Raw genomic sequence first — 63,712 nt, 5'->3', positions numbered from 1 at the left:
GGGGTGGGGGTGGCATCTTACAAGTTCAGTCCAGGTTCCTGGGGCGTCTCCCATGGCATCCGTGGCATCAGACTCCATGTCCGGGGTGCGAGTGACCGGTGCTGGACAAGGGCCCCTGCCCCCAGGAGCCATGTTCTCCCAGGGAAGGGCAGAAATAAGCACCCAGACAGACCGATGTCCAGCAGATGCTCAGGGGAGAAGAAAGGCAGGGCAGGGTGGGAAGATTTGGAGGCTGAAAGAGCAATTGTGTGATCAATCATTAAATTCTTTAGATTTAAAATGCAAAATGAAGCATTAAATTTTGATTATTTAATAATTATTATCAGTAAATTATTTAATAAAGACAGAGGGAGCAGCCGAGAGAGCTGGCGGTTTGGGGCTCTGTCCCGTGTGGGCGCGGAGGCTGAAGTTCCAGGAATTCGGGAGCAGTAGTTGGACACAGCCATTGTTTAAAATCCCGTTATATAAACACAGTTATATGAACAACCCAGGCAATGAGGGAATGCTCAGGACTCGTCACTCCCACTCGCTCTGCTGAGTTTTCCTGCCACCTCGCCCTCACCGTGCACGGCCACACGATGCTGGGAGCCCCTCCCATCCGCGTCTCACATCAGCATCTGGGAACCAGTCCTGGGCCCCCCAGACACCCACTCGGGGCCTGACTGTGACTTAAGAAGGTGATGCAGAGAACAGATTACATTTAAAATGCCCTGGTGACATAGGGAATGAATGGCCCAAAAACTTGGTGATGTTTTTGTAAACTATCATATAAGCAAAAGAGCCACCAAGGACCGAGTACGGCCCCGCGTGCGCCCGTGGCTTCCCCGGCACCTGACAGGTGAAACGTGTGCCAGTGTGAGGGCCACACGGTCGCTCAGACTCCACCCTGTGCTGCTGTGGAGCCAGCACCTGCAGAACCACAGCCTCCGGGAGCGCAGGGGCTCTGGGATTCACCACAGCGCGTGGTGTGTTTTATTATTTATAAGTGTGTGCTGCATCTTCCCATCCCTAACATCGACAACCTCTTATGCACTCAGATGTACGCACAGGTGGGGGCTGGGGCTCAGCAGGTGTCAGCACCCCCCGGGTGCAGTGTCCTCCAGAGCAAACTCGGGGCGCGCCCAGGCCCTGTGCGGGTGCAGGGCCACGTCCGGGGCCAGTCAACCTCTGGCCGTTGCTTCCCCTGCCCGATCCAGCCCCCAGGACAGGTGGCCGGGTCTCCTCCTGCAGTGGCAGAGGTGACACTTGACGTGAAGGACGTGGAGAGACTCAGCCATCCCTCCTCCCCCTCGGCTCCCTGGGCACTGAAGTCCCACCTTCCCCTACACACCACCTGAGCAAGGAGCCAAAACCCCAGGGACAGGACCTCATCAGAAGAAACAAGACATTTGGAGACAACAACTATTTGAATATAAACATGATAATATTGGGCTGGCTGGTGTGACTCAGTGGTTGAGTGTTAACCTATGAACCAGGACGTCACAGTTGATTCCCAGTCAGGGCACATGCCTGGGTTGAGGGCTTGATCCCCGGTAGGGGGCATGCAGGAGGCAGCCGGTCAATGATTGATATCTATCCCTCCCTCCTTCTCTATTCCTCTCTGGAATCAATAAAAACACTTTTTAAAAATGAAAAAATGGTCATTTTGAATTAGAGGATGCATCAGAATATATTCTGATATTTTAGAACAGGTACCCTAAGAATTTAAAATGAACCTCACATTCTAAGAGAGAATAAAACAAGAGAACCAAGCAGAATTTGAAGCAGCACAATCAGTGAGCTGAAAGAATAATTTACAGTCAGAAGGCCAGATGGAAACTCGGGGGAGAAAGATAAAGGAAACGAAAGCACAACCCAAATATTCCGATACCACAGCAGACATGCTGCCATCTGGCCATGAGGGTGCCCAGTGACTGTGCCCCCGCCCCGCCCCCAGGCTCCGTCAGGCGCACGCACGGAAGCCGTGCGGATGAAATGACGTCTTTGGGACTCCCCTAAAGCAAAAACCAAAACCCTGATAAACGGAGGAGAGAAGGTCTAGGTGTGACGATCTTGGCCAACAGTAGAGACTCGCTGGAGCCGGTACAGGGGGGTGCGTGGCACTGTCCTCTCCACTTTTATGTCTTCAAAACTTTTCATAAGGAATTTTAAAAGTTTGAGCACAGACCTTTACAACACCATTTTATGGTACGCTAAGTGCTCATGGGATTTTTTTTAATACAAAAGCAGGGATGTGCACACAGGGGAAAAATTATGATGCTGTAAAGTGTAAATTTTCCAATTAAAAAAATAAGGAAATCAAGCAGGTTTTTCAATTGCATTCACCTCCTTAGAGGGTCTTTCATGGAAGTGGGCCTCTATGTGTCGGCTGAGCCTGCCACTCCGGTGCCAGGTGACCCGACACGGCAGAGTCTGAGGAGGAGGCTCATTCTGGGTTTGCTGTGCTTTGGGGGGTGGGGGGTGGGGGGAGAAAAAGGGTCTGGAAGACTCAAAGGGCATGTGGGGTGCAAGGGCACTGGGCTTGGGTGGGGGGAGGGGGTTATGGGGTTCATGGTGGCGAAGGGGGACATGGGGCCCAGGTGCATGGGGATGCTGGAGCCGGGGTCCACAGAGTCACAAGTGCGTATATGCAAAGAAGGAATGAGAGTTTTATTTTAAATCTTTAATATTCACAATAGGCCAACAATCACTGAAAAACCTATAATCAAAAGATTGCATCATAAGCTATAAAAGTGTATGAGTCAATAGAAGTTCAGAAATCTCTCAGAGATTAACAGCAAAACCAAAACAGCCCTGTGAGCCCCTCCCCCGTGCAGCACTGAGCCTCCCCCGGTGCCCCAGGGCCTTTGCTCAGGCTCTGTCTGCAGAGAGTCCGTCGTCACCCCAACTCGAGTGTCCCGTGTGGCCTTTCCACCAAGCCCATGCCCCGGGCCCCTGTCTCAAGCCCATGCAGGCCCTTGGGGCACCAACAGGCCACTGGATGTCCCTGGGCTGCCCCAGTCAGGGTCGCTGGGGCGTCCTGTGAGTCCCGAGTTCACTCCCCATGGCCTCGTTTTGGGGAGAACAAACCTGTTTCTTCTCCGCAAATGATCTGAGCAGTTGCGCAGAACAGGCTGTAAGCAAACTCAGATAAGGGCGACCTCCAAACCCGTGTTTGTGTTTCTGCTTTTGCCGGGAACTAATCGGCTTACGGTGACCGGGGAGGGGGGTGGTGTGTGGCGCTCCGTTTACTTTTCATAAAAGCCCATTCTCTCCGTGCCTTCGTTTATTCCAGAGCTTCCCTCACAGGCGGCTCACGCTCGGTCACTGAAGGGAGAGGTAGAGACGCTCCTTAACTGTTCTCGTCAGAAAGGCCGGCTGTGGATTGAAGTTTGTCACTGCCACGCAGGCTGCCAGCCCGCCACTCCCTCGCCATCTGTGCTCAGCGGCCGGTGGGCGTGGGCTGGCCTATCGGCTCCCATCACCTGTGCCGGGTGCAGCGAGGGGAGGTAAGCTCTCAGGATTACCTGCACAAAGCCGATTCCTGGCGACAGAGCGGGTGCCCTGGCCCGAGACAATGAAAGGGACGAGGCTGCATTTCAAAACGCATTACTGTCCCTCACTGTTGACGTGCACCCCGCGAATCACACAAGGACGCCTCAAGGACTCGAATTAAGGAGCCACATTTATTCCAAAGCCGGCGGCTACGAGGGGGCAAATGCTTTCCAAATCTCGTAGCATCTGAGTGAGAGCAGTAAGAGCTTATAAAGGCAAAAACCACATCCTGCCAGACATTGGAATGTGGAATTATCTTGCGAAAGCAGTTCTACAGAAGCAAAAATTGAGCAAAGTTAATAATCTCGAAAGGTTATCTATAGTTTCAGTTCCTGGAGCCACTGAGTCATCGGAAAGTATTCCCGGAGCCACTGAGTTAAGGAAAGCAATTTTGTGGTTCTGGTCCTCAGACCCAGGGGAATAGCCTTTGCGATGTGGGCTGGCAACATAATGGGGTGATTTATGTGAGTTTCCAGGTCTCAATCTGGAAACTGAGGCAACTACCCTATTGTTTAAGCAAGCAGGTGTACAGACCCAGAACAGCAGGGTTAAAGTTTAAACAGCAGTTTTTACCGGAGACGAATGTTACTCTGCTTCATCACCTCCACCGCCCCCTCTCCCCACAACGAAACTGAGGGAACCTTGGTGGTGGGTGGGTCTCTGCTGCCGGCACCGCTAAGCGACTAGCCCAGTGGTCAGCAAACTCATTAGTCAACAGAGCCAAATATCAACAGGACAACGATTGAAATTTCTTTTGAGAGCCAAATTTTTTAAACTTAAACTATATCAGTAGGTACATTGTTATTAACTTAATTAGGGTACTCCTAAGCTGGCCTTTGCTAAAAACGTCCTCCATCTGATTGAGTACGTTCGCTGAGGTCGACCCCTCCAACTCTCCCATCCACACTGGTCTTGTGTACTTGTTTCAGATGGACGAGTGTGGATGGGAGAGTTGGAAGGGGTCGACCTCAGCGAACGTACCGCAAAACAATGTACCTCCCCCGCGCTGCACTGCGTCTCCCGTCACCCGACCGACCTACACCCCCCACTTCTTCTAATGCCACTTCTTCAAAATAGACTCGCCCAAGGCGAAAACCGACTTCTGCGCATGGGCCACGAAGTTCAATCGCACTGTACGTGCACGCCCGCACGTGGTATTTTGTGGAAGAGCCACACTCAAGGGGCCAAAGAGCCGCATGTGGCTCGAGAGCCGCGGTTTGCCGACCACTGGACTAGGCTAGGCGACTGGACCTGCCTGTGTTGGAAGGACAGCAGAAATGCTTTGTGCCCCAAAGCTCAAAATACTGCGGGCAATTTGCTCTTAAATCAGTCATGTGTCTGGAGCAGCCTGGGGGTGTGGCTGCAGCCGCCAGGTTCCCTGTTTCCCTGCCCCATCACTGCCTCTCCTCGCCCACCCCTCGCCCACCCCTCGCCCACCCCTCGCGGGGCCAGGAGACCTCCCGCACCCTGCAAGCAGGGGTGGTTGTCCTGAGGACACAATGCCATTTCAGAGGCTCCTGTTCCCAGACCCACCCAGCTGCAGGCCCCTGGGACGGTGACAGACATCCAGGGCAGAGAGCAGAGGGCAGAGGGCAGAGCGGGGGACACAGGAGGCACCCACTGCATGGAAGCCCAGTGAGTTCACCCACTGTTTTCTTACCTCCATTTCTTTAAAGGACATAACAGTCTCTAAAGTGAAATTGTAACCATGCCCATCGGTTTGTAACGTATCTGTAAGTCTACGCTTCACAATAGCACAAACCGGGAGAGGGACTGGCACCACGCAGGAGCTTTGGGGAAGTGAGCTGGGAAAATGCGTTGCAGCGCTCAGGGGACCTCGAGGTGGATTCGTGGCAGTTGAGGGGGGCGGGGGGCGGGGATCTGTTATTTAAGGGACTTTGGAGGTGCAATGAGTCTTAATGGTGGGGGTAATGGGGCGGGCGGCCAGGATGGCAGCAGCCCAGTAATTTCTCTCTGGGGCCCCAGTTAATTGTGGGACGCTGCAGGTGGCAGCGTTTCTCCTTCCTGCTATTTCCAGGCCAACGCTGCGAGTTTGCCTTCCTCCCGTCCTCCCCTGCGCAGCGTGGGTGGGTGGGAGGGGGTCCTGGGGGCTGCCGGCGGGGAGGGGCACCTGTGCCCCACAGATCTCTACGGGGGGACCTGAGGGGTGGCAGGGGTCAGGGCCAGGGTCCTGGGGAGTCCTCGTGCCTCTGACTGCCTGAGGCTTTCAGTTCTGTGGGAGGTCCAGCCGCTCTGTGCTGAGGATTCTCCCCCGGATGCATCACCATAAATGACAATGGAATCATGGGAAAGCGTTATTTATGTTTCTTGAAACCAGAAATACTGAAGACAAGCTAAAAACAGCTCATTTCCACGCCCCCCCCCCCCGCCCCCAGCCCCAGGGCACCGTCTTCGAGTTTGGGCCCCGTGCTACACACACCGACGCACGTTGTATAGCCGGTTCACACTACCCTGACGTGTTCCCTTTCACTTTACTTCAAACCAAACGCTTGTCTGGATCCTCATCATTTCATTGTGTTTTCCAGGTTGCCCACTTGCCTGTGTGAGGGAAGAACGGTAAGTTACCGAACTCGCCACACACTCCCCCTTCTCACACCGGCCGCCAGACCTCCCCTTTTAGGTAATCTCTCCGCCACAGACGTGTCTAAGCTTCGCCTCCAGCAAGAAGCTTTCCTGAGCAAGCCCCTGCCAGCAGGGCTGCGGGGTCCACGCACCCACATCTGCATGACGCTCGCTGCCTATTAGCAAAACTGACAATAATAATATAATACTAAGTGCTATTTGCCACCACGGGGTGTGTTCAAGTTGGTCCAAAAAGAATCATGACAGCCCAGCCGGCGTGGCTCAGGGTGGAGTGGCGACCTATGAACCAGGAGGTCACAGTTCGATTTCCGGTCAGGGCACAGGCCCGGGTTTCAGGCTCCATCCCCAGTGTGGGGAGTGCAGGAGGCAGCCGATCAGTGAGTCTCACTCATCATTGATGTTTCTCTCTCTCCCTCTCCCTTCTTCTCTGAAATCAATAAACATATATTTTTTTTAAAAAAAAAAGAAACATGACTCTTAGGCCATCCAGACGTTTGTAGAGTAAACGCTCCCGCCCTACAGACGAGGTGCGGAGCTTATCAAAGACTGAAGCAGATCCATGCGGTTGAGCAGGACAAACATCACCTATTGTGTCTGTGACCTTGCTCACTAATTACCGTGACTTTCTTTTTACCAGCGCTGACTTGTTAAAAGCGTAATTTCAGACGATTTATTATTTGTGGTAATAACACCCGCGTGCTAGCGTTTACTGAGCTCTTTTGTAAGCTCCTGGCACCCCAGGCAGTGCTTTCATGCATTCTCATCGCCATGACAACCCGGAGGTTTGGAATCCAGGCTTAGAGACTCCTGCAGCCCCACTGTGCAGCTGGCAGGAGCGGGGGTCCCGTCGGGGCGAGGGTGGGGTCAGGGGGGTTCAGTTTTTAGTGTGGAATCAGCTGTTTAACTCTTGCATTTCTAATGTCAATCTTTTTTTATTATTATTTCTGGAAGTTACATTTCATTTTCTGTGGTTTCTTGGCCCTCTGTCATCCTCCCATCCTCCCATCCTCCCATACTCCCCCAGCCCCTCCACCACTCTTCCCTGAGCCCAGCCCAGTGCGTCCAGCACTAGTCTGTTCCTCGGGGAGCTGGGAGGGACCAGCTCTGTCCCTCTGGGCACCGACAGGGACCCCGTCGACTCAGTTCCCAGGTGTGGCCAGCAGCATCCAGGCCGAGATTGGTGGCCCAGGGGGAGGTGCCTGTGACTGTGTTACCTACACGGCCAAAGGGACAGAGCAGGGGTCATTAGGTCACCAAGCACCTGACCTCAAACAGGAGGCTGCCCTGACCGGGGGTCTTGTGGTGGGCCCCGTGGAATCACGCGGGTCCCTGAACCCAGAGGCAGGAGGGGAAGTGGAGAGGCGACGTATGGGGGCCCATGAGTCCTCGTTGGCCTGGAGGATGGGAGAGCCACAGGGACATCATGACAAGGACTTCCGACCTACAGACCCTGGGCTGCTTAAAGCACCAGGTTCCACCCTCAGCGCAGGGACCCGGGGGAGCCCCTCTTCTGAAACCTGCCACCCCCATGCTGGGCCTGCTCAGTCAACAGAGGGGCCTGAGACCAAGGCGGGGGCTCCCACACAGGACAGGCTGTGCTCTCCATGCTCCCCATATGCTCCCCCCTCCCCCCGGCCTGGCTGTCAGCCCCTCCACCAGCATCTAACTCTCCACTAGGAAATGCAGCTAACCATGTCTTCTAATGGGAAGTTTTGTTTACTCACATCTGGGATCTGATCTATTTGGGTTTTCCGATACCTTTCTATATTGTGTTTGCTCCTTTGTCCTTTTCTTCTGTGTATTTTCCTTCTTTTTTGCCTTCTTTTGGTTTGATTTACTCTCTTTTTCCCCCTCATTCCATTGACTGCCCCTCAAACTACTTGGAGAGGTAGACTCTACTGGTATCATTTGAAGGAATCTAAGTCTTTAATCTATTTCCCATGAAGGGTCTGAAGTCGTTCAACCTCTTGATTCTTCTCCAATGTTCTGTGGTCCCTAAGACCCTTACCTCTGCTCGCACCTGCCCTGGCCTCCGGGACCATCTGGTTATTTCCAAACAAAGTCGACGTCGTTATTTTCACTCGTGTTTACGGCTTCCTCGCCTCTGTTTTTCTTTTTACATCTTTATTTCCTGTCTTTAGTAAGCAGAGGTCTGCTTACGGTTTTCCTTTGCCTGGAAAAGTCTGTACTCGCTCTGAGTCTTGAGAGGGAGTTTTGCTGGTAACAGAAGCCCGGGCTGGCAGCATTGTCTCCAGGTTTGACGGACGGCTCCCGTGTCCTACCCCTGCTGCTGTGAGACTCCATCTGTGGGCCTGTGGCTGCACTTCGGGGGGTCATCAGGAAACTGCTGGCTCTTGACTCCTGGGACTCGCAGGCCTCCTCGGTCTCCATGTCCCTGCATTCCCGGTCACTCTCTGGATCTCTAGTTGTTTGAGCTGCGGGGTTCCATGGGCCTCTGAACACCAGGATCGATGTCTGGAAAATCCCCTGGCTCAAACCTCCTTCCCGGGTCCTGCTCTGCACCCCTGGTCCCTCCTAGGACATCAAGCAACGGGGGCGAGACCTGCGCATCCTCTCATCTCCATCCCTTCGTGTTGCTGTTGGTTTCTTCTGGTGTCTGGGCTCCTTGCTGGGTCACCTCCTCAGTTACCATTCTGCTCACAGTGGGTTTTTAGTGTGGAATCAACTGTTTAACTCTTGCATTTCTAATGTCAATCTTTTTTTATTATTATTTCTGGAAGTTACATTTTATTTTCGTTGGTTTCTTGGTCCTCTGTCATACTCCCATACTCTCTTTCATGTCTGTAAACGTGTCCATCAAGTTACTTTCTATTCTGATCGGATTGTTCCAGTTGTCTGGAGTGTGGTTCTGCCCGAGAGGTTTCTGCCGTGCGCACGGCCCCCTCGCATGGCTGCTGACCCTGTGGTGTGGGTTCCGGCTCCCTGGGCGGGAATGGAGCATGGAGGGTGCATCCCTCCAGAGGGTCTGTGTGTGCTTCTGCCAGAGCCCAAGGCATCACTGGGAGTACAGTGTGTGTGTGTGTGTGTGTGTGTGTGTGTGTACACACGCACACGGGGGCTTTAAACCCTTGAACAAGGGGGCAGGAGAATGACTTGGGGTCAGAAACTCTGGGAAGGGGGCTTTTCTTCCCTTTGCCCTTCCACTCAGAGTGAGGCCCCCAGGACTCACGTCCCTATTCCTTCTGGGGACCTGGCTCCATCAGGATGCCTCAACTCGGGGCTTAGGCCCTGACCCCTGCCTGCCCAGGCCCTGGCTGGCTCCTCCTCCTGCCACGGGAAAGCCAGGGCTTGGCCTGCGGGGACCAGAGCTGCCAGGCTCCTGCGGCCTCCGTGACTCACACTTCTCTACGATGGGGCCTCCGGGGTTCCCCTTAACCTCTCTGGGCTCAGCCTGTGTCCCAGGGTCCCCAGGACTGCTCAGTGGGCACCTCAGGTGTGGGCAGCTGGCTCAGATGGCTCCCCCCACGTCTGGCCTTCCAGCCCAGCCCCCGTGCTCATAGCCAACCACCAATGGCCTGGCCGTCCTTTCCGGGGCCACCCTCCTCTCTGGGCACGGCCCGTCCCCCACAAATGGCCACCTCCTCACTGGGATGGCCTTCTAGTCCCCTCTCGTCCTGGCAGCGAAACGTCATTCCTCAAACCTCTGTCTCCGGAGGCTTCCTGGTCCTTCTCTGACTTCGCGTCATGTCGATGACGCTGCCTCACTCCTGTGCTTGTTGGTCCCTGAAGCTGAGGGCCAGGAGGGCAGTAGGGGGGTGGGGGGTGGGGGCGGGGACTTGAGCCCCGGACCCTGGTCCAGCCTGTCAGCGAGGTGACGGGGTGCCTGCTCTACCGGCTGCCGGACGCGTGCGGGCTCATCGCCTCCTCTCGAGCCGCGCAGGGCACAGTGCTGACGGCACTGCGGTGGTCGCGTACTTGTCCTCTGGGCACAAAGGCGGCCATGGCTGCCCAGGGCCCAGCCGTGAGGGACACGAAGCGGCCCTGGTTTGTCCTAAAAAGGCCTCTTCATTGAAATGAGAGATTTAATGTGCCACGGGCCATTTCTTGCAGCATCAGCCTTCATTAGTCAGCTAATGTGGCCGCGAGGAGCGATGAGGCGGCCGCGGGAACAGATGGCCTGGGAGCCAGCAGCGCGCTGAGGAGGCCGCGCACCCCTGGGGCCAGGAAACCGGGTTACTGGATCCGCAGGCCGTCTGCCGACTGCTGGGCGCTGGCGGCCGTCTCCGGGGCCCTCTGTCCCCTCCTTTTGGGCGAGGGCCCTCCTCGGCCCGCTCTGTGGTTTCTCCCATGCGCCTCCGCGTGTGGCCCAAACTCCGCTCCTTGAGTGGCCTCGGTCACCCTCAGGCTGTGGAGCCCGGGTTCGGGTCTGGCTGTGGTCCCCACCTCCCCGCCCAGGACAGCAGACAAGGCGCAGTATGAGCAAGCGACACGGCGCCGCTGGCCAGGCCCAAGCCGTCTGTCTGCATGGCAGTGAGGGGCTCCTGGGGGCTCCCTTGTTTGGAGGAAGAGAAAGGGGCTGACACTGACAGGGCAACCCACTTGGAGGGGCTGTGCAGCCCTAATCAGCCCTCCCTCTGGGCCGAGGCTCCCATCTGAAATGACAGCTCTACTCAGGGCCTGAAGTCCCAGCGAGCCCAGGGGGCACAGTGGTCACAGCAGGAGCCCCACCCACCTCGGGGAGAATCCACTGGTGTGACGGCAAGGCCCAGGTGAGAGATTGGGGCCGGGCCCATGTCCCAGGTGAGAGAGAGCAGGGCCAGGCCCATGTCCCAGGTGAGAGAGAGCGGGGCCGGACCCGTGTCCCAGGTGAGAGAGAGCGGGGCCGGACCCGTGTCCCAGGTGAGAGAGAGTGGGGCCGGGCCCGTGTCCCCAGGCCTGTCCATCAGAAGCTTCACGCAGCCCAGGGCCCAGCGGCCTCCGCCTGGGAGAGCCCACCATGACCCTGTGGATCCCAGTATGGGACTCCTTGGAGGTCCCTCTGTTCAAGGTCAAGACGGTAAGGTTTGTCCCCCGACAGCCCATCCTCTGGCCCTGCATGGAGGACACCCCCCCACACACACTCCAAACACTTCCCAAGAGCAGGGCTGCGCAGCCAGACCGCCTGGTAAAGGCTGCGACCACAGGAAGCAAACACTGTCGCTATTCATAAAGGACCGCTTCCTCCCCTCCCCTCCAGGGAAGATGGCGTGCTGGGACAGGCCCCGGAGGTGGCCGGGCTTTCAGGGCTGGGCAGGCCGATGCCATAAGGTGCCACGTCCCAGGTAGTCACCCAAGCAGTCCCGCCCCGGGGAGCAGTGCCTGCGCGCCCTGATGGCCCCGGCCAGCGGCACCGACTGCCCCTCCTGGGCTTGGCCAGGGCCACAACGTGCCACCTCTCACACCAGCGAAGCTGCCCGCTGGTCCCGGGACTTGATGCCAGGTGGGTAACCATGGCCAGTGTGCTGGGCCATCGAGGGAGGCCATGTCCCAGGTCCTTGGGGAACTCGGCCCTGGGCCCGGAGCTCCCCTCCCGCCATTTTCCCCCAAGTGTCTCCCACCCTCCAATGTGGGATTTCTCGCTGCTCTTTCCACCAGGATGCAGACCCAGGACGACGCTGCTGCCTCCGCAGGCTTGAGGCTGACGTTCTCAGTCGCTCCAACAGTGGAGTTTTCTCTCACGAGCTGGGCAGCAGATGGCACCATGGACAGGAGGCAGGCGGCCTCCGCACACGGCTCACCCACTCCCGCTGGCACATGCCCTCCTGCAGCACCACGACGACAAAGCACTATTTTCCCTTAAAAAGGGGTGACCACAGCCCAAACTGCTTCGTACAGCTTCCAGCCTAAAGGATGCTCCAGCGTAGAAAAGGCGCCATTTCTAGGATTCTGCTTTCTAGAACATTTATTTTATTAATAACGTGTGAATGTACAAATGGAATAGAATAAATATATCATCACTTCAGCCTGCACAGCTGACACCAAGGGCCCTGCGTGTTCACAGATTTCCGAAGCCTGGGAAGGAGACGGAGAATGGAGGCCGTGGCCTCGACCCCATGTCCTGGCTGCCGGCTCAGCAGAAGGGCCATGTGCCCACGCTCATGCCCATGGTTGTGCACCCAGGTGTCCCTGAAGTCAGGGTTCCCAGTTACAGAGGGGACAGGGCGGGCCCTGGCAGTGTTCCACAGCTGACACACATGCCCGGGGGCATCCCCCCACCCCCAGCCCCGGGTAGCAGTTCCGAGGCCTCAGAAAGGGCCCCTGGAGGACAGCCGAGGACAGCTGGCCTGCTAGGCCCCTCCCGCCACACAGGTCGGGGTGTTGAGTGACAACCACAGATGCAGAGGCAGCAGCTGGGCGTGGGGAGGATGCTTCTCTCCGCTTGCACAGGCCAAGTTGCTCAAGACCTGAGTGCAACTTCCCAGCCCAGACAGGGGGAGAGCGACCAGTCTCAGGCCCCTCCAACCCGCCCTGCAGGCAGCCGTTCACCTCCCTCCAGCTCGCAGGAGGTCTTGCTCAGGGCGAAGGGCAGAACTATACTGTGCTTTGGGGCAACAGTGAGTTACAATGACTGACCCACAGACTCAAATCACACTGAGCCCCAGGGCCCGGCCAGCTCTGCGGCCCCAAGACGGGAGCTGCTCGCACACGCCTGCCGACTCCCTGGAGAAGCCAAGCACGGCCGAGGAAAGCACGCCGCGGGCCCTGCTGTGGCTGACACACGGCTTCAGATCCTGACAGAAAAGACCACCAGAGCCCCCAGTGGCAGTGCCTTTGCATGGGCAGCGAAGCTAGAAGACACAGGAACAGGGACAGCTCCAGGCGCAGCACAGCTCCCGCTGTGCTCATGTGGCCACGGGCTGTGCATGTGTGTGTGGCCTCCTCGGGCCTGAGACCCCGAGACATGACGTTTGCCTGTCTAGCCACCACCAAGGGCAGGAGCAACACCACAGCGACATGTGACGTTAGGGGAAGCCCCCAGTCCACCGCGGGTACAATGGGTGCAGGGCACGGGCCTCCGAGTGCCAGCTCAGTACACAACCTTCCAGTGCGTGGGCTGCTCGCACGCTCTCTCCAAGTCCCCACAGAACCGGTTGTATGTAGTCTTGGGGTCCAACCCCAGGATCTCCCTTTCCTCGTGAATCCGAAAAGAGAATGTGGATACAGAGGTGCCGATGAAGAACCTGCAAAGCAACAGAGGGGTCACCAGAGTCGTGCACGGAACTCACCAGTCACAAGCACAACCCCGCAGACACCGGCCCAGCCTGAGGCCCCGGGCCCGAGGCTGTCCCCACGGCCAGGGCGGCGGGGGGCCATCGCCTGCAGCCACCAGCCCCAGGATGACAGCCTGGGCACAATTGCACTAGGTCTGCCCTGCAGGTCCGCCAGGCGTGGGTCTACAGGAGGCCAGCCTCGTAGCCCTCACCTACAATCTCCACAGGCTCTGGGGGCGGAGGGGACAGAGCTGGCAGGTCCTCACTCAGAACCCGGGGTGGCGGCCGAGCTGCAGGCTGTCTCTCAGCCCCAGCCCACTGCCATCCCTGCCACTGGGGCTGAGCCTGCTCCCCGACCCCCGGCTCGGCGGAGGAAACAGGCCCTCACCCGGGGGAGCGCCCGGCACACACAAGGGCAGATGCACACGCTGACCCATCAGAACCAAACGGCCTCCACCCAGGAGTCCGAGAATCTGGCGCAGAAGGAGATAAGCTGCTCCACTGCTACTTGCCGTTTTACTCCAAAAGTTCTTTCTGGCCTTCCCCTGGGGCCAGCGGGCACAGAGTCCTCAGAGGAGTCCACAGGGAGGCCCGGGACCCACCCTGCGCGGCTGCCTCCCCCAGGACAGTCCCAGGCCGGGGGCTGCTCCTGGCGGGCAGGCGGGGCAGGTCTGGGAATGAAGCTGCCCCACACTCACCCTCCCGCAGCTAGAGGAGGGGGCGGGGGAAGCAATCACGACAGCACAGCACGGGCCACGGGAACGAGACGAATACCTGACAGCAGCCTAGGGAGTGCCGGTGACAGGGCCTTCCCGGGGGCAGGGGGCTGGGCAGTGGCCCACGCACGGCACGCAGGACTCTCTCTTGTGACTGTGGAGACTCATGCACCTGGTCGCTCACGCACCTGGCATGCGCGCAGACCCACTGGTCGATGATGGCCACGCCTCCGTCTTTGTAGAGCTCCAGCTCCTCCCACGTGGGCTCAAACCTCACCATCTCGGGTAACAGTCTCTTCAGCTCCTCATATTCTGCAAATTGAAAGGCGCGGCTGTTGAATGGGGATCTGAGCTGCCATTGGCGTCTGCCTACCAGGATTACACGCACGCCCTGTGACACGCTGATGCTCCAGGAGCTAGCAGAGGGCGGAGAGGACAACACCACAAAATTCAGGTCGCCCTCCCAGCAGCACAGCCGAGGGTCAGCATGCATGTGGGTCTGCCCAGACACAACGGGGGTGAGGACGACAGAGCCAGGGCTGCGTACCCTTCCTCACAGCGTCTGTGGCCACAAACACTTTGTCCAGCCCGTGGGTCTTCATGAGGCTGCGTATCTTCTTCACGGCTCCTTCCAGGCTGGGCACGTCCTCCCGGTGGCCCCAGATGAAATCCTTCCTCCGCAGGTGCACGGCGAGGTAGGGGCCCCCCAGCGAGGAGCCCAGCTCCACCTGCAGAGGCGGGACATGCTGGGCGGGCCTGGGAGCTGGGGCGGCGTCCAGGCGCTGCCGCTCAGGGGAGGCGGAGGAGACAGTGCTCCACACTCAGCGTCCCGCACCGTGTGTCTGTCTGAGGATGTTCCCTAAGGCCCTGGAGTGACTAATTACCGTACCCTCTGATCTCAGTGCAAGGAAACAGGTAAATGAAACATACAAATTAATTGAAAATAAAAACCTCCCGCTCAGCTGGTGTGGCTCAGCGGTTGAGTGTTGGCCCGTGAACCAAGAGGTCACCGGTTGATTCCCAGTCAGGGCCCATGCCGGTTGTGGGCTTGATCCCCAGTAGGGGGTGTGCAGGAGGCAGGAGGCAGGAGGCAGCCGGCAGCAGATCGATGTTTCTATTTCTCTATCCTTCCCCCTTCCTCTCTCTCTCAAATCAATAAAAACATTTTTAAAAATTAAAAAAAAGCCTTCCACTTAACACTGTATTTTTCCAGTAAAGACTACCCACATACCTATGCCATTCCATTCTAAAATAGCCACATGTGTCGTAAGAGAATAAGCAGGTGAAACTGTGTTCCTGCCTACGAAATAGTTTGCTCTTAAAAACCACAGTGAAAGGTCAAAGAACTACGTTACACTTAAAAACTATGTCAATGTGAAAAAGCGACATAACATTTCTTAAAATTAAATTATAGGAAAACCCAACCTTTCAGAAAAGAAAGTGTGTAAAGGGATGCTGGATGGAAAGCGTCAGTGGTGCTTCTGTGTGGTTGGACGAATTCTATTTTTCCTTTATTGCTCTTGTATTATAAAGACACCACTGAACGTAACTGGTCATCTTTTACCGTCTGCTTGCATATCTGTGACCTGATTTTACTCTAACAGCAACCGTCTAGAACCTGCGTCATTTCCCGTCCATTTCACTGAAGAGAAACTGTCCCAGCAATTTCCCTAGGTTTGCACCAGGACCAATCGCCTGCGTGGCGGGGGAGGGGGAGCGTCCCGATGACCAGCACCCGTGGTCGTTACAGTAGTGAGCGAGGACTGCGCTAAGGGGGCGACAGTGAAGGTGACAATCTTGCCACCCCCTGCTGTAAATTAAGGGTTTGTCATTACGCCATCTCTAGAGATGACTTACATTTCCTCTAGTTAGAGAGAGACAGAAACTACCTTCAGCTTGGTCCAGTCCTCCTCGTCGGGGATCCTGTCGGCCTCGTTGGTGGAATTGAGATATTTACTCCTGAACTCGTCTCCCACGGCACGCAGGTGCCTGGCGAACACCATGCTCCGCCGCGTCTGGGGGTGCAGACAGGGCAGCTGAGCGCTCCGCCCATCGGCCCCCAGGCGGGTGCCCAGCTCAGCCCCCACCCGGACCCACCCCCGCCCCGACCACCACGGTCTTAACTGCTCAAAACTAAACGGCGGAGAACATGCAAGGCCCGCAGGCAGCACTCACATCCCAGTACTCCTTTCCCCCGTAGTGGTCGTGGAGGAGGTTCTCCGCTCTGTCCAACATCACGGACCTGTTTTTAAACAGGAAAGAAAGCTTAACTTTACACACGTTTACCGACGCGCTCCACAGGGCAGCCTCCGAGCGGGCCCAGGGCCAGGAGGCACAGGGGCGAGCTCGGAGAGGGCACCAGGGTGCACGCGGGCACGTACCGCTGCCCCTAACACCATGCTCCCGAGAGGGTTCATTTCTGGGCGGTTCTAGGCGGCCACGGAGTCTCGCCTGTCCCAGCTACTGCACCCGTGTCACCAAGCCCACGGTGACTAACAATGCAAGACGGTGTGAGCAGCAGTGGCTCCGAGGAGCACCCTGTGGGGGCCAGACTGCCCGCCGCAGAGCCCAGGGTGTGGGTGCCGCTCAGCCAGCTCTGGGGCCCTTCCCTGGCCCTTCCCCAGGGACACGAAGCCTCCTCCTGGATCCCAGGGCCGTCCTGCCTCGCTGCGGAGTGTGGGGGCGGAGGCCAGGTCTAACTTTCCCGCAACCCCACACAGGCCACAGCCAGGAGGCATGCCAATGCCACCAGGACACAGTGCACATGTGCACATACACATGCACATGTGCACACATGTATGCACATGCACCCACACACACATTCATATGTGCTCATTCACACATGTATTTACCCATGCATGCGCATGCATGCACGCCGCCACACACATTCACACGTGCACATGCACATGCACACTCTCGTTCACTGACCCAGGACGGTGCAGGCACCTACCGTGCTGGCGTGTTTTTCAAAAGCATAGGTGCAATGACAGAAGCCGATCCTTGAACAGACAGACAGGAAACGTTTAGCCCCCTTGTTTCTTCATAACCCCAAAACCATCCCCTGGAAAAGAAGAGCCACAGGACCCCTCAGCTCAGTTTGTTTCCCAGAGGCAGGCAGTGCCACCTGGATGCGCACGCACACCTGAGCCTCAATAAACCCAGGGACTCTCAGTGAAGGTCCGTTAGAGGGAGTGATGCTGTGGGAAGGATTTCTAGAGAAACCGTGCGTTTCTCTGACTTGGTGAGACCACTGGAGCTCTTTTCAGGAATCGGGGCGTAAGGCCAGGAGAGCAGGGCCCTCCAGAGGGAACCTGATGGAAGCGACCCTTCAGGCTTCAGCGCCCGCGCTGACAGTCACAGTCCCTACAACACTCCTCTAGAGCTGCCGTGTCACTCTGCCTGGGCGCCCGCCTGGGGGCCAATGGGGCGGAGGTCTTCTGAGGGCCACTTAGGACTGGGGTGAAAGACCACTCCCAGGACCTGGTTCACACGCCATAAACAATGTGGGGAAAGGTAACACTGGTGTCCAGGTGACCTGAGGCATCTGTGGGCGGGGGCCAGGAGGCTGGCTGCACGCGGAGAGCGTGGTCACGTGGTCCCACGTGTGCTCCAGATGCGGGGATGACCTCTGCCCGACAGGCAGAGCTCGCCGTCATACCTGTAGTACTCGTGCTTGTCCTGCGAGTACAGCGGCGGATCGAGGCAGGGCCGCTCGTCCACCTTCTCCTCCCAGGGGCCCTCTTTCCACCCTTCCGCGTAGCTTTGCAGGACATAAATCTGGTCAATGAAGGGCCCGCCGTTCTCTGGAAGAGACCAAGAGCTGACGGTAAATCGTCGCCAAAGCACCGGCAGAGGATTATCACTGCAGGGCCCCTTCTTTCCAAGGACGGAAGGCAGCCTCCAAAGTGGGGCTTCTGACAGAACGAATGACATTGGGGCACAGGGTCCCTGGAGGGCTGGGTGGCTGGAGCTGTCCAGGCTGCATCACCCTGGCCTCTTATAGCACCTGGACTTGCTCCCCCACTTCTCTTCCTCCCTGAGGTAGGGCTGGCCCCACTCACTCCTTCACCCTCCTCTCCGGGGGCTCCCCCTGGGGCTGGCCTCCCCACTGTGCCTCCAGTCATCAGCGTCTCCCTCCCAGGAGCCTCTGAATAGCCATCGCCCAGGGCTTGTTCTTGACCCCTGTGAGGCCATTCAAACTACATCCCTCGGATGCCCTTCAGGGCCTTGGCCACCTGCCCCTCCAACACTGTGGACCCTTCCAGCTTTCCTTTCTCCACGCACCTTCACCACCTCAAACACTGCCGGTTCCAAGGGCTTATTTATATTCTTTCTTAAAAATCCTCACTTGAGAATATGTTTTTATTCATTTTAGAAAGAGGGAGAGGAGGAAGGGGGAGGGAGGGAATCAATGTGAGAAACATCGATCAGTTGCCAGCCGTACACGCCCCGCCCCACCCTGAATGGGGACCGAGTCCACAGCCTAGGTATGTACCCTGACCAGGAATTGAACCCACAACCTTTTGGTGCACAGATAATGCTCCAACCAACGAGCCACCCAGCCCAGGCAGCTTCATTTACATTCTTTATTTTCTGCTCCCCATTCCCCACAGGAGCTCCAGAAGAGCAGGGGCCTGTGTCCCCACCCACTGCTCCCACCTACACCCAGGTGTGTCCGCCACATCTGTGGTGGTGAAGATTTGTTCGAAGATGGAAGGAATGAGCCAGTGACAAGAGAGCCACAGCAAGTGACATTCCGGTGTCTTGTCCGCGTTGCCTCACTGGGGCACTGACATCTGCACGGCGGGGCACCTGACGCTGAGCTCCAGGGCTCCCCTCACAGTGAGGGACCGTGATCCGATACCGAGAGGCTGGTATGCGGCCAGGTGCTCTACCGCACCCCCCAGAACTCCATCCTAGGACGGGCCCGTGTCTGTCCCCTTTTGGGGGGAGGAAACAGCCGAGCAGGGTCAGCTCGTCGGACAGGGTGGAGGCAAAGACAAGCGCCTCACCCAGGGCACTCCATCTTCCTCCCCCTGGTGGCTTTAGGTCCAGGGATGGGGCCTGGACAGCAGCAGGGAGGACTCCTGTCTCCTGTCCCCACACACCTGCAGTTTCCAGTCATTAAGCACAATTCAAATGGCTAAGGCCCAGACCAGTCCCTGTGTCCGTCTGTCGGGAAACCCACACCCCACCCTGCAGGAAGGCGAAGGGCAGGTTCTCTGGGAAGCTCCGTGGCCCAGGTTCAGAACCAGGCTAAGTCAAGTCGGACTAAGCACCACGCTACATCTCCCCTCTTGGGCTGGGGTGCTGGGAGCCGGTCCATCCTTGCTATTTCAAGGGACCTGGCATATATGGCATACTGTTCTTAATATGTTTGCTCACCTTCTTGGCACTATGTGTTTTAACCAAGGTCACCTCTCTGAGAAAGGTTGTTTCCCCAGGTAGGGATTTTCCCCTGAAGTTAGGGAGGGAATAAAACCCCTTAACTAAGTGCCAGGCGGGGAATTAATCACTTTAACTACGAACAATCATGCTTAAGCTACATAATCTTTACTCCCTGGAATGGAGATAAGAAACGCCCTAACCTTTGGAATAGAGATTGATAGGATTGGAATCAACTGGTATAAATACAGATGTAACAAGACAACAGGACACAGAACCTAGACACAGAACCTAGACACAGAACCTACACAGAACCTAGAGACAGAAGAACTTCGCTGGAGAGAACATGGCAAAAGATCCTGGACAGAAACTGGCCACAGAACCTAGAGACAGAACCTAGCGAGAGAGCATGGCAAAAGATCCTGGACAGAAACTGGCGACAGAACCTAGCGAGAGAACCTGGCTGAAGAACCTAGAGACAGAGCTTGGCTACAGAACCTGGATAGAACATGGCAAGAGAACCTGACTAGAACCTGGTGACTGAACCTGGCTGGAGAACCTGGACAGAACCTGGCTGGAGAACCTGGAGAACCTGGCTGGAGAGCATGGACACAGAACCTGGCTGGAGATCCTAACCAGAACTTCGCTGGAGATCCTGAACAGAACTTCACTGGAGATCCAGACCAGAACTTGGCTGGAGATCCTGGCTAGAGATCCTGGCCTGGCTGCTGATCAACTGAACGCTGTCTCCGTGTCATTCCTTCTTCGCCGACTCCGTCCACACCTTTGGGGACCCCTGGACCTGCTGGGGTTGGACCCCAGCACTGGGGGAGGGAGAGTTCCAAGAATGCTTTGTACAGTCTCAGAGTTTGCCTCTTCTGAGAAGACACTATGTCGTTCCAGGCCTGCAGCGTTCATAGAACTTGAAAAATGAAGATGTGCAAGCCATCATCCTCAGTGTGAGCCCCGATTCTAAGCTGCCCAGATCCCTGCAGAGTAGGAAATCAAGCAACATCACAGAGTAGTGCCCACCAGTAACTGTTACAAGTATCAGCAGCTTAAAGACCATGACTCATCATTAATTCGACTCTGTATCAGGGGCTTAAAGAGTGTGACTGGCTCTCCTAGGCCTCTCTAGGGAAGCAGAATAGACAGATCACTGATATGTTAAGTTTATGTCTTCTAAACAAAGCAACAGTAAGCTCTAAATACCTTTACTCTAAGAAAATCTTCAAGCAGGACTAAATAAATGACGCATCGTCACGAGTTTCACCAGCACTGCGGTGGACATCGCAAGGTCAGCGCCACACACACGTGGTGTTTTGGTAAAATGGCCTCTTCCGCACGGAGCTGAGAGGAGCTAGGACAGCCCCGGCCTCCGTGGCGGCGGCTCTCTAACTGCACTTCCCTGACTCCCAGGCTGTCAGAGGCGAGGAGGCACAGAGCTCATAAGACTTCACATCTACTTCCCTAGAAAAATTAAGGCAAAACCAAGGTCACTGGTCGTGTGGGAAACGGAAGGACACAGGGCCCCTCCACCGAGCAAAGGCTACGACATACAACCACAGGCCCAATGAGATGACCCAGCGCGGGCCTGGCCTGCCGTCCACACCAGAACCACCGCTCACCTGCAATGAAGTCCTCGTATTCCATGACGGGGATGTTTTTATTGAGACTTTCAAGATCAAAGAAGTCGGACCAGGGAATCCGGACCTGGTGAATGTCGGGGCTCTGCCAGTGGTAGAGGCGGCCCCAGGGGGGCAGCACCATCACCCACTCCTCAGACTTCATCAGGATCTTCAGGAGGGAGGCCATGCGAATGTAGACATCCCTGCGGAGGTTGAAACCCTCCGGGGGGTTGACGTCATACAGAAGATACCTGGCAGGGGGAGCAGGACAGCGGCCCCTCAGTGTGGAGGGCTCTGGACAGAAAACCCGGAGGCACCAGAGAGCCACAGGTGATCACCCACCCCGATGCGTCCAATAGCTTCTAGTCTGTGAGGTGGAGCCAGCGGCCCACTCACTTCCATCTGGCCATCCGACCGTCTGACCGAAGGCTTACAGAGCCCGCAGTCGGAGCACCATGTGTTTAACAACTGGCAATGACTGACAGCGAAGCCCAGCCGCCTCGGTGAGCAGAACCCGAGAATCAGTCCTCCCGTGGTTTTCAAACTTTTTAGCCTCCAGCCCATTTTACACTCTCAGTAATTACCGAGGACCCCAGGAGGCTGTTGTTTACGTGGGTTGAATCTATAAATAATTCCTGTATTAAAAGTGAATGCAAGAACGTTAAAAGGCATGTGTTAATTCACTTCAAAGGAATACATCCACTACATATTATTAACCTTTTCCAATAAAAAGTAAGTATATATTTTTTCAAAACAAAAATAACTGGTGAGAAGAGTGGCAATGTTTGTAAATGTTTCCATCTGCTGCTGCATTCAATGTGTTGTGATATCACAGGTGGCGTGGGGGGGGAGGGGACACACACGAGGTAAACCAGTGGGAGAAAGAGAGTGAAAAGGCAAATACCCCCACTCCGGTATTACCACTGAAATGGTATGTCCAGGGGTCCCTGGGCACACTCTGAGAACCGCTGCCCTCTCCAAAGCGACCCCATCTGCTACGAAGGCCCAGGCCCGGGCCCTGCGCGTCTATGGCAACCGTTCCCCATCCTCATCCCCCTTCTCCACGTTGTGTTCCCACAGGTCCCGTGACTACAGATGGACGGACTGTGCGTCGCCCAGGCCTTGGCCCATCTGCCACCTCTGCGCCTCTCACCCCGCACAGGTCTACTTGGTTCGAAGATGACCCGCACGGACCCTCATTTCTCAGGCCCGACACATGAGCATCAGCATCTGTGTGGAGACTGAAGGCCCCGCGCACACAAACAAAGCTGCGCTCCTAGAACCGTCCCGTTCGAACCTCCGAGTCTGGGGCTCCAGGAAACTCGGGCAGGAACCCGCATCAGCTCACAGGTCCCGAGCCTGCCCTCCACGCGGAGCACAGCCAGCCCTCCAGGGGTCTCCGGGGTTGCATCCGCCTCGGGCCACCCCGGCTCGCGTCCCCTCCCCGCCCCGCCCCGCCCCGCCGCCACCAGGGAGCCACGCCGACAGCCCGGCCACGCGTTTACCGTCTGTAGCTCGCCCTGTCCGACAGCAGGTGGGCCGGCGACTGGCTGACCCAGAACTCCTCGCTCAAGGCGCCGGCGAACGGGCCGGCCGCTGCCCCGAGCAGCATGCAGAAGACGCCAAGCGCCGCCATGGCCTCGGACGGCCACGCACTTCCGGCGGTCAAGTTCCGCCCAGGAAGCGCCCGCCCGCTAGTCCCCGGAGCGCGTCGTCTGTAACCACGGCAACGCCGCGCGCCCCGCCCCGCACGTGCGTGGTGCGTCCTCCCGAGCCCGGACGTCTCCCGGGTCTTACGCTCGCGGTAGCTGGGTCCCGCGGAGGAGTTCCGGGCCTTGGGCCGAGGGGCAGCGGGGGTCAGCGCGGGAAATCGGGGGACAGCGCAGGACGGGGCGGGGGTGAGGTACTGCCTGTGCTAGATACCGGTATTAGGCAGCGTTCTCCGGACTAACCAATAGGGTCTACATGGACGTATGTAAGACATTTATAGGACTAGGCTCATATTATCTGTGCTTTACAAACTGGAGAACCAGTAAAGCCAATGGTATAACTCAGTCTAAATCTGGAGGTCTGAGAACCAGGGAGCCCATGGAGTAACCCCCACTCAGAAGCCAAAGGCCTGAGAATAAAGGGCAGCTGCTGTAAAGCCTAGAGTTTGAAGTCTTGAGAACCAGGAACTCCAATGTTCACGGGCAGGTATATTTATAGCCATCGCACACCTGGCTGGCAAGGCTCAGTGCTTGAGCTTCAACTATGAACCAGGAGGTCACGGTTCTGTTCTCTGTCAAGGCACATACTGTGTTGCAAGAGGCTTCTGATCAGTGATTCTCTCTCATCACTGATGTTTCTATTATCCCTGTCTCTTCCTCTCTGAAATCCAAGACTTGTGTGAGTGTGTGTGTGTGTGCGAGTGTGTGTGTGTGTGTGAGTGTGTGTGTGTGTGCGAGTGTGTGTGTGTGTGCGAGTGTGTGTGTGTAATGGACATCTCAGCCAAAGAAGAGAGAATTCATTCTTCTTTCCTCTTTCTATTCCTCTTGTTCCCCCAGAATTTGGAGGAAGCCCCCCAACACTCTAAGATCTCCTTACTCATCGAATGAATCAAAAGCTAGCCCCATCCATTCACACCCAGTGTTGTTTTACCAGCTACCTGGGCAACCCTTAGCGCTGTCAAGTTGACACATAAAATTAACCCTTCACAGTGACCCTAATCAAAGGGCACCCAAATGAAGACTCCAAGTTGAGGTTTCAGGGGCTGGTGCTTTTGGGTAGGGGGACCTTAGGCAAGAAGCTCAATTCCCCTGCAAAATGAGGATCATGGTGCTCACCCAGCTTAGTGGATGCTTGTCAGATCCAAGGAGATGGTGCATTTTGAGGGCTTGGCACTGGGCCTGGCTTAGAGGAAGAGCTCAATAAATGGGTGTTTCCTTTTTCCCTCCAGCAGAAGCCCCCAGCATTCTTCCCCCTCAGTCTCATGCTCTACTCCTGAGGTCAGGGAAGAGAGCCCAGCACAAACCACACACTTGGACTTAGCTTCTGCATGAGGCCTCCCTGATCCTGCTTCACCCAAACAGCTGTAGCAGCCAGCCCAGGGGGAGGGGTGGGTGTTGGGAGGTGGGGAGTGACAGGTAGGAGTGGGGTTATTGAGTAAAGATTGGATTCATCCCTGGTGTTTATCAGAAAAAAAAACAAACTTGCAGACTTCACGTGTGCCTCACCAGCACAGCCAAGGGTGAACCTGAGGAAGGGCAGTGAAGGATTGAAGAAAAGACAGACAAGAGAATATAGCTGGGGCTTAGTGGATCTCCCATGCCTGGATGAGGACACAAAACACCCATCCTGCAAGCTTATGCTTTATTTTATAGTCTGATTAAAATAAGAGTAGATTAACATGTATACAAATGTTCTTGTTTGACAACACTTGCTGCACCTCCCACAGCACATTAGCTACTTAGGAAGGAAGGAGGGAGGGCTACAAGATCAGGCTTACTTGTGGTAGGAGAGCTCTGCCCTCCAGGCTGGGACTTGTTTGTGGCCCTGCCACAAGTAAGCCTGAGGCCTGACCCTATACCCACTCGATACAGCCAGGATACCTGTGCCACTGGCTGTTTAGACCAGATGGCATGTTAGTGTTGCAAGCAGGGCTGTACTATTGAGTATTTTTTAAATCTGCTATTATGTGGATGCTATTTATGTATAAATATTTTTGTGGTGATTTATGTAAATGTTAGGTGATTCATATAAAAGTGCCTTTTAAAATGATATCAGAATTTTGTTACTTTTATAAAATGCATGTGGACATTACTTTACAAATGTTTAACTGTGTTGGGAGACCCAAATTAAACTTTAAACCTGGTTTTAAAGATCAGTGACCAGGAGTTGTTTCTTCTTTAAATACATTGAGAATAATGCCCTAGCCGGTTTTGTTCAGTGGATAGGGTGTCAGCCTGTAGAGTAAAGGGTCCTGGGTTTTGTTTTTTCAAAAATATATTTTTATTGATTTTTTACAGAGAGGAAGGGAGAGGGATAGAGAGTTAGAAACATCAATGAGAGAGAAACATCGATCAGCTGCCTCCTGCACACCCCCTACTGGGGATGTGCCGGCAACCGAGGTACATGCCCCTGACTGGAATCGAACCTGGGACCCTTCAGGCCGCAGGTGGACGCTCTACCCACTGAGCCAAACTGGTTAGGGCATGCACTGAATGTTCTTGAGCATATCCAGGAAAGCCTGCGGGGACGGTGCCTCCACATTCTGGAAGGTGTTCTGGACTCTGCTGTACAGGAAGAAGTATTTCAACTCCAGCCAGATGAACCCAAAGTGGTTCTCATCGAACAGGATGAAGACTCCAGGGAAGCGCCTGGGGTAGGCGAAGCCAGGTAAGGTAACAGTGTCCACGACATAGAAACACATCCTGCAGGTGGCGGGGTAGTTCTGGTCTATTGAGCGCACGTCCACAGGCAGAACAAACTGAACAGGCTGCTCCTCCGAAGCTGCAGCCCTGGACACCCCCACGCTGGGCTAGGCAGGGCTCTGCCAGCCATGGCCCTGGCTTTCCTCAGTCCCACGTTCTTGCTGCTGCTGCTGCTCCCGGATCACCTGCTTGTCAATCTCCTGGACCACACGGGAGAGCTCTTTGAAGTTGCGGAAGATCTCGCCATCTCGCAGCTGGATGCGGCGCGTGAGGTGGATCTCTAACGTCTTCTTGGAGACTCCCGTGATCTTGGTGACCCTGGCATACTTCCCATGGAAGCTGAGCATGGCGATCTTTAGGTGGAAGGCATCGTAGTAGTATTGGAAGAGGCCAGGCCTGATGAGGTCGTCCGGGTGGCGCGGCGGGAGGTAGAGGCGGCGGTAGGTCAGCCAGTTATACCGCTGTCTCTCCTCCACCACCCGCCCCCCCTCTTCCCTAAGCCGCCTGGGTAAATGCGTTCCGTGGTCTGTGTTCTTGCACTGGGTCGTGAACCTGTCCTTCCGAATCTGCATGTGGCGGTGGTGGGGCCTGTTGTCGAGGCCCTCCATGCACTCCACCTTGGCTGATTTCCTCTTCGTCGGGCGAATTCTGAACGAGGGCCTGAAATGTATTGGGCCGCCCTCATGGGTGTGAAGGGAAGGCCTGTATTTCCAACCAGTAATGCATAAGCCGTCCACCGCGACATTCACTAGTGTTCTATAGTGCTCGGTATCTAGCTGCCACAGTCCCAAAATGTGTCTGTATGGGAACAGCTTCGCATAGACTTCCCGATAAGACATACCGATCATCTCCAGGTTCTGCAGGTTTTCACGAACGCCAAACTCCTCGCGGCAGCGCCGTCTCCAGATGCTGTCGATGTGCAGGAGGTGGTGGAATTTGGTGCAGGCCCGGGCCAGGCTGGGCAGGTCGGTGCCGGGAACGCAGGCGAAGATCGCCACCAGCATCTCCACCGGCAGGTCCTGCAGGGAGCAGTGCGGGGCCGGCGGGGGCGGCGGGGGCGGCGTGGGGCTCGGGATTCCTCCACTCCCCGCACAGCACCGCGCCGCCGCGTCCCCCTCCACGTGCTTGTCTTCCTGGGCCTGCTTGCCATCAGCGACTGCAGTCTCAGCTGGGCGCTGGCGCTTCTGACGACACGGACATCCCGGCGAAGAGCCCAGGCCGCAGAGGCAAGCGCACTCCTCCATGACTCCACAGGTAACAGCCACCCGGCGTGGGCCACCGCGCCTCAGCCAGGCTTTAAACTGGCTGTTACCGCCCTAGAGCCCAGCCACGCCCCCAGGGCCTAGCCACGCCCCCTCAGCGAGGAGCCAATTGTAGGACTTTATTTTTTTTTCTTTTTTCTTTTTTTAAATTAAATCTTTATTGTTCAGATAATTACAGTTGTTCCTCTTTTTTCCCCCTATAGCTCCCCTCCACCCGGTTCCCACCCCACGCTCCGCCCTTACCCGCCCCCACTGTCCTCATCCATAGGTGCACGATATTTTTAAATTGTTTTACTGCTTAAAGTATTACAAAGAGTATTACACATGTCTCCTTTTTTCCCCGCCCTTGACAATCCCCTGGCCTTCCCTCCCCGCCAGTGTCTTACGTCCATTGGTTATGCTTATACGCATGCATACAAGTCCTTCGGTTGATCTCTTACCCCCCCCCCCTCCTGCCCCCCAACCCTGCCCGGCCTTCCCGCTGTAGTTTGACAGTATGTTGGAGGCTGCTCTGCCTCTGTATCTATTTTTGTTCATAAGTTTATAATGATCTCTATTATCCATAAATGAGTGAGATCATGTATTTTTCCTTCATTGACTGGCTTATTTCACTTAGCATAATGCTCTCCAGTTCCATCCATGCCGTTGCAAATGGTAAGAGTTCCTTCTTTTTTACAGCAGCATAGTATTCCATCCTGTAGATGTACCACAGTTTTCTTTTTTTTAATAATATTTTATTATTTTTTTATTATTATTTTATTTTTTTAATAACATTTTCTTTTTTAATAATAATATTTTATTGATTTTTACAGAGAAGAAAGGAGAGGGATAGAGAGTTAGAAACATCGATGAGAGAGAAACATCGATCAGCTGCCTCCTGCACACTCCCCACTGGATATGTGCCCGCAACCAAGGTACATGCCCTTGACCAGAATCGAACCTGGGACCCTTGAGTCTGCAGGCTGCCGCTCTATCCACTGATCCAAACCGGCTAGGCCACAGTTTTCTAATCCATTCATCTACTGATGGGCACTTAGGCTGTTTCCAGATCTTAGCTGTGGCGAATTGTGCTGCCATGAACATAAGGGTGCATATATCATATCTGATTGGTTTTTCTGTTTTCTTGGGATATATTCCTAGATGTGGGATCACGGGGTCAAATGGGAGTTCCATTTTTAGTTTTTTGAGGAAACTCCATACTGTCTTCCATAGTGGCTGCACCAGTCTGCATTCCCACCAGCAGTGCACGAGTGTTCCTTTTTCTCCACATCCTCTCCAGCACTTGTCCTTTGTTGATTTGTTGATGATAGCCATTCTGACAGGTGTGAGATGGTACCTCATTGTTGTTTTGAGGTGCACGATTTTTGTCCAGTCTCTTCCCGCATCTCCCACACCCCTCCCCCCCCCCAAGAAGTCAGTCCACTCCCTTTCTATGCCCCTGATTCTATTATAATCACCAGTTTATTCTGTTCTTCAGATTATTTATTCACTTGATTTTTAGATTCACTTGTTGATAGATGTGTATTTGTTGTTCATAATCTGTATCTTTGCCTTTTTCTTCTTCTTCCTCTTCTTAAAGGATACCTTTCAGCATTTCATATAATACTTGGTTGGTGGTGATGAACTCCTATAACTTTTTCTTATGTGTGAAGCTCTTTATCTGACCTTCAATTCTGAATGATAGCTTTGCTGGGTAAAGTAATCTTGGTTGTAGGTTCTTGGCATTCATCAATTTGAATATTTCTTATTTCTTCAAATAGGTTTTCAATACCAACATCTGAATTATAGGGGTGCCAGAAGAAGAGAGAGAGCAAGATATTGAAAACCTATTTGAAGAAATAATGACAGAAAACTTCCCCTTCCTGGTGAAAGACATAGACTTACAAGTCCAGGAAGTGCAGAGAACCCCAAACAAAAGGAATCCAAAGAGGACCACACCAAGACACATCATAATTAAAATGCCAAGAACAAATGACAAAGAGAGAATCTTAAAAACAGCAAGAGAAAAACAGCCAGTTACCTACAAGGGAGTACCCATACGACTGTCAGCTGATTTCTCAACAGAAACTTTGCAGGCCAGAAAGGAGTGGCAAGAAATATTCAAATTGATGAATGCCAAGAACCTACAACCAAGATTACTTTACCAAGCAAAGCTATCATTCAGAATTGAAGGTCAGATAAAGAGCCTCACAGATAAGGAAAAGCTAAAGGAGTTCATCACAACCCAACCAGTATTATATGAAATGCTGAAAGATATCCTTTAATAAGAGGAAAAAGAAGAAAAAGGTAAAGATACAAATTATGAACAACAAATACACATCTATCAACAAGTGAATCTAAAAATCAAGTGAATAAATAATCTGAAGAACAGAATAAACTGGTGATTATAATAGAATCAGGGGCATAGAAAGGGAGTGGACTGACTATTCTTGGCGAGGGGTAAGGGGTGTAGGGGATGCGGGAAGAGATGGAACAAAAATCGCACATATGGATGAGGACAGTGGGGGGGGGGAATTGAGGGCGGAGGGTGCGGTGGGAACCGGGTGGAGGGGTGCTATGGGGGGTAAAATGAGGAACAACTGTAATAATCTGAACAATAAATATTTAATAAAAAAATAGAAGTAGACTTTATTGCCTAGCTGGTGTGGCTCAGTGGTTGAGCGTTGACTTATGAACTAGGAGGTCATGGTTCAGTTCCTGGTCAGGGCATACATCCCCATTGCCAGCTCAATCCCCTGTGTAGGGCGTACAGAAGGCAGCCAATCAATGATTCATTCTCTTCAGTGATATTTCTATCTCTAATCCCGCCCCCTTCCTCTATGAGATCAATACAAATGCTTTAAAAATTAGATTTTATTTATCAGAGCAGTTTCAGGTTCACAGTGAAATTGAGCAGAAGGTAGAGAGTTCCCCTAGACCAGTGATGGCGAACCTTTTGAGCTTGGCGTGTCAAAATTTTGAAAAACCCTAACTTAACTCAGGTGCCATGTCACATATAGAAATATTCTTAATTTTTTTTTGATATTTGGAACCATAGTAAAAAAATATTTTTTTATATTTATTTTATATATTTAAATGCCATTTAACAAAGAAAAATCAGCCAAAAACAAGTATAAAATGAACAAAAACAGAAAAACAATGTACATTTAGGAAAAAACAATAATAAAAACAATGATAATCAAATGGTAGGAAAACTAGAAATTAGTGACTTTTTTGGTGCTGAAGTTTGTCTGCTAATTCTTTGATTTCAGGTTCATACTTGGTGCACTTAAAGGCCAAGCAAGCGCCAGTAACCTCATCTGTTAGCTGGTTTCTTTTGTTCGTTTTAATATTATTTAATGCTGAGAACAAAGTCTCACAAAAATATGTTGATGAAAAAATTGTTAGCAAAGCCATCGCTAGATTTTTTATGTCGCTAAAAGTGTCAGGTACTCTGTTCCAAGCACTCAAAGTTTCTTGTTCATAGTTGCACTCTTCTTCATTATTCAAACGATTTCGTTCCAGATTTTCAAGTTTCGATCTTAAGTCGACAAACACATGAGTCCAAATGCTACCTTGAAAATCTGCAAGTTGCTTCTCTAAATCGTCAATTTGCATCCATTGGAAATTCTGTAATTCCAAAGTACTGTAAACAACTACATCCGGATACTTAATTATTTTAATGGTCTGTTCTAGGCTTCTAAATTGGTTGAATCTTTCGCTGAACTGTTCAAATTACGCGTTTACTATATTCTGGTACATAAGTATGAACTCCATTACACTCGTTGTAGTGGCCTTCTCGAAATACTTTTTTATCCGAGGAAAATACTTATAAGTTTTAGTTTCAATGTCTCCCTTGAAAATTTTAAGTTTACTTTCAAAAGATTTGAACATTATGTCAATACTTACTCCAAAACCTTGTAATTTTAAGTTTAGTTCATTCATATGAACAGAGAGATCTGTAAAAAACATCAAATTGCTGACCCACTTCTGATCATTGATCTGAGGAAAGTTTGCCAGATCCTTCTTCTCAATAAATACTGTAATTTCTTCAAAGCACTCCACAAATCACTCAAGTACTTTACCTCGACTCAGCCATCTCACATTATTGAACATCAGTAGTCCATTGTAGGTTGAATCAACTTCCTGTAAAAGTGCAGAAAATTCTCGCCTGTGAAGGGGTTGAGAAGCTATAAAATTCACAATTTTTGTTACAACTGACATGAAATCATTCAATTCTGAGAATCCCGATTTGGCACACAACACCTCCTGGTGGATAATGCAATGACAAGGTCCAAGTGGATGTCTAATGGCTTCCATAAACAATTTCAGGAATCCCACATTTTTCCCCCACCATATTTGGTGCCCCATCTGTCGTGACTGACACAATTTTAGAGATATCAATGTTTAGGTCACTGAATGTTTTTATAACGACCTTACATATTTCGTTTCCTGATGTACTTTTTGGCTCTGATTCTAACTTTATCCACTCTCCTCTCATTGTGAGACCATCAGAATATCTAGCAATAATGGCCAACCGTGCATTTGATGACATCAGTAGTTTCATCAAGAGAAATCGAAAAATATTTACAACTATTTAAGTCTGTTTTTAATTGATGTTGTACGTTTTTGTTAAGATCTATTATTCTGTCTTTGATAGTATTTCTACTGAGTGGTAACTCAGAAATTCTTTTAATACTATCATCTTTATTTTTCATATCGTGAAATAGAGCTGGTGCACGTCATAGAAATGTTTCCTTAATAAACTCTCCGTCACTGAGGGCATTTCCATGCTGAGCTATGGAGGAGCAATACAGTAACTTGTTGATGTTAAATTTATAGAGCAGCTTACAAAGTTAATGATGGAATTTGATTGACTATTATAGATAGAAGTATAGCTGCCTAGAAATGTATTCCTTCCTTTCATCGATACTTTTTTTTAAAGAGCTGACAATGATTAGTTTCAGAATGTCTCTTTACATTCCATTCTCTGCTTACTACCGTTTCATTACACAGTATGCACAATGATCTGTAGTTTCTGTCGACAATCTCGTACATCTCGGTCCATATGTCTTGAAAGGGTTGGCTACTGCTACTTCCACTTCCTTTATCATTCAATCCGGCTTTTTTATTTTTTTTGATTCTCCATCACAAGACTGTAAAAATAAATAAATACAAATCACGGCGTTTTTTTATAAAAGGTTGATAGGTTTCTTACCTATTAACTTTTTGCAGTGTTGTTGCACTGACTCCTGGTGCAAAACAATTCAAAGATAGTATGTATAACCAACAAATATATGATGCTGTAATCAATTATCCAACATGCAGAATGTCTGGTCGAGCACTGTTGCACTGTATATCTTTTTCTTCTAACCCTCCCACTCCTGTCTCTTAAGGAACATGGCAATCAAGTGCGTCTGTTTGCCAAATGCACCCGAACGCACGGGAAGCTTACCCGGGCACATGTTGACAATAACGAGGCCGTTTCCAGAATTGGGCATTTTGTCAGGCTAGTAAAAATAAAATGTCATGAGTAAAGATTAATCTCTTTATAGTGCAATTCTTTTTTTTAAAATATATTTTATTGATTTTTTACAGAGAGGAAGGAGAGGGATAGTTAGAAACATCGATGAGAGAGAAACATCGATCAGCTGCCTCCTGCACACTCCCTACTGGGGATATGCCCGCAACCAATGTACATGCCCTCGACCGGAATCGAACCTGGAACCCTTGAGTCTGCAGGCTGACGCTCTATCCACTGAGCCAAACTGGTTAGGGCTATAGTGCAATTCTTAACCTTTTTATATTCATGTCAATATCAGAACAATGTATCTTGGATGTTTTCACTATGTGTCTTTGCTACTCAACACTGATGTACATGTTTACATCTGGTTTTAGAATTGCATTATTGATCATGAGTAACATGAGTAATAATATTGCTTGAGTGATGCCCAACTCTGGCCGTTTCGAGACAAATATTTGAATTATGCAATTTTTTGTCTCTATTGATGCCTGTCACCCAAAATGAGTTCGCGTGTCACCTCTGACACATGTCTCAGAGGTTGGCATTCACTGCCCTAGACCCCTGCTCCTCCACACTCACAGCTTCCCCACCACCCACAGCCCGCACATCCCCCACACCCTCCACTGGGCGGTACATTTGTTACAACGGATGGACCTGTACTGACAGAGCCTTGTCACCCAAAGCGATAAATGGTGATGGATGGAGACTTGGCTTGGGGTGGAGAACACACAATATGGTGGACCGGTGATGTGTTGTAGATTTGTGCAACAGAAGCCTGTATAATTTTGTTATCCGGTGAATTCAATAAATAAAAAATAATAAATAGATAAAATTAATAAATTAAAAACACAAACAAAGAAAACGGGGCCATCAACAGTTCTTATAAAGTTCTCATAAAAGACCAAGCACAAATAAAATAAGACTCTCAATTCTACCAATAAAAAGGCTAATGGAATTTTGATTGGGATGGGATCTGTAGATTTATGGAAATTGACACCTTAACCATATCAAGCCTTTCAATATCTCTCCATTTATGTAGGTCCTCCTTAACTTCTGTCAGTCTGTTTTATAGTTTTTAATGTATGGGTCTTGACCATATTTTATTACACTTATCCCTAGGTATCATGGTTTTGGATGCTGCTGCAAATGGAATTTTAATTTCAATTGCAATTGATTGTTACTCAGAGCTGGCATTGAAATACAAGGGACTGTTAGATATTGATCTTTTTAAAAAAATATATTTTATTGATTTTTGATGGAGAGGAAGGGAGAGGGATAGAGTTACAAACATCAATGAGAGACACACATCCATCAGCTGCCTCCTGCACACCTCCCACTGGGAATGTGCCTGCAATCAAGGTACATGCCCTTGAGCAGAATTGAACCTGGGACCTTTCAGTCCCCAGGCCAACCCTCCATCCACTGAGCCAAACCAGTTAGGGCTAGATATTGATCTTTATGCTGTTCCTCTGCTGAATTCAGGCAGTTCCGGGGGTGTGGGTGTGCAGTCTGTAAGCTTTTCTCTAGAAATGTCTATATTGTTTGCAAATATGGACAGTTCTCTCTTCCTTTCTGATTTGTATGCCTTTTCTTTCTTGCATTGCCTTGTGCCTGATCCAAGGAGAAAGCATTCCATCCTTCCTGGTTAAGTGTGAATTTGGCTCTAGGATCTTTTTTCTTTTTCTTTTTCTTTTTGGGTTTCTGTTTGGCTCTAGAATATTTTGAGATGGGCCTTTATCATATTGAGAAATTATCTTACATCCCCTTGTGCTGAGAGTTTTCAAAATATCCTGAATAGCTAACTGAATTTTGTCAAATGCTTTTCCCCATCTTTGGAGATGATCATATGATATTTTCATTTTTAATCCTTGATATGCTTAATTGTTTTTTTAATTGTTTTATTGCTTAAAGTATTACAAAGAGTATTACATATGTCTCCTTTTCCCCCCCGCCTTTAACAATGCCCTGGCCTCCCCTACCCCGCAGTATAGGTCCCATAGAAAGGGAATGGACTGACTATTCTTGGGGGGGGAAGGGGTGTGGGGGATGTGGGAAGAGATTAGACAAAAATTGTACATCCATGGATGAGGACAGTGGGTGGGGAGTGAGGGCGGAGGGTGGGGCGGGAACTGGGTGGAGGGAGTTGTGGGGGAAAAAAGAGGAACAAATGTAATAATCTGAACAATAAAGATTTAATAAAAAAAAACACAGTAAAAAAAATAAATAAATATTCAAAGTGATGAATAGCAAGAACCTACCACCAAGATTACTTTACCAAGCAAAGCTATCATTCAGAATTGAAGGTCAGATAAAGAGCTTCACAGATAAGGAAAAGCTAAAGGAGTTCATCACCACCCAACCAGTATTATATGAAATGCTGAAAGGTATCCTTTAAGAAGAGGAAAAAGAAGGAAAAGGTAAAGATACAAATTATGAACAACAAATACACATCTATCAACAAGTGAATCTAAAAATCATGTGAGTAAATAATCTGATGAACATAAAAAAACTGGTGATTACAATAGAATCAGGGGCATAGAAAGGGAGTGGACTGACTGTTCTTGTGGGGGGAAAGGGGTGTGGGGGATGCGGGAAGAGACTGGACAAAAATCGTGCACCTATGGATGAGGACGGGGGGGGGGGGCGGTGAGGGCGGAGGGGGTGGTGGGAACTGGGTGGAGGGGAGCTATGGGGGAAAAAAAGAGGAACAACTGTAATAATCTGAACAATAAAGATTTTATTTAAAAAAAAGAAAAATGATCCATGGCCCTGGGTCATTCACAGAGTTCCATTAGGATGGCCCACCCCCACCCTGCCCAGCCCTGACCCTGCTTCTCATGGTGATTCTGACCTCCCCTCCCTCAGAGAAGCCTGTGGTCTGGAGGGACGGCTACATCCTCAGTTGCCCACCCCTTGCTCCCTGAGTAGCTCATGGTCTGCTATGTCACCTGGCAAAAACCGAACGTGATGCATGGACCCATTTTGTTTCTTTTCTTGGGGATGACGCCATTGTGTTCTCCAGGCTGTTTAACTCTGTAACGTTCTGATAACTTTGATGTGGCCGAACACTCCCAGCAACCATGCTCTCAGGTTGTGTTTTCCTTTCTAAGGTCAGGAACCCCTTACATCCTTCACTGTCTCATACCGAGGATGACAACTATGGGCCATCAGTCAACCTCAGTCAGTGTCTGTGAAGGAATCCATGAGCCAGGCCTCAACCTTGCCCCTCCCTAACGTTCTCTCAATCCATTAATCTGGAGAGAGGCAATAATCTTTTTAGAATAAAGGGATGGGGACTGAGGGTTCTGGTTGGCTGGTAGCATTTGAGAAGGTGTATAAAAACCTCAGGCACCAGAGGAGAGATTCCGATTTCTCCAGCTCTGCAGTCAGTGCCCTGGTTCTCCACCAGGTCTGAGATCTGAGCCCCAGCCGACCCGGTCACAGCAGGTGAGTTAACCACCTCAGCTAAGGCAGCCAGCCTCACGGTGCCTTTTTTTTCCCCCCCACACAAACAGAGTTAAGGGCTTGATTTTGCCTCTAAGTGTAATTTTGCCTGAATTTCAAACATTTGGATTTGTGCTTTGGTTTATTTTTAAATGTCTAACCAAGCTGATTCCGTGACCAACCCTCCTTCTTAATGAAAACTTAACTGTGGTTTTATTTCTGAAATTTTTAAATATTCAGTTTGTGTCCCTTTATTGGTCTGAAACTCTTCCCCCAAAAAGGTGGGGGTCAGCTTTCATGTTTCTGAGGAACCACTTCCCAGTCAGACTGGAATGAAAGATGTGGGTGCTTCTGAGATGCTTGTCCTGGGCCTGCAGGGGCGAGCTATGGCTCTGCGGTCACCGAGCCCAGAATGGCACTCACTAACCTGAGGCTCTCACTGTGCCAGGCAGTGGCTTTGGCCCTGAGTTGATTCCTCTGGTGGATGGGGAGTGAGTTGATGGGGCTCAAATGTTTGGCCTGACAAGGATCCTTGTTCCCTAGACATTTCTGCAGGATTTTTTTCTGAGCACCTTGAAGATGAGCGTCTGGACCCCACCCCCACTCCTGCGGCTGGCAGGAGAGAGCCTGCTGAGGGACCAGGCCTCAGCCATCGGCCATCGCAGCTCTGGAGTACCTGCCTGCTGAGCTCTTCCCGCCGCTGTTCATTCAGGCCTGCCCCTGCCGGAGGACAATGCGGAAGCCCCTGAAGGTTTTGGTGCAAGCCTAGCCCTTCCCAGTCCTCCCTCTGGGGAGCTTGATGAGGCTGCCTCCAGTCATGGTCTTAAGAGCAGTGTTGGAGGGGCTTGATGGTCTGCTTGCCCAAGAGGATCGCCCCAGGTAAGGCTGCTCCAGGTGCCTGGTAGGGTCCTGGGCATCCCAGAGACAGGGTGGGTCAGCGCATGTGGAGGGCAACAAGGGTGGACCCTTGTTTCTGATGGTGCCAGTGGGGCTCAGGGAGCCCTTGCACACTACAAAGCTCACTGTGGGAAGTGGAGGACTGCCTACTGGGCAGGGCCACCTGCAAAACCTGCCCTGCCTCCTCCCAGTGGTACTGAAAGGTACACGAAGTGTTGAGCAGGAGGGATGGAAGGGAAGGAGATGAGCCAAGCAAAGCACAGGGAAAGGAGGGCAAGGGAGAAGCTGACCTTGGGATTCAAAGTAGAAGCTCAGGATGGGGGTGGAGTCTGATTGTTGCCTCAACTCAGAATGTCAGTCTCATTCTGACCTGCCCTCCTCCTGTTGATCTTTTTTTTAAAAAAAATTTTTAATTGATTTCAGAGAGGAAAGGAGTGATAGAGATAGAAGCATCAATGCTGAGAGAGAATAATTGATTGGCTGCCTCCTAGACACACACACACACACACACACACTCCCCCCTCACTGGGTAATGAGCCTGCAACCCAGGCATGTGCCCTCATTGGGAAGCAAACCTTGACCTCCTGGTTCATAGGTAGATGCTCCACCACTGAGCCACACTGTCCATAAAGCATCTCAGTCAATGCATTGTTGATCTGGGAGAATCTCAGCTAATGTCCTGCTTTCCCCACAGGAGGTGCGAACTGCGAGTGCTGGATTTAAGGAACACGGGAGCCAACTTCTGGAGAATGTGGTGTGGAGACAGCACCCGGAATTGCTCACCTGCGGGACCAGTGGCTGTGCACGGCTCCAGCCCCAACACTGAGCACCCCCTGGCTCCCTTGGAGGTGTTCTTAGACCTTAACTTCAATGAAAGGGAACGGGGATGAGTTTCTCAAGTTCATCATCCAGTGGGCCCAGCAGAGGGAAGGGTTGGTACACCTGTGCTGCGACGCTAAGGATTTCCAAGGTGCCCTTCCAGAGGGTCAGCAAGGTCCTGGATGGGGTGCAGCTGGACTGCCTCCAGGAGGTGGACGTGAACTACACGTGGGACCTGCCCACCCTGGGGACGTTTGCTCTTTACCTGGGTCAGATGCGTAACCTGCAGAGACTCTCTCTCCCCCACACCCACGTGTTGACAGAAGAGGAGGAGGATGTGGAGGAGGAGGATGTGGAAGAGGAGGAGATGGAGGAAGAGGAGGAGGAAGAGGAGGAAGAGGTAGAGGAGGAAGAGCAGGAGGAAGAGGTGGAGGAGGAAGAGGAGGAGGTGGAAGAGCAAGAGATGGAGGAGGAGGACAGGGAGGAGGGAGGATGAGGTGACAGGAGAGAGGAGAAGTGGAGCAGAGGTAGATGAGGAGACAGGGATAGGTGAGGAGGACAGAGGGAGGAGAGGAGATGAGAAGGAGTTATGAGGCGAAAGAGGAGGAGGAAGAGGAGCAGGAGTGGGAGGAGGAAGAGGATTGGGACAGGAAACAGCAGGAGGAGCAGGGATCCTTTTCCCAATTCCTCTCTCAGATGCTCAGGTTGCAGCACCTCCGGGACCTCAAAATGGATTCTCCCTCCTTCCTCCGAGGCCGTCTGGACCAGATACTCAGGTGAGCTGTCTAACACTGGTCGCAGCCCCAGAATGTCAAGGGAGTGGTCTTTTCTTCTGCTTTGAATGGTGTTATCCTGTGAGCACCTTCGAGCAGGATGTTTTAAAATCCGCCTGTCAGGAGGGGTAGCAGAACTGGCTCAATCAGTGACCCAGGGAGCCTGGGTCTGTGAATGCTCCCTTAGGGAGAGATGTCTAAGTGACCAGGACTTAGGAAGAGGGAGGGAGGAGGAAAAGCCACATCGCATGGAGCATTTCCAGACAGAAGCTCTGTGCCCACCGGCCACGTGAACACACGTGAGCCTGTCTCAGCTTCCCCATCTGTCAGAGGTGGTCCTGGGCTCCAGAAAGGTCATTAGTAGAAAGTAAAGGCAGGATCCCGCAGCTAAGAGAGCAGGAGGGAAAGGACTGCAAAGAGTGACAGGTGGTTTGTGGTGGAAGATGCCTCTGCAGACTGGCCTCCCAGTTGCTGATGCAGGATCTTGCCCAGGTCTGCCCCTCCCTCCCTCCCTCCCTCCCTCTCTCTCTCTCTCTCTTAAATCCTCACCTGAGGATATTTTTCCCATTGATTTTTAGAGAGTGGAAGGGAGGGGAAGAAAGAGAGAGAAACATCTATGTGAGAGTGACACATTGATTGGTTGCCCCTGCTCATGCCCCAACCAGGGCCTGGGATTGAGCCTGCAAATGAGGTGCATGTGCTTGAGTGGTAATCAAACCTGAGATGCGTCAATGCAAAGGCCAACGCTCTATCCACTGAGTCAAACCTGTTAGTGCCATGTTTGTTCTTTATGTATTACATGAACTAGACCAGCGGTCGGCAAACTGCAGCTGCCACGCACATGTGGCTTTGGCCCCTTGAATGTGGCTCTTCCACAAAATGCCTCGTGCGGGCGCGCACGTACAGTGCAATTGAAACTTCGTGGCCCATGCGCAGAGGTCGGTATTTTGTGGAAGAGCCGCACTCAAGGGGCCAAAGAGCCGCATGTGGCTCACGAGCCGCAGTTTGCCGACCACTGAACTAGCCTCATGTTGCCCAGATATCCGGTGCCTGGAGCCCAAGCAGTGGACAGAAGGAAGCCTGCGTTGAGAGCATTCTTGGTTTTGTCTCCCAAACTTAAGGTTCAAGTGATGCCCACCCTTAACCTAGACACTGTGAGGCTCTCTGAGCAGGCTCCCGGGGTTTCCCTTATGTCCAGTCACCCTCCAGAGTGCAGTGCTCTGCTTGGCAGCTGAGCAAAGGAAGCTCTGGCGATGTTGTGAACTTGACCCAGCCTAAAAGGAGACTGGGTGTCCTGGCTGCTGGCCTTCATCAGATTGTGAAGACAGCCCTGGGCTTGGACAAATCCATCTTCTGCCACCTGCTGCCCCCCCTCTACCTGTTGCCCCCGTCCCCAGGTACTAACCGCTTCATCTCTCCCCAGGTGCCTGCAGACCCCCTTGAACAAACTCCGTAATGAATTGCCAGCAGCTGACGCATTCAGACCTGAGACACCTGTTCCAGTGCCCGAACCTCAGGCAGCTGAAGTCCCTGCGTCTATTTGGTCTCAGCCTCGTGGATTTTAGTCCCGAGCCCCTCCGAGCTCTGCTGGAGGCAGTGGCACCCACCCTCCAGGACCTGGGCCTGGATAACTGTGCGATGGTGGACTCCCAAGTCGAGGTCATCCTGCCTGTCCTGAGCCGCTGCCACCAGCTCAGGGACTTCACCATCCCCGAGAACCCCCTCTCCGTGGCCACCGTGGGGAACTGCCACACGGCCGGGCTGCGCAGTTTGGAGCGCGAGCTGTACCCCGTCCCCCTGGAGTGTTACAGGACCCAGGGGATCGTCAACCAGGAGAGACTTGCCCTGATCCGGGCTGAGCTCATGGGGATACTGAGGGAGTTAGGACAGCCCAGGACCATCTTTCTTGGCACCAAGTGCTGTCACAAATGTGGCAACAGTGAAGTTTATGACGTGGCGTTTTCATGACGTGTAGCTGTGCTGTGCCCCTGTAATGACCCTGCTCAGTGGGAACACTCCGCAAAAGCTTTGTTCTGGGCCCTTGGAGGCTGTAATACAGAACCTGGGTGCATTATGCAGGGGGCACCCACGTTCCAGATTCACGCTCCCGTGAATGGGGGAAGGAAGGGACCAAGCCCAGGTCCACGATTACAGGGGCAAATGTTGGGGAGTTCGTGGGACCTCAGGGGGCAAGTGTCCTAGAATCAGATATGTGAATCTCACTTGCATGGGGAGGTGGGAGAGGTATTTGGGCTCCAGCTGCATGTGTGGGAGTTAATCCTGAGGTTGATGATTGCAAAGGAATGGTCAGAAATAAAGACAATTTTAAAGGCCACCGTCTGGTCCTCCGTTATGTATTAACCTGTCTTCCCAGTTTACACCTCAGGCCCCTCCCGTTACTGATGAAAAAAGGTGCTGAGGGCTGAGGAGCAGACACTGGAGCTGCTGGGATGCGGTGGGGCTGCAGGGCTCAGCACCATTTTAACACTCCCTCCAGGTCTTTCCTGCTCTCTGGGCATCTCTGACTCCTTGTGGCTGCTCAATGGGTGGATACAATGAGACATGCTATGCGGCCCACCAATCCCTGAAGTGAAGGGGACTCGCTGCTGGCTCTGAGCCTGGACACCAGTGTTCCTCCTGATCCTGCAGGTGAACCCACAAATCTCAGGACTTGTGCCAGAAGGGTCCCCAGTTCCAGAAGGGCTTGTCCACACAGCAGAGGAACGGAGTCACTGGGCCTCCCAGCCCATGCCTTTCAGCCTGGTCCCAGGAATTAACCTGCTTGCCGCCAGGAAAATCATCCAAATTTCTTTGAACATCATACTAAAGTTATTCAGGAACATAAGACTTCTCCTTAGTATTTTTATACCACATTGAAATATAACCCTGGGGAGGGGGAGTTGGCAGGGGGGGGGGGGAAGGTCATATTCATGGGGAATTGGCATTATTCTCATATCCTCTCTCTATGGAGGAAGCCTAGAGTATCATGTTTTGAAGTCGTCCTGTTAGGATGGGTGACAGAAGAACTGGATAAATGGGTGAGGTATTGCCTCTGCTAGGCAGCGTTCTCTGGACTAACCAATAGGGTCTACATGGACGTTTGTAAGACATTTATAGGACTAGGCTCATATTATCTGTGCTTTGCAAAATGGAGAACCAGTAAAGCCAATGGTATAACTCAAGTCTAAATCTGGAGGTCTGAGAACCAGGGAGCCCATGGAGTAACCCCCACTCAGAAGCCAAAGGCCTGAGAATAAAGAGCAGCTGGTGGAAATCCAGGAGTTTGAAACGCCGAGAACCAGGAACTCCAATGTTCACGGGCAGGTATATATAGCCATCGCACACCTGGCTGGCAAGGCTCAGTGCTTGAGCTTCAACTATGAACCAGGAGGTCACGGTTCTATCTCTGTCAAGCACATGTCTATGTTGCAAGAGGCATCTGATCAGTGATTCTCTCTTCACTGATGTTTCTATTCTCTCTCTCTCTTCCTCTCTGAAATCAAAGATGTGTGTGTGTGTGTGTGTGTGTAATGGACATCTCAGCCAAAGAAGACAGAATTCATTCTTCTTTCCTCTTTCTATTCCTCTTGTTCCCCCAGAATTTGGAGGAAGCCCCCCAACACTCTAAGATCTCCTTACTCATCCACTGAATCAAAAGCTAGCCCCATCCATTCACACCCAGTGTTGTTTTACCAGCTACCTGGGCAACCCTTAGCGCTGTCAAGTTGACACAGAAAATTAAGCCTTCACAGTGACCCTAATCAAAGGGCACCCAAATGAAGACTCCAAGCTGAGGTTTCAGGGGCTGGTGCTTTTGGGTATGGGGACCGTAGGCAAGAAGCTCAATTCCCTGTAAAATGAGGATCATGGTGCTCACCCAGCTTAGTGGATGCTTGTCAGATCCAGAGAGGTGCATGTTGAGGGCTTGGCACTGGGCCTGGCTTAGAGGAAGAGCTCAATAAATGGGTGTTTCCTTTTTCCCTCCAGCAGAAGCCCCCAGCATTCTTCCCCTCAGTCTCATGCTCTACTCCTGAGGTCAGGGAAGAGAGCCCAGCACAAGCCACACACTGGGACTTGGCTTCTGCATGGATCCTCCCTGATCCTGCTTCACCCAAACAGCTGTAGCAGTCAGCCCTGGGGTAGGAGTACGAGTTGTGAGGTGGGGAGTGATGGGTAGGACTGGGGTTATTGTGTAAAGATTGGATTTATCCCTGGTGGTTACCTGAAAAAAAACTTGCATACCTCAGGTGTGCCTCACCAGCACAGCCAAGGGTGAACCTGAGGAAGGGCAGTGAAGGATTGAAGAAAAGACAGACAAGAGAATATAGCTGGGGCTTAGTGGATCTCCCATGCCTGGATGAGGACACAAGCTTATGGTTTCTGCAAGCTTATGCTTTATTTTATAGTCTGATTAAAATAAGAGTAGATTAACATGAATACAAATGTTCTTGTTTGATAACACTTGCTGCACCTCCCACAGCACATTAGCTACTTAGGAAGGAATGAGGGAGGGCTACAAGATCAGGCTTAATTTCGGTAGGAGAGCCTGGGTAGCTGTGGGATGGCGGACTCCCAAGTCGAGACCATCCTGCCTGTCCTGAGCCGCTGCTACCAGCTCAGGGTCTTCACCATCCCTGAGAACAACCTCCCCGTGGCCACCGTGGAGAAGCTGCTGCGCCACCCGGCCGGGCTGTGCAGTTTAGAGCTTGAGCTGCACTCTGTCCCCCTGGAGTGTTACAGGACCCAGGGGACCGTCAACCAGGAGAGACTTGCCCTGATCCGGGCTGAGCTGACAGGGACACCGAGGGAGTTAGGACAGCCCAAGTCCATCCTGTTTGTGACCAAGCACTATAGTGAGTTTTATGACGTGGCATTTTCATGCCATGGAGCCCGTGCTGTGCCCCTGTAGTGACCCTGCTCCCTGGGTGCACCCAGCAAAGGCTTCTTTCTGGGCCTTTGGAAGCTGAAACCTGGGGCCGGGGTGCATTATGCAGGGGGCACCCACGTTTCAGGTTCATGCTCAGTGTGAATGGGGAAAGGGATGGACCCATCCCAGGTACAGGATTGCAGGGACAAAGGCTGGGGAGCTCATGGGACCTCAAAGGCAAAGTGTCCTACAATCAGAAACATGAATCTGATTTGCTTGGGGAGGGACACAGGATTTGGGCTCAAGGTGCCTGTGTGGGAGTTAATCCTGGGGTGGATGGTTGTAAAGGAATGATCAGAAATAAAGACAATTTCAAAAGCCACCATCTGGTCCTCTGTCATGTATTCAGCTTTCTCCCCAGTTTACACCTTAGGACCATCCAGTTACTGATTAAAGAAATGTGCACAGGAGTCAGGATCAGACACTGGAACTGCTGGGATGGGGCTGCAGGGCTCTGCACCATTTTATCACTCCCTCCATCCAGGTCTTTCCTTCTCTCTGGGCATCTCTGCCTCCTTGTGGCTGCTCAGTGGGGGGATACCATGGGACATGCTACGTGGCCCACCAACCCCTGAAGTGAAGGGGACTCGCTGCTGGTTCTGACCCTGGACGTGAGGGGTCCTCGTGGTTCTGCAGAGGCACCCACAAGTCTCAGCACTTGTTCCAGGAGGATTTCAGAGCACAAGGCAGGGCCGTGGGTTGAATCTATAAATAATTCCTGCATTAAAAGTGAATGTAAGAACGTTAAAAAGCATGCATCAATTCACTTCAAAGGAATACATCCACTACATATTATTAACCTTTTCCAATAAAAAGTAAGTATATATTTTTTCAAAACAAAAATAACTGGTGAGAAGAGTGGCAATGTTTGTAAATTTTTCCATCTGCTGCTGCATTCAATGTGTTGTGATATCACAGGTGGTCTGGAGCGGGGATGGGGTGGGCGAAAGAGTGAAAAAGGCAAATACCCCCACTCCGGTATTACCACTGAAATGGTATGTCCAGGGGGTCCCTGAGCACACTCTGAGAACCGCTGCCCTCTCCAAAGCGACCCCATCTGCTACGAAGGCCCAGGCCCGGGCCCTGCGCGTCTATGGCAACCGTTCCCCATCCTCATCCCCCTTCTCCACGTTGTGTTCCCACAGGTCCCGTGACTACAGATGGACGGACTGTGCGTCGCCCAGGCCTTGGCCCATCTGCCACCTCTGCGCCTCTCACCCCGCACAGGTCTACTTGGTTCGAAGATGACCCGCACGGACCCTCATTTCTCAGGCCCGACACGTGAGCATCAGCATCTGTGTGGAGACTGAAGGCCCCGCGCACACAAACAAAGCTGCGCTCCTAGAACCGTCCCGTTCGAACCTCCGAGTCTGGGGCTCCAGGAAACTCGGGCAGGAACCCGCATCAGCTCACAGGTCCCGAGCCTGCCCTCCACGCGGAGCACAGCCAGCCCTCCAGGGGTCTCCGGGGTCGCATCCGCCTCGGGCCACCCCGGCTCGCGTCCCCTCCCCGCCCCGCCCCGCCGCCACCAGGGAGCCACGCCGACAGCCCGGCCACGCGTTTACCGTCTGTAGCTCGCCCTGTCCGACAGCAGGTGGGCCGGCGACTGGCTGACCCAGAACTCCTCGCTCAAGGCGCCGGCGAACGGGCCGGCCGCTGCCCCGAGCAGCATGCAGAAGACGCCAAGCGCCGCCATGGCCTCGGACGGCCACGCACTTCCGGCGGCCAAGTCCCGCCCAGGAAGCGCCCGCCCTCTAGTCCCCGGAGCGCGTCGTCTGTAACCACGGCAACGCCGCGCGCCCCGCCCCGCACGTGCGTGGTGCGTCCTCCCGAGCCCGGACGTCTCCAGGGTCTTACGCGCGGGACAGCTGGGTCCCGCGGAGGAGTTCCGGGCCTTGGGCCGAGGGGCAGCGGGGGTCAGCGCGGGACGGGGCGGGGCCGCGCTTCGGAAGCGCGAACGTGGTCTCTGCGGGCTGCGGGGATCTCGGCCTCAGCTCTGCGCCCTCGCTGGCCGGTGAGGCGGAGCGTGGGCATTGCCCGGCCTTGCTCCACACCCCGGGCCCCGCATGGTGACTTCCCCTGGAGGCGAGGAGCCTTCTGTGGCCCTTCCACCAGTTTCTTCCGGGAACACCTCCCGGAGAAAGGCTCAGGGCTCTCCACGCCGGGTACCCCCACCCTCAGGTCGTCCCGCCAGGGAGGGGTGCCTCCCGCTTCTCCCCTCTCCTCTCCTCTCCCGCCTCTGCTAATAGACCCCTGCAGTGTGGTCCTTACCAGGGGAGAGGTTTCACGCGTCTTTCGTTAGGAGAAAAAAGAAACCTTGATAGAAAAAACTGGAACTAGCTTCCTTCTGCACCCCAGCCTGATGGCTGAGGTTTACTGGTATTAACTGGGTGTGCAGAGACGCCTGCAGCAGCCACGTGGCCACGAGAGGGCAGAAGAGCCCTTCCCGAGGCCCTGGACTGGGAAAGGAGGAGGAACCCCCAGACTAGCCAAGGGAGCTGGGGGTCTCAGACCTGGACCTGTGTCTTTCCTGCCCTGGGAACTCCGTCTGCTTCTCCCCATCCTGGCCCAGTTCCCCCAAAGAGGAGCAGCGGGACCCTCACCCATTTGGCCTTGGGTCCAGGCAACTGCGGTCTGTGAGTTGTGGGGCCACCCCTGTTAAAGCCGGTGATGGGCTCTGGGGTCTCATCTATCCCCACAGGTCTCAGAAGTTCCCGTGCTGGGCACTCGGACCCCAACCTTGGGGTGGGAGAGACATGGGAAAAACTGAGCCCAGGAGTCTCTGAAGAGACACAGAGATTCTTCTGGAAGCTGGGATTCCCCAGTAGGGACGGCTGTGTCGCAAGCAGAGTACCAGAAAGGAGGGTAGGACAAACACCTGCAGAGCTGGGGGTGTGTGTGTTGGGGGGGTCCTCTTCAGAGAGGGGAGCAGACCTTGTTCCCAGGGGAGCCCATTGCCCCTGCTGCTCAGCTGTCCCTAGGTTGCAGCCACATTCACCAACACCTTCCAGTCGACCTGGAGGTGACTTTGGGGAGGAGGAGAGGGAAAGGGCATCCATCCTTAGGGAGACCTGATGAGCAGTCACAACGCTTGAGGTGGAGATGGGGGTTTGGGCGGGGCAGGGAGGAGAGGAGGATGGGCTGAGAATCTGAGATCAACGCGAAAATGTCAAAGAGTGTGCACTTTGTTTCATTAAACAGGCTGTTTGTTTATGTTTGGAGAGCCGGTTTCAAGGACTCAGCTCAGCCCTCTCAGATGATAGCATCAACAGAACCACAAACAGATGGGGTTGGGGCGGAGGGATGTCCCTTCTTGGAACAATGTTCAGGGACCGGGGCTGATTCAAAAGGAGACCTCAAGTGGGTAATGGCTCCACACGACCCCTGCCCTCTTTGCTCTGGGGTCTGTATCTGGCCAGGAATGCAAATTCTTCCAGAGGAGTCTCCAAAACTGCAGCGGATGGACCTCTGGGGGGCGGAGAGGGGGGACTTTAGATCCAGCCCATGAGGACCCAGAAAGGGGTGGAGGGTCCTTTATCCAGATTCTCCACAGCCAAATACATTGTAGCTGAGTTGCAACGCCCCCAGCAGGCATGGCTGGGGGCTCTGTCCTCACCTGTGAGTGGGGAGCAGCCGGCCTGACTCTGGGGCTGGGAGAGAAGCTGCCGCTGCGTGGAAGGGAGAGTGTGTGTTGGTGGGTGGAATGTGTTCTTTTTCAAATGCACAGCCAGTTGTCACATCATCATTTATTGAAAAGGGTATCCTTTCTCCACTGACAGGAGTTGCTACTTTCGTCATAAATTAAATTCCCTCAAATATATGGTGCCGTCTCTGGTGTTCCAGTCCTGACCCTCACACCTCTTTGTCAATTTCTGCGCGACAGCAGTGCATTGGTTATGGTGGCTTTACAGCAAATTCCTTCTCCACGTCCTTTTCAAAGCATTTCTCAGCTGAGCTTGCACACTTTCTTCTCCACATAAAGTTTAGAATCCATTGCTTGTAGCCAGTCCTGTTGGGAATTTTATCAGGATTGCACCGAGTATGCGGGCACACTTGGGAAGCTAACGTCGATGTGATCTGGTCTGGCTCCCAGGTGGGTCTGTATCTGGACTTATTTAAACTTCAGCAAAGTTTTCTAGTTTTCTTTCATGTCACAGTCATTATTCCTTCATTTATTTCTGGGTTTTACTGCTGTCATGAATGGGGCACTTTTGCTTATGAAACATTATACTAGAGGCTCAGTGCACAAATTCGTGCACCAGTGGGGTCCCTCGGCCTGGCCAGTGGGATTGGGCTGAAACTGGCTCTCCGACATCCCCTGAGGGGTCCCAGATTGCGAGAAGGTGCAGGCCAGGCCGAGGGACCCCACCGGTGCACGATCGGGGCCGGGGAGGGACGTGGGAGGTTGGCCAGCTGGGGAGGGACCACAAAAAAGCTCCAGGGCATGTCCAGCCTGTCTCGTTCAGTCCCAATCGGCCAGACCCCAGCAGCAAGCTAACCTACTGGTCAACTGTCTGCTCCCTGGTGGTCAGTGCTCATGATAGCAAGCCATTGAGCGGCCTTAGCATATCATTAGCATATCATGCTTTGATTGGTTAAACGGCTGACTGGTCAGCCAGACACTTAGCATATTAGGCTTTTATTATATAAGACTAGAGGCCCAGCGCATGAAATTGTGCGGATAGGATCCTTAGGCATAGCCTCCTGCGATCAGGGCCATTTTCTGCCCGTTCGCCAGTCCCCAGTCCTCTGCTGCCTCCGCTGCAGGGCTGTCAGGCTGTTGGGATCACCAGCTCATCCCCGGCTGCTCGGGGGGCTCAGGCCTGCGGGAAAGCAGTTGCCAGCGACTTCACCTCCATGCTTGTGCGCTGGGCCAGCTGCTGATGGAACGCGCTGCCCGCTTAGAGCCACTCACGCGGGCGCCGCTACTGCTGCCGCTGCTGTTGGGGCTTGAGGCGCTGATGGACGCTGCGTGACGCACCCACGACCTACCCGCCTCGGCATGAGCAGCCCCGAGCAGGAAGCTTGTTCCATCAGTGGCCGGCCCGGTGCACGTGTATGGAGGTGAAGTCACTGGCACCTGCTTTCCCACAGGCCTGAGCCCCCAAGCAGTAGGGGATGAGCTGGTGATCCCAACGGTCTGACAGCCAAGCCTGTCCTCCCACCACCCACCCCTATTCCCCCGTTCACCATCGCTGATCCATCGGAGCCTGCGGGCCAGGGGCAGGGAACGAGGTCAGCCGTTCAGCCCGCTCGCCAGTCCCCAGTCCCACCCCACCCCGCTTGTGGGTGGGGGTTGGGAGGGACCAAGAGGTGGTCAGTGCCACCTTATGGTGACCGGTTGTTTGGTCATCCTGGACACTGGCTTTTTATATATATAGATATTGCTCCTTTAATAAGTGCTATTATATTTGTGTGTTGACCCTAGAATTGGCCGCTTTTAATTCGAATGGTGTGCCAGTTGATTATTTTAGATTTCCTAGGCAAATAGTCATATAATTATACAAATGATTATATTTTTACCTCTGCCTTTACAGTATTTGTTCTTCACATATATTTCCTTGTATTATTACATGCGCTAGGATTCAAATATAAAACCAGGCATCTTTCTCTTGTTTCTGACTATAATGTGAATGGCTCTAATGCAGGGGTCAGCAAGCCATGGCTGGGAGCCAAACCCTGCCCACAGTGGTCTCTCTTTGTAAATAAAGTTTTATTGGCAGGCAGCCAGGCCTGTTCGTTTACATGTTTTCTGATTGGCTGCTTTCATACTGTGGCATCAGTGTTAAGTAGTTGGGACAGAGACCATATGGCCGGAAAAACTAAAATATTTGCTATCTGACCCTTTGCAGAAGTTTGCTGACCCCTCTTCTAATGTATGAAGTGCAATGCTCGTTGGAGGCTAAGGAATTTTCCTGCCATTCTGAGCTTCCTGAAGGTCTGGCGGGTGTGCGTCAAACTCAGTAGTCAGTATTATATGTTACAGGTGCTTTTGGGGGGACCAACTGTCTTTCGAGATGATCAGGGATTTTCCTCTCTTTAATCTCTTAATGTAGCGAACTGTACCCACAGATTTTATATTGTTGATTCATCCTTGCATTCCTGAGATGAGCTTTGCTTGCCCCCGATGCATTGGGTTCTGTTTGTCAGTGCATTTATTTAGGGTAATTATGTCCCTGTTATAAACTGATGTTATGTCCTCATCAGTGTGTGTGTGTGTGTGTGTGTGTGATCCCACCACTGGGATATGCGCTGAGAAAGAGTCATATCAAAAGAGATGAATGGCCGTGTGGCATCTGCCAATCCCAGTTCAGAATCTGGGAGACACCTAGCTAAGGGGTGACATTAACGTGCTGCGAGCCCTGCTGCAAACAACGTCTCCGAGGGTGAGAGGGCGATGTGAGCGTGGGCTCAGCTGTGGTCAGCGTGCAGGGCTGACGCAGGTTTGCAGACTGTGCGTGTTGGCCCCTTTTCTGTGGGAGAGAGAACACCCTCCTGGCAAAGCCGCTGGGGCAGAGTCGGAGCTGGAGAAGGCGGGCCGGGCTCTGCATGCGAACCTTCAGTCCAGGGAGTCACATCTGGGCCAGTATCTCCAAAGGGGCTTAGAACCAGAGCCCAGAGCATCACTGAGGACGTGGGATGGTGAGCGATTTCACAATCAAATGGAATCGGTGTCAAACATCGAATATTGAAGCACAATGATGAAAGCCAGCATGGGCTGAAGGCCTGCCCAGGGACCAAGGGCTGCTGCCCACGTGCGGTGGCTCTTCAGGCCTCCGTGGCCCCTTGGAGGTGGGCACCCCCATATGTTGGTGGGGACCCTTGGGCCACAAGGACAGAACTGAACTCCCAGGAGCTCGAGCTAAGAGCAGAATACGCTGGAGTTCAGAGGGGGAGACAAGTGAACCGGGGCCCTCTGACGCTCCCTGGCCCTCAGTGTCTCTATTGTTATATCATCTTCTCACCTCACCCCTTCCTCCCTTCCTCCTTTCCCCTCACCCATATCTCTCTCTCTCTCTCTCTCTCTCTCTCTCTCTCTCTCTCTCCAGCGCACTCTCTCTCGTCGCCTCTCTTTCTGTTCTCCACTTGTGGGCACTCACTGTTCATGGGGGCAGCCACATAAGTTGGCAGAACACACTTCTAGAAAGTTGGGTTGGCACAGAGCCGGAGGCACCAGGCAGCCCTGGAGTCATATGTATGGTGCTGCCAGAGACGATGGGTGGCGGAGATGCTAGAATTAGGTGGGCATCAGAAATCACTGGTTTCACAGATACAAAACTGCTGGGGTCCAACCCCAGCAGGTCCAGGGGTCCCCAAAGGTGTGGATGGAGTCGGCGAAGAAGGAATGACACGGAGACAGCGTTCAGTTGATCAGCAGCCTAGCCAGGATCTCTAGCCAGGATCTCCAGCCAAGTTCTGGTCAGCATCTCCAGCAAAGTTCTGTTCAGGATCTCCAGCGAAGTTCTGGTTAGGATCTCCAGCCAGGTTCTGTGTCCATGTTCTCTTGCTAGGTTCTCCAGCCAGGTTCTCCAGGTTCTCCAGCCAGGTTCTGTAGCCAGGTTCTGTCCAGGTTCTCCAGCCAGGTTCAGTCACCAGGTTCTAGTCAGGTTCTCTTGCCATGTTCTAGCCAGGTTCTGTAGCCAGGTTCTGTCTCTAGGTTCTTCAGCCAGGTTCTCTTGCTAGGTTCTGTCTCTAGGTTCTGTCTCCAGTTTCTGTCCAGGATCTTTTGCCATGTTCTCTCCAGCGAAGTTCTTCTGTCTCTAGGTTCTGTGTAGGTTCCGTGTCTAGGTTCTGTCTCTAGTTGTCTTGTTACATCTGTATTTATACCAGTTGATTCCAATCCTATCAAGCTCTATTCCAAAGGTTAGGGCGTTTCTTATCTCCATTCCAGGGATTAAAGATTATGTAGCTTAAGCATGATTGTTCGTAGTTAAAGTGATTAATTACCAGCCTGGCACTTAGTTAAGGGGTTTTATTCCCTCCCTAACTTCAGGGGAAAATCCCTACCTGGGGAAACAACCTTTCTCAGAGACCTTGGTTAAAACACATAGTGCCAAGAAGGTGAGCAAACATATTAAGAACAGTATGCCATATATGCCAGGTCCCTTGAAACAGCAAGGATGGACCGGCTCCCGGCACAAAACATTTGGTGAAATAATCAGGCACTTCTAGCCCTGACCCCAGCCCAGTGTCCACTGGGCAAGCAGCATGTTTTCTGATGCAAGAAGTTTCCGGAGGCAGACAGCTGGGCCCCGGGCCCCTGGGAAGTGTGGGCCCAGCGATGATGCCTGCACCGTCACCACCCATCCCCCAGCGGGTCCCGGAGGGACGGTCCAGGTCTGGGAGAGATTTCCCAGAGCAGCGGTTCATCCGAGCCCCTGGAGGCCTGTGAGAATCGGCCCATCAAAATGCAGGATGGAATGTCTGTCCTGTAACTGGACAGCTTACTGCAAACCGCAGCTTTCTATCTTAATCTCACGGAACTGGAAAAGCCCAGGTCATGAGAACATCAGAAGCATTCCTTTGAATTCCAGCAGGCGCTGGGCTGGTGGCTGAGGGATGGTCAGGGTCCTGGGAACCTCCTCTGGCCCTGAATTCAACCCCCCACCCCCGCCAGCCTAGGCGTCTAACCGGCCCCTGTCCCAGGATGGTGTCCCCTGAGGCCCGCTCCATCTGTGCCTCATGCAGGCACCCCCTGTCCTCGGCCCAAATTCATCCTCATCCTCATCGCCTTGCTTCCTTCTCAGGGAGCCCCCGGCTCTGGGGAATCTCAGAACAGCTGTCAAGGACACTGAGCCCTGTCCCAGGCCTCACCCGCACCCATACCTGCCCCAGGTCCCAACCCCTCCACCAGTCCCTCATCAACTGACCCTCCCCGACTGGTTCATCCCCCAGCACAAGTGCACCCTGAAGTCCCTGAAGTACTTTGCAGCCTAAACCAAAGTAATCGACACAAGGTGCCACCTGAAGGCGGGAGGAGGCGGGGGGCGGGAGGCGGAGCCCTGTGCCGCCCTCTCTGTGCTGTCCCTCCTGTCCTACCGGCCACCCCTGCTGCCCTGGCCCAGGCCAGTGGCCACCTCCACATTTCAAATCTGGGAAATCCTGTGACTTCACCCACCCGCACGCCATAGTTCCCTTGGCCCCTGCGCTGGGTTTGCTTTTGGGTTGGGGGCGTCTTTGTCCCCTCACATCGGTCTCTCCTGTGGCCGCCCTCTCGTGTCACACGCTAAGGCCTCTGTAGATGTTGTTGGAAACGGGGGAGGGAATAGCCTGGCCCGAGTATCCACCCAGCAGGACCTGTGGGACCTGTCTCCCAGGGACCCTCTCGCCTGCCCTGCAGGAGCGGTCGGGCGGGGGTCGCACGTGGGCCGCTTCCCCCAGGCCGGGTGCTGCCCAGAGCGTGTCTTCTTCCCTCTGCACAGCAGCCTGGGTGGGGCCTCTCTCCCCGGGTCACGGCACCCAGAGGAGGTTAGGAGATGCTGCCTTGGCCCCGGCCTCTCGCCCACCGTGCCTGCCTCCCTGCCAGCACCTGCCTGCCCTTCCTGGCGTCGCTACACCCACTCGCAGACCTCAGTGTCCTCCTGGCAGACACTGCACCCAAGTCTGGCTGGCCAATTGGAATGTCTTCCTCTGGGTCCTGCCAGGAGCCGGCCTGGAAGTCAGGGCCCCCGGTCAGGCCTGGCCTGGTTTCCTGAGGATGCCCAAAGGCAGCTGACAGTGGAGGCCAGACAGTGCTGACCTTCAGGGGCACGTGGCCTGGCCCAGGTGGTCACCACCCCAGCAGGGACCATGAACACAGGTACAGGGCCTGTGGCAGCGGGAGCCCAGCCTGTGGTTGGTGGGAGGGCAGCCTGACCCCCGTTTGCGTGTGACCCTCCTGGGACAAAGCTGCCGAGGCCAGGACAGCCTCAGGGCACCCTTCTTGGGACCCTGCGGTGCCAAGCAGCCTAGCGCAGCCCGGACTGGATCGCTGCGGGTGCTGCGGGTGCTGCCTGCCGTTCTGGGTCACGGTGTCAGCCAAGTGCCCCAGGGCCGTGACACTGGCTCTCCCAGAGGAACCAGGCTCCTCTGACCAGCCTCAGGTCCGTGACCCCCAAGTGGCCAGGCAGCTCGGGCTCACACTACGGACAGCGCAGCAGAGCAGGGCTGGCACCGTCAACCCAGCGTGTGCCCGGCACCTCGAGTCCTGCCTCAGGGCTGTCACTGGGCTGTCGGGGGCCTGCCCTGGCCGCTGGCGTTTCCCGTGGAGAAGGGTCGGATGTGCTCGGATGGGGAAGGGGCAGGGGGTGATGCAGGTAAGACGGATGGGCCCGGAGGGGTGGGAGTGTGGGTGTTGACATGAAGTCAAATGAATGGTTTTGTAATGAGTCCCAGCAGCGCTGCTGCGCTGAGCAGTTAAATATTTCGGTGGAGAAGCTGCAGTTTTGAAGCTCACCTTCCCAACAGCCAGAAGAGGCGGGCGGGCGGGGGAGCTGGAAGCACTTATAGGTGTTTTTATCCAAAAGTAATCTTGGAAGCCGCCACCCTCCCACGCAGAGGAAGTGGCCGGCCCTGGGCAGGCTGGCAGGGAGCTGTCCCCCAGCCTCGCCCGGGTGCCATAATGTGGCCCCGGGGACTGTCCCCAAACACTGGCCTCACAGCCTGGAGCCGGGACCGGGCCCTCCGGCCTCTGAAGGGAGACAGTTATCATCGTTATCGCCGCTCTGACAGGGCCTGTGACAGAGCCAGCTGCAGCCTCCAGGGCCCCGCGTGTGGGGAACCCGTTAGCGTCTGTGTGGAGTCCAGAGGCTGAATGGCTTTTCCTCCTGTCCCTGGTCTTGGCCAGCAGCAGGGGAGGCTGGGCTGTCTGTGAGGGCCGGGTACCGTGCCCCAGGCTGGCTCGCGGCTCAGGAGCAGGCCCCCCGGGAGGTGCTCGGCCACGACAGTGGGGCCTTGACTTACGAGTTTAATTCGTTCTGTGACGGAGCTCGTAACTCAAATTACTCGTATGTCAAATCATTAAAGTGAACGAGTGAGACACGTGATGCTGGGCTGATGTTGTGGCGTTCACTGTGACGTTCGCTGCGCCAACTAGCGGTGGGGTATCTGAAGCTGGCTCGTAACCCGAATTTTAGCTCGCAACTCAGCAAAAAATCGGCCTAGAGAAGGCTCGTATCTCGAAAAACTCGTTAGTCGGGACACTCGTAAGTCAAGGCCCCACTGTATTTGCTGAAATAAGGACAGAATGAGATGGGCAGAACCACCACCTGGATTACAGAAATCAGAAGGGCCCGTGGTGCTGGTCACAGGCACCTGTGAACTGTCCCTTGGGGCCTTTCCTGGCCAGACCCACAGCTTGGGCCGAGGACAGAGGGGACTCCGAGGGCAGCGCCTCTTGTGGGTGGGGCGGGTGAAGCACCATGCCCAGAAGGGCCCAGGACAGGAGACATGCCACCTCCAGGAGGCAGAAGGTGAGCAGAGCTCGGCCAAGGCCAGGCTCTGCTCGGGGGATGAGGGGCTGTGGTTCAGGGAGTGAATGAGTGGGCTTGGGCCCTGTCACAGCAGATGTGACAGACAGGTAGGACCAGGACTTCCCAAGAGAGGAGGAGGAGGCAGCGCTAACCACTTGGGTCCCACCTCCCCAGGTGGGGCCCACCTAGCCTCCTGCCCACCCCCCAGAGATTCTGGGTCAGGACTCTGGGAGGGGCCCGGGAATGTGGATTTTTAAGAAGTGCCTTGCCTAGCCTAGCCATGTGGCTCAATGGTTGAGGGTCGACCAATCAAACCGAGATCATGGTTCGATTCCCGGTCAGGGCACATGCCCGGGTTTTGGGCTTGATCCCCAGTAGGGGGCGTACAGGAGGCAGCCGATCGAGATTCTCATCATTGATGTTTCTATCTCTTTCTCCCTCTCCCTTCCTTTCTCTGAAATCAATACACACACACACACACACACACACACACACACACACACGAGGCTCAATGCACAAAAATTCATGCAAGAGTAGACCTTCCTTTCCCCCGGCTGCCAACACCGGCTTCCTTCTGCCACCCGGGACCCGGGATGGCTTCCCTCCAGCCCTGGCTTTGTCAGGAAGGACATCCAGAATGACGTCCAGTCTAATTAGCATATTACCCTTTTATTATTATAGATATTTTAAAGAAGTGCCTTGGAAGAATCTGAGCACCAGGGAAACAGGAACCTAGTGAAGTGGGTTAGGGGCCCTCCTGGAGCTCTGAGGCCACCCCACGTCCAGCCCATGAGCCCCTGGTCCAGGGGGTTGGGGTACCAGTGACCCTGGGCCCTACTCCATCATCTGGCTCAGCTCAGCTGTGTGACGAAGGCCAGCGGCAGGTGGCCTGTGGACTGTGGCCCATGCATCCACCTGGCCTTTAGGGTGTGGACCTGGGAGCCAGAACCCAGCCCTGGTGGGCAGGGCGGCCTCTAGTGCAGGGCACAATGTCAGGGCTAAAACCCAGCAGCACCTAGAGTCTGGGGGGAGCAGGGCCCCAGGTGGGTGCTCACGTGGGCTTTCATGAGTGGGAGGAAGGGCGCGGAAGAGGCTCATAGTAAGGCTGACTCAGTTTCCCGTGCTCTGCCCACCCCTCAGATGGGACCTGGGTGAGAGCAGCGGGTGCTGGCCTCCCACCAGCCACCCATAGATCTAGGGTCCCAAGCTGTGGCTCTGTCTGTGCCAGGTTGGCAGAGGCCTGGGGTGGGGTCCCAGCCCCACCTCCCTGGGGGCCCTGACGACAGGCAGGTGCCAGCCAGCACCCCCAGATGACAGCAGCTGCAAGGAGAGAGCGGAAACCAGTCACACGAGGAACTGCTTTTTTAAAATTTTTTTATTTCAAACCATTTTCAAACTTTGAAAAGTTGCAAGAGTAAAGAGCACAGAGAATACCCGCATATGCATCAGCCAGGGGCCTATTCGAGTTTTGCCAATTGTCCGAATCATGTCCTTGACAGCAAGATATGCAATCTAGGGTCACATGTCACCCGTCGCCGTGTCTCCATATCCCCCGAAGCCTGGAACATTCCTCAGTCTTTCCTGACTGTCGTGACTGCGACATCGAAGAGTGAAATGTGCCCAGTTTGGGTTTGTCTGATTAGTCCCAGATGCCCTGACCGGGAATTGCCACTCATCGGACATGGCCTGTCCCTAAGTCCACCCCTGGAGGAGCTGACCTTGGCCATCTGATGACGGAGGGTCTGCAGGGGGTCTCCCCTGGAATGTTAGTGCTAATTGCAGTTTGTACACATTTTATGGGGTTCCGTTCCCCTTTCACTAGCTAGCATTTCCTGGGGTCTCATTGCCTCAGTTAATGGTCACTGTGATGGCTGACAAGTACATAATGACTTCTATTCCCATGACTTATCGGTTGAAGTTCTATGTGAGGAAGAGCTCTCTCTTTTCCCCATTTATCACTTACATTTCTTTATGTCAATAGAGCCTCACACAGTCCCAGTTTATGCCCTTATTTAGTTTATGTTGATGCTCGAATTTGTGCAGCGGGAGCCCTTCTGGCTGGTTTTGTGTCTCTTCAATAAGCACCAATGTTTTCAAGCATTTCATGACCTTACGCCTCCCCCGCTCTCCTCCCCACCCCCCACCCCTGCTATGCTCCACACCCAACCCTCGGTACATTCAGGCCCCTCTTTGATGTACGGACTTCCCACCTCTGCCGAGACCACCAGACACTGGGCTGCCTTTAGTCCCCAAACATTTGCCAGTTACTCAGCAACACCCCCTTCTCCCATCTGCTTGTGTGGGAAGGAGGGCGGGTGTCTTCTAACTAGACACCCTCATGTGGAAGATGGGGGCCTCACTCTACACCATCTCTGGGTTCAAGGGGGCAAGTTCTGCTGGTCCTGGGGCAGCCCATGGTCAGGCTCAGCAACAGAGGAGGGGATGCTGGAGGCTCCTGTTCCTCCTGGTCTCTCACCCCCCACCCCCAGACCAGCCCTGCCCGTTCTGACGTGGAAGGAAGGCCGACCCACAACCTGCTCCGCTAGCAGGGGCGCCAGGGCCGCCTGCTCCTGATCCCGCTGCAGGGAGCCAGTTGGGGGGAGGTGGGGGAGGCCCCTTCAGTCCAGATGCCTCCTCTGAGATGAATGGCAAAGGTCAAAGGCAGCCCCAGGGGAAATAGTTCCCACACCTAATCATGTCCAGAGAGGGGTCGGGAGTGAGGCTGGGAGCACATGGTGGGTGCGAACAAGGCCCCTTTGTGCGCTGGGGCAGCTGCAGCCAAGCAGCGAGGCTGAATGGACAGGCGTCTGGCCGCCTGGCTGCCCCGGGGATGAGAGTTCTACCCCCTTGTCACATCAGTGTCTGAGGCCTCGTCAAACCTCAGGCCGAGCCCTGTCCCTGGACCTGCAGGGGAGCCCAGGACACTGGCGGCAGTCAAGGGCCACTTTCTTCCCAGCAGAAAATTCCCAGGCCAAGATAGACATAAATATATGGTAATTCTGATGGCTGCTCGGAGCTGCTAGGACAATTGGAAGTAGATACTTTAAATTAGCTGTGGCTGGGGCTGAGTCCCAGGCTCTGAGTTGGAAATGAAAGGTGAGGAAATGCAGGCCAGTGGGGATCTGTGTGGGGGTCCCCTATGGCCTCATGGCGGGCAGGGGCAGAGAGGACATGGCTCTGTGCCCCTCCTGCTATAAGTGGAGTCTGCCACTGCCACAGCCCCCCGTGCTCCAGAGGGGGTGAGTCCCAAAGCGGGGGCACAAGTTCACACATGCTTGCATGAACCCACACAGCAGGAACACATGTACCCACACACAGCAGGAACACATGCACACACACAGCAGGAACACGTGCACACACACCAGCAGGAACACGTGCACACACACCAGCAGGAACACATGTACCCACATACAGCAGGAACACATGCACACACAGCAGGAACACATGCACACACACAGCAGGAACACATGCACACGCACTCAGCAGGAACACATGCACACACACACAGCAGGAACACATGCACATGCACAGCAGGAACACATGCACACACACAGCAGGAACACATGTACCCACATACAGCAGGAACACATGCACACACAGCAGGAACACATGCACACGCACAGCAGGAACACATGCACACACAGCAGGAACACATGCACACACACAGCAGGAACACATGTACCCACATACAGCAGGAACACATGCACACACAGCAGGAACACATGCACAGCAGGAACATATGCACACACACAGCAGGAACACATGTACACACACCAGCAGGAACACATGCACATGCACAGCAGGAACACATGCACACACACCAGCAGGAACACATGCACACACAGCAGGAACACATGTACCCACACACAGCAGGAACACATGCACACACACCAACAGGAACACATGTACCCACATACAGCAGGAACACATGCACACACACAGCAGGAACACACACAGCAAGAACATATGCTGCATGTACACAGCAGCACACACATGCCTGCATGCACACACAGCAGAAACACCTTCTATACAGTGGTGAGGAGTGCACCGTCTATTCCCTAAGGACACTGGCACACATACATCTGCACACTCACAAGCACACATTGGACCCCACCAGCCCCAGCTGAGCTGCACTCTCAGTGGAATCAGGGCTTGATGTCCCCTTCCCTTCCTGCTGCTGACTGCCCAGGGCCAGGAAGGACCGTCCCACAGCCCCCAGAGGAGGCTGAGAGGCGGAGCTCGGTGAAGGGCTGTGCTCCCCTCCGTGCTGATCTTGGCGCCCTCGAGGATAACCATGAGCCTGGAGCGCATTGTTGGAACTGTCCACCCAAACCGCAATTATGGGGCCCGGAGCTGGCCTGCGTGTTTACAGTGGCGGGGGAACGGAAAGAGGCTCTTGTAAACACTGCAGAATTGCAACATGTCCTTGGAGTCCAAAATGTGGAGTGGGTGTCACATGGTGTGCAAGGGCCCTGGGGACCTGAGCCTTTTGGGGCAGCCTCTCTGCAGGCAGGCTGGTGGGTGGCCCTCGGGACGCTGACCGGGCTGCTGTCATCTGCAGATACACTGGCCACTGCTCTGCGGCCAGGGGGCCAAGAGAGAAGCCTAGTGGGCAGAGAGGCCAAGATCTAGCTTCCAGCCGAGACCCCTCCCTCAGGTGGCCTTGGCCAGGCCTCTCCTTTCCCTTTTCATGAGAAGCTTGTGACCTACCAGCATCAAGGCCACATGGATACAGGTGTGCGCGTGCGCGCGCACGCACACACACACATACACACACACACACACACACACACACACACACACACACACACCGTATCCATGTTCAGTCCGTGGAACCCGTGAATGTGGCCTAATAAGGAAAGGGCATCTGTGATCTGGTTAAGACTCCTGGAGAGGAGACCATCTGGATTAGCTGGGTGGGCCCTTAACGCGTAAAGAGAGAAGAGAGGACAGACACAGGGCGGGGGCCATGTGACCACAAACACAGAGAATGAGCAGCATGGCCACCAGCCCAGGAATGCAGCTCCTCCTCGGCCAGCAGCACCCAGGGAGTCCTGTGCCTTCTCTCTCAGCCTGGGATGCCCTCGCCACTCCTTCCGTCTGTGGGTACACTGACTGTGCTGCACCTGCAGGCGTGTGGAGGTGTGTGAGTGCCAGCACGTGTGCAGGTGTGGCTGTGTGTGAGCCTGTGTGCTTGTATGTGTGCACATGTGCATATGCACTCCAGGAACTGAGTGTCAGGGAGGCGCCTCCCCTGGGTCCTCAGAGGGAGCACGGCCCTGAGACACCCTGATTCAGGGCTTTCAGCCCCTGAACTCTGGGGAATACATTTCTGTTGGTCAAGCCCCCAGTCTGTGGTCCTTCGTCGTGGCCACCTTGGGACATTGGTGGACCCCTCAGAACCGCAGGGCCCCTTGTTCACGTTCCTCTAAAATAGTGGTTCTCAACCTTCTGGCCCTTTAAATACAGTTCCTCATGTTGTGACCCAACCATAAAATTATTTTCGTTGCTACTTCATAACTGTAATGTCGCTACTGCTATGAATCGTAATGTAAATATCTGATATGCAGGATGGTCTTAGGCGACCCCTGTGAAAGGGTCGCTCGACTGCCAAAGGGGTCACGACCCACAGGCTAAGAGCCGCTGCTCTACAAGGAAGGGGGCAGGCCTGGGCACAATCAGGCTGCCCAGAGAGAGGCTCACCTGACTCTTTTGCAAGAAAATTAATTGCAGATAATGAGTCATGACTTGAAAGTTCCAGAAATATCTGTTTTCCCTGGACGTTTAATCCTCTGTGCACTGATCAGAAAATTAAAACCGCCACGCGTGAGCAGCCGCAGCCACCGTTCCGCTCTGGTGGGGCCAGCGCTGGAGGAGGGCCGGGGATTGGGAGCCTGGTGCCGGGCGCCAGGACCAACCTGTGACGCCTGCCTCCTCACAGACCCTGCGGCCGGGCTAGGGAGCCCCAGCTCACTGTAAACCCAGGCTGCAGACCCCGGGCTCACTGAGTCCCTGCCTGGGAAGCACCACACCCACACCTGCTTGCCCTGACGCTGGGAGAAAATGGGTCCTGAAGTGGGGCAACGACCTGGCTGAGGCCAAATAGCTGCTTCAGGGAAACCAGCCACTTCCCACCTGTAGGGCCGCCTGCCCCCCATCATGTCCCGGCCACCAGTGACGTCAGCCCTGAGCACGGACTGGAGGGGCTGCCCCTCCTTAGAGATGGGACTGACCTCCCATGCCCAGCACTGGCCTGGGTGATGGAGTTACTCCAGGAACACACATGCACCTGTGCATATGCACACATACAAGCACACGTGCTCACCCACAGCCACACCTGTACACGTGCTGGCACTCACACACCTCCACACGCCTGCAGGTGCAGCACAGTGTGCCCACAGATGGGAGGGAGTGGCGAGGGCATCCCAGGCTGAGAGAGAAGGGCACAGGACTCCCTGGGTGCTGCCGGACAGTGGGGGAGTAGAGGGGGGGGCTGGCTAAGAGACTGTAGGGGAAAGACCAGCCCTGAGTCCAGATGGTGGTCACCACACGCTGGGAGCGCCCTTTCCAGCAGCCCCCCGACTCCCGATTCGTGGCGGGGCACCCCGGCCTTTCCCAGAGCCAGCAGAGAGACGGAAGACTAAACAACATCATCCACTTCTCATTTCCCGAAAAACCCTTTCGGCCAAAATAAATAGATGTCGATCAGCTGCTCTGTCGCCCATAGAAACACGGGTCGGCTCAGAGACAGAGGCAGAACAGCCAAAGGGGGGAGAATGTGGAATGGCCCTGTGAGCTCCCCCTCAGTGTGCTGTTTCCTTCACTGGAGGGGAGGTCAGGGCAGCAGGGTCTCAGATACACCTCCCTTCGCACGAATGTGAAGGTGTCTGTTCCCCCCACATTGACACATGTCAGAAGCAGCCTTAGCCAAATCCCCACCGATTTCTGATGGAACCGGACGCTAGGAAGCAGTCAGTGTAGAAGAAGAGCCAGGGCAGTTCTGGAAGACAACCAAGGTTCTGCCACGGCGGTGACGGAGAACGACGCTGGAGGCTGGCACTGCCTGATGCCGACTTACCCTAAAGCCACAGCGATCCAGGCCCCGTGGTGCTGGCGGCAGAACAGAGTAGGAGGCCAACGGAACAGAGCAGAGCCCAGGAACAGGCCCACACGCGGCAGTGGCTGACCTCTGACCAAGGAGCAAAGGCTACTCGATGGAGCAAAGACGGCCTCTTCCCCAAACGGTGGGACAAAAAAAATGTAGACACAGACCTCACAACGGTCACAGAAATGAACTCGAAATGGATCACAGACGTAAGCGTAAAAGGCAAAACGATGGAACTTCAGGAAGATAACACGGGAGGAAACCTACGCGGTCTTGGATATGGAGAGGCTCCCTGAAGGAACTGATAAACCGGGCTTCGTTCAATTTCATCGACATTTAAAACTTCTTTTCTGCAAAAGGTACTATCAAGAGAATGAGAAGACAAGCCACCAACTGGGACAGAATATGGGCAAGACATGTGTCTGATAAAGGACTGTTGTCCAAAATATACGAGAACGCTTAAAACTCAACAATGAGAAAATGGACAATTTAAAACATGGACCGAAGACCTTATCAGACACCTCACCAAAGAAGATATACTGATGACAAATAAGCACATTAAAAAAATGCTCCAGAGAAATGCAAATAAAAACAACAATGAGAAGCCACCGCACACCTATCAGAATGGCCACAATCCAGAACACGGACACCACCGCGTGCTGGTGAGGACGGGAGCAGCAGGAGCTCGCGCTGCTGGTGGCGGGCACACGGTGCAGCCCCCGTGGGACACAGTTCAGTGGCTTCTGACAAAACGAAAATACTCTGACCACACAGGGTGCGGCAAAGGCAGGCTTACAGTGGTGAGGACGCAAAACATGGAGTTTATCCTTGTATTATTGGGTAGTAATTATTGTATTATTTTCCATACGAACAACTGTAAGCCCACATTTGCCCCATCTGTCTTATCCAGCAATCACACTCCCTGGTATTTACCCAAAGGAGTTGAAAATCATGTCCCCTCAAGGGCCTGCACATGGATGGATCCAGCAGCTTTATTCACAACTGCCCAACTTGGAAGCCACCACAATGTCCTTCCGTAGGTGAGTGAGTAAATAAACTGGTCCGTCGACCAGTGGTTCTCAACCTTGGCTGCACATTAGAATCACCTGGGAATCTTTTTAAAATCCTGATTTCTGGGCCTCATCCTCCGGAAATTCTGTTTCTTTGTTACTCATGTTGTGGCCCCACCCCATAACAAAGAAACAGAATTTCCGGAGGACGAGGCCCAGAAATCAGGATTTTAAAAAGATTCCCAGGTGATTCTAATGTGCAGCCAAGGTTGAGAACCACTGGTCTAGACAATGAAATATTATTTACTGATAAAAAGAAATGAGTGATGCCTGGCTGCCGTGACTCAGTGGTTGAGCATCGACCACGAAGGAGGTCATGATTCCATCCAGATGAGGCCCATGCCCAGGGAGCAGGCCCAGTCCCCAGTAGGGGGCGTGCAGGAGGCAGCTGATCAATTACTCATCATTGATGTTTCTAGCTCTCTCTTCCTCTCCCTTCCTCTCTGAAATCAATAAAAATATATTTTTTAAAAAACAAACAAACAAATGAGCTATGAAGCCATGAAAAGACAATAGCTTGGGCTGCACCTGTGAGAGACCAATGCCTCCCCTTCTCCCCTTTCCTGAAGGCGCCGGAGGAAGGAAGCTGGTCCCAGTGGGCCTGGCCAGCCTCTGGCCTGGCTGCCCTGGTGGCCCTGGCGCCCTGCTCAGGCCAACCCGGGAGGCTATTCTGGGAGCTGGTGCAGAGGCGCAGGGAGCTCCTTATAAGGCTCTGTCCAGCAGCATGATGCCACGGAACCCCCGGTCTGCCCTGCCACCGGCCTGCAGCGGCCCCCTGCCCTCAGCCCGCCTCATCCCGGGGTCCAGACTCTCTCCTGTCTCCCATGATGTTCTCCTGAGATTCACACGACGTAACCGACCTCTCGGCTTTGGGGGGACTTGGGACAGACGTGGGGAGCGGAGCTGCGGGCTGGCTTCCACATCCTTATATGATAAAGCGCCTGGTCCTGGCTGAGTCACGGCGTTAAGAGG

General features: G+C 53.6%; 2 protein-coding genes, 1 long non-coding RNA gene and 1 pseudogene across 4 annotated transcripts; 1 reads left to right on the top strand and 3 right to left on the bottom strand.

The window, feature by feature from the left end:
* Positions 1 to 12,022: 12,022 nt before the first annotated feature.
* Positions 12,023 to 22,758, bottom strand: POFUT2 (protein O-fucosyltransferase 2). 2 transcript variants are annotated; one of them, XM_036350857.1, is made up of 9 exons: positions 22,584 to 22,757; positions 21,079 to 21,329; positions 17,724 to 17,868; positions 17,016 to 17,126; positions 16,241 to 16,307; positions 15,955 to 16,080; positions 14,613 to 14,793; positions 14,254 to 14,377; positions 12,023 to 13,319 (listed from the first exon to the last, which is right to left on the bottom strand). In XM_036350857.1, exons 1-9 carry the CDS (start codon positions 22,712 to 22,714, stop codon positions 13,166 to 13,168), a joined length of 1,290 nt encoding a protein of 429 aa, XP_036206750.1. In that variant the 5' UTR covers positions 22,715 to 22,757; the 3' UTR covers positions 12,023 to 13,165. The 2 variants fall into 2 exon arrangements, with proteins under 2 accessions (XP_036206750.1, XP_036206751.1); XM_036350858.1 differs by lacking the exon at positions 12,023 to 13,319 and having other exon boundaries at positions 14,339 to 14,481; positions 22,584 to 22,758.
* Positions 22,759 to 25,597: 2,839 nt separating this feature from the next.
* LOC118675804 (F-box only protein 31-like) lies at positions 25,598 to 26,734 on the bottom strand. The gene is made up of 2 exons (XM_036348585.1): positions 26,454 to 26,734; positions 25,598 to 26,399 (listed from the first exon to the last, which is right to left on the bottom strand). Exons 1-2 carry the CDS (start codon positions 26,732 to 26,734, stop codon positions 25,598 to 25,600), a joined length of 1,083 nt encoding a protein of 360 aa, XP_036204478.1.
* LOC118675803 lies at positions 26,733 to 40,156 on the top strand (annotated as a pseudogene).
* A 2,409-nt stretch (positions 40,157 to 42,565) lies between these two features.
* Positions 42,566 to 44,835, bottom strand: LOC118677113. The gene is made up of 2 exons (XR_004974326.1): positions 44,681 to 44,835; positions 42,566 to 43,833 (listed from the first exon to the last, which is right to left on the bottom strand). It is a non-coding gene; the product is annotated as an uncharacterized LOC118677113 (long non-coding RNA).
* Between the last annotated feature and the right edge of the window lie 18,877 nt (positions 44,836 to 63,712).

This window comes from Myotis myotis, unplaced genomic scaffold (assembly GCF_014108235.1).
Source record: "Myotis myotis isolate mMyoMyo1 unplaced genomic scaffold, mMyoMyo1.p scaffold_m19_p_2, whole genome shotgun sequence".
NCBI lineage: Eukaryota > Metazoa > Chordata > Mammalia > Chiroptera > Vespertilionidae > Myotis > Myotis myotis.
Note: the sequence above shows the minus strand (reverse complement) of the source record. Positions and strands in the feature narration are given on the sequence as shown.

What these genes read in the sequence shown, in the direction of transcription:
- LOC118675804 (XM_036348585.1), bottom strand. Translation starts at nt 26,734, where the DNA reads ATGGAGGAGTGCGCTTGCCTCTGCGGCCTGGGCTCTTCGCCGGGATGT. An exon ending in TGCGTTCCCGGCACCGACCT is followed by an intron (nt 26,400 to 26,453) that starts GCCCAGCCTGGC and finishes GCACATCGACAG; the next exon opens with CATCTGGAGACGGCGCTGCC.
- POFUT2 (XM_036350857.1), bottom strand. Translation starts at nt 22,714, where the DNA reads ATGGCGGCGCTTGGCGTCTTCTGCATGCTGCTCGGGGCAGCGGCCGGC. An exon ending in TTGAAAAACACGCCAGCACG is followed by an intron (nt 16,308 to 17,015) that starts GTAGGTGCCTGC and finishes GTTTAAAAACAG; the next exon opens with GTCCGTGATGTTGGACAGAG. An exon ending in AGGACTGGACCAAGCTGAAG is followed by an intron (nt 14,794 to 15,954) that starts GTAGTTTCTGTC and finishes CCGCCTCTGCAG; the next exon opens with GTGGAGCTGGGCTCCTCGCT.